Here is a 71,420-nt window from a genome sequence, read left to right on the forward strand (position 1 = left end):
CGAGCATGCAGATCAGCTCGTACCCCGTCGTTGAATCCACCATCTGATCTATCTTGGGCAACGGATAGAAGTCCTTTGGGCACGCCTTGTTCAAATCATGAAAGGCGATGTAGATCCACCATTTATTGCCCAGCTTGGAGACCAATACGACATTGGCTAGCCAGCTTGGGAATTGAACTTCTCTAATATGGTTGACCTCTAACAACTTTTCTATCTCTGCCCGGATGATCAGATTTTGTTCCACGCTGAAGTCCCTTTTTCTTTGCTTTATCAACCGAGCGTCCAGTCCGACATGAATCTCGTGATGAGCCACACTCGGGGAGATACCGAGAAACTCGTGTGTCGACCAGGCGAACATGTCATAATTTTGTTTGAGGCAGACAACCAACTCTGCCTTCTTCTCCACCTCCAGGTCGACGGTAATAAAGGTTGTTGCTTCTGCTTGGCTGGGGTGGATCTGAATCTCCTCCTTTTCCTCGTACACCAATGTGGGAGGCTTTTCAATGATTGCATTCACCTCCAAGCGAGGATTCTTTCGAGCGCTTCTCACCTCGGACTTGACCATCTCGACGTAGCATCGCCGAGCGGCCAGTTGATCGCCTTTGACCTCGCTCACCCAATCATCCATCGGGAATTTGATCTTCTGGCAGTAAGTAGATACTACCGCTCGGAACTCGTTGAGGGTCGGTCGGTCCAAGATAACGTTATAGGCCGATGGTGCGCCCACCATGATGAAGTTGGTGGTCTTGGTTCTCCTCAGTGCCTCTTCCTCGAGCGAGATGGCTAGTCGGGTCTATCTGAGCGATAGTACCTCGTTGCCCATAAAGCCATAGAGTGGGGTCGTCATGGGCAGTAACTCATTCCGATTAATTTGCAATTGATCAAACGTCTTCTTGAACTGATGTTCACCGAACTCCCTGTATCAACAAAAGTTTGGTGAATAGTATAATTAGTTATTACCGTCCGGATGATCAGCGTGTCGTCGTGAGGGATCTCCACTCCCTCCAAGTCGCTGGGCCCGAAGCTGATTTGGGGTCCTTCGACCTTCTCCTTGCTATCATCGCATGGATCTCCAGTTGTCGAGCGTACAGCTTCCTGGCTCTGTTGGAGTCGCTGTCGGTCGACCCATCGACGATCATGCCTATTTCACCTCGGGATGTGTTGCTTCTATTTTCTTTTTCCCGAGCAGAGGGTCTATTTCGCTTGGTTGGGACTCGGGAGGGATCAGTGTTATCCCTCTGTTGATGTTGATGGTGCCGCTCGGGCGCCCTTCTTTTATCCTCCCGCCACCCAGTAAATTGATGTTTTTGTCGCCGATCGGGAGGAGATCGGTGGAGGTATCCTCTTGGGGCCGGTCGACTGATGATTGGTGTCACATTGCGACAATCAAGTATGTTGTGGGTCGCTGATTGATAGAAAGAACAGAACATCGACGTTCATACCTTGCCTTTCGCCCCCTTCTACCGCCTCGGAAGCCATATGTTGCACGGTATGTGTCCTGGTCTCCTAGTGCGGCCGCGCTCCTTCGGCCCTTGGCCCCTTGGGCGGCTGATGGTTGTTTGATGGTCGGCGCTCGGTCGTCGTCGGGAGCTCGGTTGGCACCTCTTTTCTTCTGGCCGCTTGAGCATCTTACACATTTATGTACTCGTTGGCCTTCTTAAGAATGTGGTTAAAGTCCCTGGGCGGCTTCCTGATGAGCGATCGAAAGAAGTCTCCCTCGACGAGCCCCTGAGTGAAGGCGTTCATCATCGTCTTGGATGAGACCGGGGAGATGTCCATGGCTATTTGATTAAAACGTTGTATGTACGCTCGGAGCACTTCCTTGGGCCCTTGCTTTAGGGTAAAAAGGCTGACGCTCGTCTTCTGATAGCGTCGGCTGCTGGCAAAATGGTATTGAAACGTAGCTCGGAAGTCTTTGAAGCTTCATATCGAGCCGTCCGGCAGTCTTCGGAACCAGCGTTGCGCCGATCCAGAGAGGGTAGTGAGGAAGACTCGGCACTTCACTCCATCTGTATATTGGTGCAGCGTGGCTTCGTTATCAAACCTATCCAGATGACCATCTGTTAGAGTGTATACTGAAAGCCTAAGTTTTTGTAAACATTTATTTGGAATAAAGAATCACATTTGGTCAAATTATCTACATTTGTTTGTAGTTGTTTAATTAATTTATATTGTAGATAACATAGTATGTGGTGTCACATGCAGAAGATGATGTTATCAGTACCTTATAAATTATAAATAGTAGCTCACGACCAAAATGGAAAGGAACAAACCATTAGAAGGTCGTAGTGTAATTAGGTATTAGTTTATCTTAACTATATAATTACACTAGTACACTCAGAGTGTATTGAGTAGGACCATTTGAGGTCGTTTCTTTTATACTGACTTTATAAAGGAACAAAGACTTCGGTTATTATGGAAGTGTGTGCTCTTAATCCTAATATAATAACAAGCACATATATTTGATATTTATTTTTTTAATTTATCAATGGGTGAGATTTAGTTCGATGAATCAATAAACCCGATAAGTTGGGAAATGATATCACTTATAGTGTGTGTTGTTGATTATAGAAGGAAACTGTGTCCTAGAGATATTAAGTTGATAATGTCCCCAAGAGGAGCTCATAAGAATTGTCATGTTAAACCCTGCAGGTGGACTTAGTCCGACATGATGATAAGGTTGAGTGGTACTACTCTCGGACTAAGATATTAATTAAATGAGTTGTCAGTAACTCACTTAATTAGTGGACATTCGATATCTTAAACACAGGGAGACTAACACACTCATAATAAGAAGGAGCCCAAAAATGTAATTTGGGATTGGTGCGGTAGTTCAATAATAGTTCTCTAGTGGAATGAATTATTATTGATAAAATTAAGTTGTGTGTTCGGGGCGAACACGGGATGCTTAATTTTATCAGGAGACCAAAACCAATTCCTCCTCTCGGTCCCTATCGTAGACTCTTATTTATAGAGTACTATACCCACCTATACCCACCTTCTATACTCACCTAAAGGGGGCCGACCAAGCTAGCTTGGGAACCAAGCTAGGGCCAGCCTAAGCATGGGTTTAGGGTGGCCGGCCCTAGCTTGAACCCAAGCTAGAGGGGCCGGCCATAATTAAATTAAAAAAAAATTTAATTTTATTTTTTATTATGTGGAAGATATAATTTATTAAAGAGAATTAAAATTAAAATATCTCTCTTAAAAGGATCTACAAAAGATTAAAGAAAGAGATTAGATCTCTTTCCTTATTTGTAGATTGGAAAGATATTTTATTTTTTCTCTTTAAAAATTATTCACATGTTGAAAAATTAAATTATAGAAATTTCTTTTTATCAACCATGAAGGGATTATAAAGGGAAATTTTATTTTTTAAAATTTCCAAAGACAAATAAGGAAGTTTTAATTGTTGATTGAAACTCTCCTAATTTTTCTATTTGAGGTGGCCGGCCATGATTAGTTGATTAAGAAATTTTATTAAATTTTTCTTAATTAATTATTGTCAAAGAAAGTTAAGGAAATTTTATTATAAATAAATTTCCTTATTTGCCAAAGCCAAGGAATATAAAAGAAGGGGTAGGGGTGCCTTCATGGGTGACAACTTCTATTGTTCTCTCCCTCTTTTCCTTGGTGTTGTGGCCAGCCATTCTCTTTTTCTTTCTTCCTCTTTGTGGTGGCCGAATTCTTCATCTCCCTTGGAGCTCTTGTGGTGGCCGGATATTACTTGGAGAAGAAGAAGAAGAAGGAGAGAAAGCTTGCATCCCTTGGAGCTTGGTTGGTGATTTGTTCTTCATCCTTGGTAAAGCTTCCTTGTTGTGGCCGAACCTAGCTAGGAGGAGAAGAAGGTGGTTGGTGGTTTCTCATCTCGGAAGATCGTTGCCCACACAACGTCCGAGGTTAGAAGAGGAATACGGTAGAAGATCAAGAGGTCTTTCTAGAAGGTATAACTAGTAATTTTTCCTTTCCGCATCATACTAGTTATTTATGGAAATAATACCAAATAAATAGGCTTACGATTCTAGTATTTCGAATATGTTTTTAGATGTTGTGTTCTTTTGTTTTATTTTTCCTTGTGATTTGATTGTTCTTTTCGGTTAACCTAAAGTTATTTTAGGAAATTAAATATTAGCTTTCCATAAAAGGTTTTGTCTAGTCGGTGGTGGTTGCTCCCATATCCAAGAAGGCCGTGTGCCTCGCCACGTCAGTACTGGGAACCAATTATGGAAATTAATATTTAATGGAATTAATAACTTAAGGTGATTTGGGTCGAACGTGTTAAGTTCCGCAGGAGACCCAAGTCAAAACCTAAAAGAACGAATAGATTAAGTTTTGGATCAAACGTGTTAAGTTCCGCAGGTGATCCAAAATTTAATTTAAAAGAACACATGGTAACTAGTAAAAAGGTTCAGACCTTTGTACAAAATTTTTGTACAGTGGAACCTCTAGGTTTTCTGAGTAGCAACCAACAATTGGTATCAGAGCTAGGGTTTTGCTTCTGTGTATTTGGTATTAATTTAATTATGCACATGTCATACATAATTTAGGCAGGATAATAGTAGGATGTGCTAACTTTGTGGATGCAGGATCCAACTATTATGGCTTATAGTTTTATGTGTGTGATTGGACCCTTGGACATGTCAAGGGCATTTATATGTGTGTGCATGATTGTATTATAAAATACAGCAGGAGCTGTATTTAGTTTTATTAGGATTTTATTTTGATCTAGATACATGTACATTCCTTTTATGGAATATAGGATCAAAATTGTAAAATTCTATTTATGTCGCGGATCGAATCTTGCAAAGCGTGGAACCTTCTGAGGACCAGAGGCGCAGCGGAACAAGGAGCAAGATGGATGCGACAGCTAGACCCGGTGGCGGTGGCCAAATATGACAGCAGCTTGGGATGACAACACACGGAGGACAACTATAGATAAAAGTCATAATAGTTGAAAATTAGATTTTCTATTTATTGCTTTTATATTGTGCTGTGTGTGTATGTTAGTATACATGTTTAGTAGGCTAGCATAGTTAAAATTCCTCATTTATAAATAACTAAGTGGCAGAGGGATTTTTAAGTAAAACCCATGGTCTCCATTACTGATTTGTAAGTGATGCAAACAAGCTTGCGCGTTGGCTCTGAGTGCCTTCCTCCATATCGGATGAGCTTGTTTGTAGATCACTAGAACAGACTTCCATTTTGGATGACTATAGAAAGTTAATTAAGAGCGTGTGATCTTCCCCATCGGAAGGGGCATAATCTTATTAATGGACTTAGTGTCAAGTAATGGTATACACTTAGACACACCTAATAGTATCCTCCCCATCGGAGTCACTGCTATTATTTGTGTGACCAAAGGATACCAACTATTAATTTTATTTGTCAAAAAGTTAGGTTGACAAGATAATAAAATTAATGGGTTAAAACCCTTCTTTTACAAATGTTGAATTTGTATACGTCCACACTATCGTGGCATACAAAATTCACGGTGGTTTGAGGTGTTGGTTAATTTAAAATAGTATTGTTTGAGGAATCAATATTATTCTAAATTTAGAGTTCTGACCAAAAGTTATTTGTGATTCTTAGGATGACTTTCAACCCACTGTCCATCATACTTCAACAGAATAGACTTACTGGACCTAATTACATAGATTGGAAAAGGAACCTGGACATTGTCCTTCATCGAAAGCTATAAATTTGATCGATCGAGCCTTGTCCCAAGCACCCATCGTGAATCTACCCAAGAGGAAATTGAATATCATAGGAAATGGGTAAAAGCATATGAGATGGCGCGGTGTTACATTTTGGCTTCAATGTCAAATGTATTGCAACATCAGCATCAAGATTTACCAACAGCCTATGATATTATGAACAATCTCAAGGAACTCTTTGGTCATTAGGATAGGGCTTCTAGACAAGAAGTCATGAGAAAGATAATGACAGCCACCATGCAAGAGGGTACTCCTGTGAGGGATCATATCCTAAAGATGATGGCTTATCTGAACGAGATACAGATCCATGGAGGAGAAATTGATGGGGAAACCCAGATCAATATGATCCTCCAAACACTACCTAGAAGTTTTGAGCAATTCCGCCTGAATTACAATATGAACAAAAGGGTATATTCATTGGCGGAACTACTGACAGAACTTCAGGCAGCAGAAGGATTGTTTCGTCACAACTCTCATATTCACTATATTGAAAATGATTCTACTTCTAAGCCGAAAGGAAAGAAGAAGAAGAAACAAGTTGGTTCAGCAAAGAAAGTGAATAAATCTCAGAGTACAGGACCTAAAGCTGGAATGAAGAAGCCGAAGGGCAAGTGCTTCATCTGCAAGCAATCAGGGCATTGGAAGGCGGACTGTCCTCGTAGGAATCAGAACAACAAAGGGGTTCCAGGAAACCCGACGACTAACTGAAGGAGAGATTACCGTCTACATGGGCAATGCTACTAAGGTGGCGGCTGTTGCAGTGGGAGACGTCTACTTATCTTTTAGTAGAAATAAAAATTTGGTTTTAAGAAATTGTCTTTATGTACCCAGTTTTAGAAAGAATTTAATTTCAATTTCTAAACTGTTTTTAGATTGATATTCAGTTTCCTTTAGCAACGATGTAGTTATTAAGAGAAATAAAGTGATTATCTGTTCTGGTACATTAGTTGGCAATTTATATATTTTAAATCTAATTTCTCCCACAAAGCAAAACATGAAAATTTATAACTCATCTTCTAACTCAAATAAGAGAAAAGAACCTTCGGAAATGAACCAAGTATATCTTTGGCATCTAAGGCTTGGTCATATTAACTTAAGTAGGATTCAGAGGCTAATAGCCGATGGACTTTTGGGTTCATTAGAGTTGGAAAATTTTTCAACTTGTGAATCTTGCTTAGAAGGTAAAATGACCAAGAGGTCGTTCAAGGCCAAGGGGTATAGAGCCAAAGAAATGTTAGAATTGGTTCATTCTGATTTGTGTGGTCCTATGTCTGTCCAGGCAAGAGGTGGTTTTGAATATTTTGTCTCTTTTATAGATGATTATTCAAGATACGGATACATTTACCTAATGCGCCGCAAGTCCGAGTGCTTTGATAAGTTCAAAGAATACAAGGCTGATGTGGAGAAACGACTAGGTAAAAGTATCAAGACACTATGATCTGATCGTGGTGGCGAATACCTCTTAGGAGAGTTTAGGAATTACTTATCAGAGGCTAGGATTCAATCCCAATTGTCTGCACCTGGAACACCCCAACAAAATGGTGTAGCAGAATGAAGGAATAGGACTCTTATGGAGATGGTTAGATCGATGATGAGTTATTCAGAATTACCAAATTCGTTTTGGGGATATGCTCTAGAAACAGCAGTATACGTTTTGAACTTAGTACCTTCTAAATCAGTTTCTTCTACTCCCACAGAATTGTGGAATGGGCGAAAACCCAGTCTAAAACATATTCGGATTTGGGGTAGTCCAGTACATGTGCTGAAACCAGATGCTGATAAGTTAGAATCTCGTACAGAAGTTCGAGTGTTTGTAGGATATCCCAAAGGAACGAAAGAAGGTTTATTTTATAGTCCTAAAGACCAGAAGGTCATTGTTAGCACCAATGCCCAGTTTTTAGAAGAAGACTATATAATGGATCACAAACCCAGTAGTAAAGTTGTTTTAGAAGAACTAAGAGAGGACACGTCTACTTTAGTACCAACAGTACAAGATGAAGTACCACAAGAAACTGCAACACGTGTCACACATGATACACAACCACATACAGTGCCTCGTCGTAGTGGGAGGGTTGTAAGGCAGCCTGAGAGATTCATGTTTTTGGGAGAGTCTTCGGACTTGATCCCGGGTAAACATGAACCTGATCCCCGGACATATGACGAAGCACTCTAAGATATAGATGCAGCATCTTGGCAAAAGGCGATGAATTCTGAAATAGAGTCTATGTACTCTAATAAGGTCTGGGAGCTTGTAGAACCACCTGATGGTGTAAAAGCCGTTGGATGCAAGTGGATCTATAAAAGGAAAAGAGGGACAGACGGGAAGGTAGAAACCTTCAAAGCTAGGCTTGTTGCGAAAGGGTACACTCAGAAAGAGGGAATCGATTATGAGGAAACCTTTTCACCGGTAGCCATGCTTAAGTCTATCCGGATACTTTTATCCATTGCTGCTCATATGGATTATGAGATTTGACAAATGGATGTCAAGACAGCTTTCCTTAATGGAAGTCTTGAAGAGAACATCCATATGAAGCAACCAGAAGGGTTCATTGAAAAAGGCAAAGAGCATCTAGTGTGCAAGCTCAATCGGTCCATTTATGGACTGAAGCAAGCTTCAAGATCTTGGAACATCCGGTTTAATGAAGTAATCCAGTCATATGGATTTATTCAAAGTCCGGATGAGTCTTGTATATATAAGAAGTGTAACGGAAACGTGGTGGTATTTCTTGTACTATACGTAGATGATATTTTGTTAATTGGCAACAATGTCAAGGTATTATCAGACGTAAGGGTATGGTTGTCCAAACAATTTGATATGAAGGACTTAGGAGAGTGTGCACACATTCTTGGGATCAAAGTAATAAGGGATCGCAAGAAAAGAATGTTGTGTCTGTCCCAAGTTTCATATATAGATACAATCCTTGCTCGTTTTAGCATGCAGGATTCCAAGAAAGGTTTCTTACCTTTTAGGCATGGAATAGCTCTATCTAAAGAGATGTCTCCTAAGACATCAAAGGAGATAGAAAACATGAAAGCAGTTCCTTATGCCTCGGCTGTAGGAAGCCTTGTGTATGCAATGCTATGTACGAGACCTGATATTTGTTTTGCCGTGGGCATGGTCAGCAGATATCAGAGTAACCCTGGACAAGGACATTGGACTGCGATAAAACATATATTAAAGTACCTGAGAAGGACTAGAGATTATATGCTAGTTTACCAAGCAGACGATTTGCTCCCTGTGGGTTACACGGATTCAGATTTCCAATCAGATAGGGACAACAGTAAGTCTACATCAGGCTATGTGTTTACTTTAGGAGGTGGAGCCATTTCATGGAGGAGTGTTAAGCAGAAATGCGTTTCGGACTCAACCATGGAAGCTGAGTATGTAGCAGCCTCTGAGGCAGCTAAAGAAGCAGTATGGCTCAGGAACTTTCTAATAGACTTAGATGTGATTCCTTGTTTGCCCAAAATCATCACAATTTATTGTGATAATAGCGGTGCAGTTGCAAACTCGAAGGAACCACGAGCTCATAAGGCAAGTAAGCATATAGAGCGCAAATACCACTTGATACGAGATATCGTGAAGCGAGGAGAAGTTGTCATCGCCAAGATTGCATCAGCGGATAACCTGGCAGATCCTTTCACTAAGGCCCTTCCAGCAAAAGCTTTCGATCGACATGTGGAGGGAATGAGAATCAGATGTATGGTAGAAGATATGACAGCTTAGTCATTAGTATAAGTGGGAGATTGTTGGAGTGTATACTGAAAGTCTAAGTTTTTGTAAACATTTATTTGAAATAAAGAATCACATTTGGTCAAATTATCTACATTTGTTTGTAGTTGTTCAATTAATTTATATTGTAGATAACATAGTATGTGGTGTCACATGCAGAATATGATGTTATCAGTACCTTATAAATTATAAACAGTAGCTCACGACCAAAATGGAAAGGAACAAACCATTAGAAGGTCGTAGTGTAATTAGGTATTAGTTTATCTTGACTATATAATTACACTAGTACACTCAGAGTGTATTGAGTAAGACCATTTGAGGTCGTTTCTTTTATACTGACTTTATAAAGGAACAAAGACCTCGGTTATTATGGAAGTGTGTGCTCTTAATCCTAATATAATAACAAACACATATATTTGATATTTATTTCTTTAATTTATTAATGGGTGAGATTTAGTTCGATGAATCAATAAACCCGATAAGTTGGGAAATGGTATCACTTATAGTGTGTGTTGTTGATTATAGAAGGAAACTGTGTCCTAGAGATATTAAGTTGATAATGTCCCCAAGAGGAGCTCATAAGAATTGTCATGTTAAACCCTGCAGGTGGACTTAGTCCGACATGATGATAAGGTTGAGTGGTACTACTCTCGGACTAAGATATTAATTAAATGAGTTGTCAGTAACTCACTTAATTAGTGGACATTCGATATCTTAAACACAGGGAGACTAACACACTCATAATAAGAAGGAGCCCAAAAATATAATTTGGGATTGGTGCGGTAGTTCAATAATAGTTCTCTAGTGAAATGAATTATTATTGATAAAATTAAGTTGTGTGTTCGGGGCGAACACGGGATGCTTAATTTTATCGGGAGACCAAAACCAATTCCTCCTCTCGGTCCCTATCGTAGCCTCTTATTTATAGAGTACTATACCCACCTATACCCACCTTCTATACTCACCTAAAGGGGGTCGGCCAAACTAGCTTGGAATCAAGCTAGGGCCGGCCTAAGCATGGTTTAGGGTGGTCGGCCCTAGCTTGAACCCAAGCTAGAGGGGCCGGCCATAATTAAATTAAAAAGAATTTTAATTTTATTTTTTATTATGTGGAAGATATAATTTATTAAAGAGAATTAAAATTAAAATATCTCTCTAAAAGGATCTACAAAAGATTAAAGAAAGAGATTAGATCTCTTTCCTTATTTGTAGATTGGAAAGATATTTTATTTTTTCTCTTTAAAAATTATTCACATGTTGAAAAATTAAAATTATAGAAATTTCTTTTTATCAACCATGAAGGGATTATAAAGGGAAATTTTATTTTTTAAAATTTCCAAAGACAAATAAGGAAGTTTTAATTGTTGATTGAAACTCTCCTAATTTTTCTATTTGAGGTGGTCGGCCATGATTAGTTGATTAAGAAATTTTATTAAAATTTTCTTAATTAATTATTGTCAAAGAAAGTTAAGGAAATTTTATTATAAATAAATTTCCTTATTTGCCAAAGCCAAGGAATATAAAAGAAGGGGTAGAGGTGTCTTCATGGGTGACAACTTCTATTGTTCTCTCCCTCTTTTCCTTGGTGTTGTAGCCGGCCATTCTCTTTTTCTTTCTTCCTCTTTGTGGTGGCCGAATTCTTCATCTCCCTTGGAGCTCTTGTGGTGGCCGGATACTACTTGGAGAAGAAGAAGAAGGAGGAGAGAAAGCTTGCATCCCTTGGAGCTTGGTTGGTGATTTGTTCTTCATCCTTGGTAAAGCTTCCTTGTTGTGGCCGAACCTAGCTAGGAGGAGGAGAAGGTGGTTGGTGGTTTCTCATCTCGGAAGATCGTTGCCCACACTGTTGGAGTGTATATTGAAAGTCTAAGCTTTGTAAACATTCATTATGAATAAAGAATCACATTTGGTCAAATTGTCTACATTTAGTTGTAGTTGTTCAATTAATTTATACTGTAGATAACATAGTATGTGGTGTCACATGCAGAAGATGATGTTATCAGTACCTTATAAATTATAAACAGTAGCTCACGACCAAAATGGAAAGGAACAAACCATTAGAAGGTCGTAGTGTAATTAGGTATCAGTTTATCTTGACTGTATAATTACACTAGTACACTTAGAGTGTATTGAGTAGGACCATTTGAGGTCATTTCTTTTATACTGATTTTATAAAGAAATAAAGACCTCGGTTATTATGGAAGTGTGTGCTCTTAATCCTAATATAATAACAAGCACATATATTTGATATTTATTTCTTTAATTTATCAATGGGTGAGATTTAGTTCGATGAATCAATAAGCCCGATAAGTTGGGAAATGGTATCACTTATAGTGTGTGTTGTTGATTATAGAAGGAAACTGTGTCCTAAAGATACTAGGTTGATAATGTCCCCAAGAGGAGCTCATAAGGATTGTCATGTTAAACCCTGCAGGTGAACTTAGTCCGACATGACGATAAGGTTGAGTGGTACTACTCTTGGATTAAGATATTAATTAAATGAGTTGTCAGTAACTCACTTAATTAGTGGACATTCGATATCTTAAACATAGGGAGACTAACACACTCATAATAAGAAGGAGCCCAAAAATGTAATTTGGGATTGGTGCGATAGTTCAATAATAGTTCTCTAGTGGAATGAATTATTATTGATAAAATTAAGTTGTGTGTTCGGGGCGAACATAGGATGCTTAATTTTATCGGGAGACCAAAACCAATTCCTCCTCTCGGTCTCTATCGTAGCCTCTTATTTATAGAGTACTATACCCACCTATACCCACCCAAAGGGGGTCGGCCAAGCTAGCTTGGGAACCAAGCTAGGGCCGGCCTAGGTATAAATTGGGGTGGCCGGCCCTAGCTTGAACCCAAGCTAGTGTAATAAAAAAATAATTTTAATTTTTATTATGTGGGAGATATAATTTATTAAAGAGAATTAAAATTAAAATATCTCTCTTGTAAAAGATCTACAAAAGATTAAGGAAAGAGATTAGATCTCTTTCCTTATTTGTAGATTGGTGAGATATTTTATTTTCTCTTTAAAAATTATTCACATGTTGTAAAATTAAAATTATAGAAATTTCCTTTTATCAACCATGAAGAGATTTTTAAAGAGAAATTTTAATTTTAAAAATTTCCGGAAACAAATTAGGAAGTTTTAATTGTTGATTAAAACTTGTCTAATTTATCTCTTTTAGTGTGGCCGACCATTAGAGATTAAATTGGAAAATTTTATTTTATTTTTCTCAATTAAATCATGTCAAGGAAATTAAGGAAATTTTATTGTAATTAAATTTCCTAATTTGCCTAGGCCAAGGAATATAAAAGAAGGGGTGAGGGTGCCTTCACAAGACACAACCTCTATTATTTTCTCTCCTTCTTTTATTTCTTGGAGTGGCCGGCCATCCTCTTCCTCTCTCCCTCTTTGTGGTGGCCGAAACTCTCAAAGGCTTGGAGCTCTTGTCGCGGCCGGATACTACTTGGAGAAGAAGAAGAAGAAGAAGAAGAAGAGAAAGCTAGCATCTCTTGGAGCTTGGTTGGTGTTTTGTTCTTCATCCTTGGTAAAGCTTTTTGTGGCCGAACCTAGCTAGGAGGAGAAGAAGGTGGTAGGTGGTTTCTCATCTCGGAAGATCGTTGCCCACACAACGTCCGAGGTTAGAAGAGGAATACGGTAGAAGATCAAGAGGTCTTTCTAAAAGGTATAACTAGTAGTTTTTCCTTTTCCGCATCGTATTAGTTATTTATGAAAATAATACCAAATACAAGAGGCTTACGTTCTAGTTTTTCGAATATATTTTTTTTCGATGTTGTGTTCTTTTGTTTTATTTTTCCTTGTGATTTGATTGTTCTTTTCGGTTAACCTAAAGTTATTTTAGGAAATTAAATATTAGCTTTCTATAAAAGGTTTTGTCTAGTCGGTGGTGGTTGCTCCCATATCCAAGAAGGCCATGTGCCTCACCACGTCAGTACTGGGAACCAATTATGGAAATTAATATTTAATGGAATTAATAACTTAAGGTGATTTGGGTCGAACGTGTTAAGTTCCGCAGGAGACCCAAGTCAAAACCTAAAAGAACGAATAGATTAAGTTTTGGATCAAACGTGTTAAGTTCCGCAGGCGATCCAAAATTTAATTTAAAAGAACACATGGTAGCTAGGAAAAGGTTCAGACCTTTGTACAAAATTTTTGTACAGTGGAACCTCTAGGTTTTCCGAGTAGCAACCAACACACACAACGTTCGAGGTTAGAAGAGGAATACGGTAGAAGATCAAGAGGTTTTTCTAGAAGGTATAACTAGTAATTTTTCCTTTCCGCATCATACTAGTTATTTATGGAAATAATACAAAATACAAGAGGCTTACGATTCTAGTATTTCGAATATGTTTTTAGATGTTGTATTCTTTTGTTTTATTTTTCCTTGTGATTTGATTGTTCTTTTCGGTTAACCTAAAGTTATTTTAGGAAATTAAATATTAGCTTTCCATAAAAGGTTTTATCTAGTCGGTGGCGGTTGCTCCCATATCCAAGAAGGTCGTGTGCCTCGCCACGTCAGTACTGGGAACCAATTATGGAAATTAATGTTTAATGGAATTAATAACTTAAGGTGATTTGGGTCGAACATGTTAAGTTCCGCAGAAGACCCAAGTCAAAACCTAAAAGAACGAATAGATTAAGTTTTGGATCAAACGTGTTAAGTTTCGCAGGCGATCCAAAATTTAATTTAAAAGAACACATGGTAGCTAGGAAAAGGTTCAGACCTTTGTACAAAATTTTTGTACAGTGGAACCTCTAGGTTTTTCGAGTAGCAACCAACACCATCTTGATCGATCGATCCGTTGTATGTCCCAATCACCAGAGGGGTATAGTGTCTGGGCAGAGGATCTTGTAAGATCCCTTCTGAGAACTGTCGGTTGAACTGTTCGGGCGACGCGACACTTCGGGGCACCTTGCCCTTTCGTGCGTTCAGAACAAGAGCATCATTCGAAGATGATTCCCGTTCTTGATTCGCCTGGGCTATTTCTAAGGGGGTTTGGAACAAAGCGCGATAGAAGGTGATCGGCGCGGGTGACGCTTCCCCCTGCGTACCGGTCGACCTTCTATTCTACCCCCATACTGAGATTTGCTCCGCTCGTCTACCGGCCGCCGATGTTGCAGGATGCGGCGCTAGCCGATCGGCTAATGCCTATTGTTGCTGCTGCTCAATCATCTTTGTCGCTCAGGCTTGCACGAGCATGTCGAGCTCTTCCTAGGTGAGTGTCACTGTGGTGAGTCGTCCACCGTCCTCAATCTTCTCGGTTTGGATGTAGGCTATGTTCCCACAGACGGCGCTAAATATGATCATGTCCGAAAGTCGAAGAGATGGAAAACCGGGGATGTAGCGCTCCTGCTGACCGCCTGTAGACTCCGCTCGGACCTGCAACACAAACTACGTCAGTGCCGAGTCAGGAAAGGGGTCCTTGGTGGTGGCCCTCCGACGCTCAAGTTAGTCACCGGTGATGAAGTATATGACGGAGCAACAAGAAGACTGTAACACAAACAGTGAATATCGCATACCTCCGCCGATACTTGGACCCCCCTTTATATAGAGCTTCAGTAGCGTGGGTGCATGCTTCCCAAGGATTCCCAAGGAGAGCACGCTTCTCAAAGTTTTCACTGAAAATACTTGTCAGTAAAGTGTCTCTGACACAGTACATTAACAGGTCGAGCATATCTTTGAAGTGACAGTGGAAATTTCCGCCGTACAATCTTCTAGCTGTCCATGTCCAGTGTCGGCGGCACCAACTCCCAAAAGGATATTGCTAGATATCAAAGGGAGTGTCCTGCTAGGCCGAGTAGGTTGGTCGCTTGGTCGGAATTTAGCCGCTCTGGTGGGTTGTCTAGTAGACCAGAATCTCGCTATTCCTTGCTCGTATGTCCGCTCGACCGAAGGTCCACTTTGCCACTGTCGAGACCCGTTGTCAGATCGAGTAGGGTAGCCGCTCGATCGAAGTTGAACTCTACCCGTATGAAGCTCTGCTATCTGGCCGAGCGGGGTAGCCGGTCGGCTCGGCTTCTGCACACCGTCTCCCTTGAGCGTCGGTCGTCTGCTTCTCTTCTTAGCGAAGATGATAGTGGGTCGGAGCCTTCTCCCCGGTCGGGGCATGCTTCATCCGACCGACCGATGCCATCTGCGCGTTGACCGGCTTGACTCTGACCTACATTGACCTCTACCGTGGCAGCGGGGTGAGACTCGTCATTATCATCGCATCAACCGTAAGTATTAAATTATGTTATTATTAAAATCTCTGAATTTAAAATTGAACTATAGATTATATTTTATTCTCGTAATCTTAAAATATTATATGATTACATGATAATAATATTATAAAGTTATATATATGATAAATTAAATTAAATACGGTGTTCATATTTTTCAAGTTGAATTTAAAGAATTTAAATTAATTATTTAGATTTTTTTTTTATAATTTACATTTTTTATATTCTACTAAATATAATCAATAAAAACTCATAAATATTTATCTAGTTTAAAAGAGAAAAAAAGGGAAGATTAATATTGTTTGAGGAGACCTATTTTTTCAAATTTACTTTGGGATGCAAAGTCTATAAAACTAACATTGCAATGTTTTCTTTATTTTTTATTATATCTTGATTGTTTTAAAATTGGACGGCAATATGGTCGTCAGACTATTTTTTTTTCCTAATTCATTAGGAAAAACAAATTTTAAAATTATATATATATATATATATATATAGAAAGAGAAATTCTAAGATTTTTTTTAGATTTTTAAATTTAGTTTAGTAATTCAACTCGACCCTAAGCCATGCTTCCAACACATATGATGCGACATTAACACTCAATTTAACTTGTCTAGATTAGACTTGGCACAACATAATTAAACAATATATAATATTCATTCTTTATTTTATTTATGTCATGTTACATTCTTATATTTGTTTTATCGAAATAAGTATTACATTCACCTGGTTGGTTTTTTTAAATGATTACTTGGCTAAATTTTGTGAAAGAAAATTTTCCCTTGAATGAATAAAAAAATTGAGTAAAATTTTCTTTATCAACAAATTTTTATTATTTTAAAACACTCTAAAATTATTTTAACTATATTTTTATTGTGTTTCCAAAATATCTCCAATATAATATTATCATTTTACATCCCATAATTTATATTTGTAAGTATTCTAAGGGTTATATCACTAAAAAATAATCATGCTTTTACGAAGAAATTTACAATGAAATTTTCTTTAGCAACTAAGTTGTCACAAAATTTTATGAAATTTTTTTTTAAATTGATCATAAATCAACGATAAAAATATTTATCATCATAAATCAACGATGAAATTAGTGACCAAATAATTTCGTCATAAATTAGCAACAGTATTTTCATCGATAATTTATAACGGAAATTATTTTCATGGCTACTTGTATTAATTAAAAAAATAAATTAGAAATATTTTCTTTTAACCTGTCTAATTATTTTTATCCTTCATCCACCTGGAGAGTGACCGATTTAACTTCATAAATATTTTTCATCTGCTATTTGATAAAATCGAGAAGTATATATGGACGACGAGGATGACCTAACAGTAATTTGATGGACAAAGACATTTACTTGCATTGTGTGGAAATTGAACCATTCGTTATTAAAAAAATTCATCCGTCTATTTATCTGGGGCTAAATTAGAGATAGTTTACATATATATGGAAGTATCCATAAGTATTTTGGATAAAATAAATACGAAACTATATTTAATTTCGGCAAACACAAAGTACGAAATGAGAATATATGAAAGTAATTTGGATAAAAGGTAAAAAACATGACGTTTAATTCATTAGTGATTAAAAAGACATTTATTTAATAGAAAATGATATAAACTATACAAAATAATTAGAAATATATATTTACAAAGAGTCCCCACATACGAACAGATGCTGTGGTGTAGTGGTTATCACGTTAGTCTTACACACTAAAGGTCCCCAGTTCGATCCTGGGCAGCATCAATCCATTCTCTGTTTTCATTTTTAATAAAGAAAAAAGTTGTGCCGGTTAAAAGTGAGGAAGTCAACTATGCACGAATTCCACTCTTTTCCATCGTTTTTCTTTTTCCTTTTTTTTTTAAAAAAAAAAAGAAGAAGAGAAGTTGAAGGCAACTATGCACGAATTCGTTGTTGGCACGATCATGCTCTTCTGTCTTCCAATTTGAAGTCTTCTCCAACCCTTCCACCTTTTGCCAACGTTCTTCAATTATTCTTAGTTCTTCAGCCCTTCTTGGCAGGCAGCTGTTCGCGAGGTTCATCTTTCTTTACTTCTAACTAAATTTGGCTTGTGGCAATTTTAATTTTGTTACAGCTAAATCAAAGTCTTAAGTTATCAATCTGCCACGCATCTAGCTACTAGCTCCTTGAATCTGTTGTTTAATTTCCCTAAAATTGCACTTTAACCAAGCATTGCTCAGATGGGCGTGTGCCTGAGCAAAGGCAAACGGCCGGCGGCGGGAACAGAAGCCACTGATAAGTTAAGTTCTTCGGCCCTTCTTGGCGGTGCCGTCCTCGGCAAGCCATTTGAGGACGTGAGGTCCGTTTACGCCCTCGGCAAGGAGCTCGGCCGTGGCCAGTTCGGCGTGACCTATCTCTGCACCGACAAGGTGACCGGCGCGAAGTACGCATGCAAGTCCATCTCCAAAAGGAAGTTGGCCAACGAAAGCGAGCGGGAGGACGTCCGGAGGGAGATCCAAATCATGCAGCACCTCACCGGTCAGGCCAACGTAGTCGAGTTCAAGGGGGCTTACGAGGACAAGAGCTCGGTGAACTTGATCATGGAGCTGTGCGCCGGAGGAGAGCTGTTCGACCGGATCATCGCCAAGGGGCACTACTCGGAGCGGGCGGCGGCGGCCATGTGCAGGGCGATAGTGAACGTGGTGAACATCTGCCATTTCATGGGGGTGATGCATCGCGATCTTAAGCCCGAAAACTTCCTGCTCGCTTCCATGGACGAGGGAGCCATGCTCAAGGCCACTGATTTCGGACTCTCTGTTTTCATCGAGGAAGGTAATTAAGCCAATTTCAAACTGTCACAATTGGTAGCTAGAGGTTGACTTTTTCACTGTCAAAGATTACAGAATCTATTGATCACTTCAGGCAAAGTGTATAGAGATATAGTTGGAAGTGCCTACTACATTGCTCCTGAAGTCTTACGGCAACGTTACGGGAAGGAGATAGATATTTGGAGTGCAGGCGTTATTTTGTATATTCTTCTCTGTGGCGTACCTCCTTTTTGGGCTGGTAATTCATTAAGCTTGCATCTATTTGTTTCATGCATCTCTTTAATTAATTTCTCCATAGATACTGAAAGAGGAATCTTTGATGCTATCATCGAGGGAGAGATCGATTTCGAGAGTCCACCGTGGCCATCTATATCGAACAGTGCCAAAGACTTAATCAAGAAGATGCTGACGCAGGATCCAAAGAAAAGAATCACTTCTGCTCAAGTTCTCCGTATGAACCTTGTTATGTAACTTAAATTATATATATGATCTCTTGTTTGGGAATCATGCATGGAGCTGCGGCATGTCTTTTCAGAGCACCCGTGGCTCAAGGAAGGCGGAGAGGCATCAGACAAACCCATAGACAGCGCAGTGCTGTCAAGGATGAAGCAGTTCCGTGCCATGAACAGGCTTAAGAAGATGGCTCTGAAGGTTATAGCTGAGAGCCTTTCAGAAGAAGAAATCAAAGGGCTGAAGCAGATGTTCGCCAACATGGACACAGACAACAGTGGGACGATCACGTACGAGGAACTGAAGACGGGATTGGCTCGCCTCGGGTCGAAGCTCTCAGAGACTGAAATCAAGCAACTGATGGATGCAGTAACAAAAATCTGAATTATTCCTGAGTTGCATTATTTTTAAGTACGATCAGACTATACTGATCGATGACAAAATTAATGAATAATTGTCTCTTTAATTTTTCAGGCTGATGTGGATGGAAATGGGACGATCGACTATATCGAGTTCATAACGGCCACAATGCATCGGCATAGACTAGAAAGGGAGGAGCACTTGTATAAAGCTTTTCGATATTTCGATAAGGACGACAGTGGGTGAGATTGTGTGTGTGGAACTCTACTGATAATTGGCATTTTAATTTCTTTTCTACTGATCCCCTCGTCGATCGACAGGTTTATTACGAGAGATGAACTTGAGACAGCCATGATAGAGCATGGAATGGGCGACTTGGAGACTATCAAAGAGACCATATCGGAAGTCGATAAAGATAATGTAAAGTGCACAACACAGTTGATGATCAGTTGTTTTGTTCATCATAGACGCGCACGTAATATTGATCTGTCTCTCTCTGTCTGGCCACAGGATGGGAGGATCAACTACGAGGAATTTTGTTCAATGATGCGAAGTGGTGCGCAGCAGCCATTGAAGCTGGTGTAGTTTGCTAATTGGTTCATCTTGCTAGCCATTTGGGTTAGTCCTACCTTCTGAAGAAGGCAAACTTTATCGTCGTGTGGTCTCACAGGCATAAGTTCGAGTCGCGGAAACGAAGCTGCTCTCGGCTGCTTGTTTTCTTAAAATTTATTTTTGAGTTGAAATGTTTGAAAGGATTGTCAAATTACTTTTTTTTTCCAGGAATAAATAAATAAATATTTCATTTATTATTATATTTTTAATTATTAATATTGTGAAGTGAAGGCCTTGGTATTTTTAGAAAACAGTGAGCCTCACGCGAAGTTCTACTGCGTCTCTCTTAAACCCTCGCTCTTACCTTCGCCGTTCCTCTTCCTCGCCACCGTCCGCTTCCGCAGCAGCCGCCGCCGATTTGGCGGTCCTCCCAACTCTTCCCATGCGCGCTTCTGCGCATCGACTCCTTCGAAAAATGACGCCTTTATTCATCCAGATAAGAGATTTCGGCCGCTCGGTCCCTATTCGCTGCTCCACTGCGTTGCCGCCGCCTCCGCGCCACGATTCGCAAGCCGTATTGCAATCGATATTCCTCAATTTGAGGCACCGCAAGTGGAATTTCCTGCAACAGTTCTCTTCCTGCCTCGCCGACCCGCTGTTAGTTCGTCAGGTGCTCTTTCGCTGCCGGTCTTCGCCTCGACTCGCTCTGGAGTTCTTCGATTGGCTGTCGTCGGAGCAGAAGAAGAGTAAGGACGTCACTCCTCCCGATTTGGACACCCTGTCCTTCCTGATTCATGTTCTGGTGTCGGCAAAGATGTTCGACGAAGCTTTGTGCATCATGAGGCAATTGATGCAAGAAAGGGGCATCCCTGTCTTAGAGCTCCTCGATGCTCTTGCTCGAAGCCGGAAGAGATACGGCGGCAGTCGTGATGCTTATGATGCCATCGTTAGGTGTTGTACTCAGATTGGCGCAGGCAAAGATGCTTACTTGGTGATCCGGACTCTTCGAGCTAGAGGCGTTTGGGTGTCTATTCACGCTTGCAATAACTTGCTGAACCATCTTATTTCGAACCGAGATGCCGGTGTTACATTCTGGAAGATGTACAAGGAGATGATCGCTTTGGGATATGTTGAAAATGTAAACACATTCAATTTGCTCATCTATGCATTATGTAGAGAATGCAAGATCAGCGAAGCTTTTGGAGTTCTATGTCGGATGATCAATGGAGGGATTTCTCTGAATGTCGTCACCTTCAACATGCTCATTGACGGGTGCTGCAGAAATGGCGAGTTTGATCTTGCTTACAACCTTTTCAAGAAGATGAAGTTTGTGTCTAAGAATGCCGTTGAGCCAAACATTGTGACTTTCAATTGCCTCATCAACGCGTTATGTAAGGCTGGAAAGTCAGAGCTTGGTGAACACTTGGTGAAGAGAGACATAGCGAAGAAAGGCTTACTTTCGAACATGCGAACATATGCTACTCTGATCGATGGATATGCTAGGGAAGGGAAGCTGGAAGAGGCTTTAAGGTTATTCATCGAGATGGTGGATGACGACATAGTGCCCAACACTGTTTTATATAACTCCCTCCTGAATTGGCTATTCAAGCAAGGTCATATCGAGGAGGCTGGTTTCTTGCTGTCAGATATGCGAAAGGCGCATGCTTCTCCTGATTGTTTCACATGTGCAATTGCTGTTGATGGTTATTTCAGGAATGGACTTGCACATGAAGCTTTAGGATACTACAAGCAGATCAGAGAAGAGAAATCAGTTAACGATGTGATTCCATACAATAGCCTCGTTAAGCATCTCCATGAGCAAGGGAGGATCTATGAAGTGAAACAGCTACTAGGAACAATGTTTTCTAGTGGCTTGGCTCCTGATGTGGTTACTTATAGCACTTTAATCGATCGATTCTTCAAGGACAGAAACATTGATGATGCTCTTGAGGTGTATGATCAAATGTTGAAGGATGGGCAAATGCCTAACCTTATCACTTACAATTCAATCATCTACGGCTTCTGTCAAGTGGAGCATGTGGATCTAGCTTTGTTAGCCGTCGAGGAACTAAAGGGAGCCGGCGTGCTTCTTGACGTATTCACATACAACACCATGATCCATGGATATCTCAGCCTTCAGAGGGTTGAAGAAGCTTGTGATTTATGCCACTCCATGCAGAGACTAGGCATAGCAGTTAATGTTGTCACTTGCAATATATTTATGAACTTCTTATGCAAATCAGGATGCTTTGATCTCGCAGAGGAGCTATTGAGGATTATGCTCGATCGATTTATTATTCCAGATTCGATAACCTATACCATTCTAGTTACTTCATTCCATAAAAGTTACAGTGCAAGTAAAGTGATCGAACTGCATGATTATATGGTTATCAGAGGAGTCTCTCCTGATAAATTTACATACAAATCAATTGTCAGTTCACTTATTCAAAGAGAAGCTCATACTGATGCCTTTGTATGATAGATTCTTGAACATTTACTTGATTTATGAACAGTGAATGTATTGGTGTATCCTTTGAGCAAGAACACTCGAGGGTTTTATCTTATTTTTGGTAAATCCAATGAAAGTGTTCAGAAAATCAGTATGATCGAGTTGATAAGAAAGTAATTGCAGCAAAAATAAAAGTCAGAGGAATTTTTGTATTGCAATCAACATAGTCACTTTCGTTGATAAAAGTTAGCTTCATCAATAATTCACATAAAATTCAAAAGTGAAAGCACCATCTTATTGATTCAAAAGCCCTCTTATTTTTTATTCTTTTATTTTTTTTTAAAGAACTTTTGTTTTTCACTATTCAATTACATTATTTCATTACATCTCAACCATTCAGTTGTGCACTTATGCTATTATTTATCCATTTGGCTTACATAATTTGTAGAGAATAATACATTTATTGGTTTGATTTTTTAGATAATTTTTTACAATAGAAATATTTTAATACAAAATTTTAAAAGTATTTACACAATTTACTTCAATTAAATTAAATAATCTATCCAATATAATCAAACCAATTGCACTCATGAATTTGACCGACTTAGTTCATTTAATTGAAGCAAATGAAAGTATTATATTATAAGAATCATAAAATAAATAAAGAAGAATTATCTAGACTAACTATTCTATAAAAATAAATATTTCATAAAAATTGTGCAATTTTATAAAAAAATAAAAAAGAAATTATTACTATCAAAGAAACGCACTATGACTAGCTAAATTTTGTTGTCATTTATTGAAAATTTATTTTTAAAATTAAGTGCTTTGTAATTCAAAAGGAAATATTAGATGATATTGTGTTCTCATTGATTGATTTATAAATATTATTAATGATATATGATCCGGTGGTAAGGACGGGGGACCCTCGTTGGCGGAAGGTCAACGACATGTGGAGGTCAAAGGTCAAGAGATTCAACCCTGAGACCCGACCGACCGGACGAAGCAGGCCAACCGGTCGTGAATCCCCCGAGCCGAATGAAAGGCAACCTGACTAGGGGTCGGGTTTCCGATGCTCAAGGTAAAAAGGTTTCAGGGCCGAGCGGGGATATCCGTTTGGCCGGGGCACAAGGCAACAAAGACAGGCAGGAGCAATCTCATCCGAACATACGATCGGGAGTCCTCCCGGTCGGACCGATACCTACAACCGGCGGCAAAAGTGATATGCCTATCGAGCGGCCGAACCACTCGGCTCTGGAACAGACAGGGAACACAAGAGGACAAAGGAGACAGGGGATAACATCATCCTCGAGACATCTGCCACCGGCAAGGAGCAGGGTTGGCGGTCGAGCCGTACGCAGGATCGTACGGTGAAAGCTTCCACCGTCACATCCGGAATATGCTCGGACGATTGCGGAATGGCGTCAGAGGTGCTTTTCTGACATGGGCTCGTTAAGGTATGTTTGGGGAAGCGTGCACGCATCAAGAAGCGTGCCTATATAAGGGCCCCCAGACGTCGACGAAGGTATACGCAATCCTCCCTGTAGCCACAGTTACGCTGCCTCTCTCATTTCTCGTTGCCTGACTTGAGCGTCGGAGGGTCGTCGCCGGGAAACCCCTCCCGGCTCGACTTCTTTGCAGGTTCGCCGGAGATCTACACCACCAGTAGGAGACAGCGGAGCGTGCCACGTCCCCAGCGTTCGTCGACTCAGCGCTCCGACAGGATCAAATTGGTGTTGTCTGTGGGAACGCACCTGAATCCGAGCCTAGAAGATGGAAGAAGCTGGACGTCAACTCCTGGTAACGCTCTCTCCTGAGGAGCTCGAAGCACTCATCCAAGCGCGAGCAGCAAAAATCGTGGAGCAGCAGCAGAAAGCTCAGGCTGAGCGGGCAGCTCAACAGGCGACATCAGCATCGGGGGGCCGAGCGGCACCCGAAGAGCGGCCGGAGCAACTCTCAATCTGGGGGCAAAATAAGGGACCGACCGACACCCAGATGGGGGCGCCGCCCGCCCCGATACCTTTTCATCGGGCTCTGTTCCAGATGCCCTCGGAGGTCGCGCAAGCTAATCAGGATAAAGGATCTTCATCAGACAAAGCACCCGTCCGGGATGTCAGAAAAGGAAAAGCGCCCCGAACGGACGCGTCACCCGAGCGGATCAACCGACAGTTCTCAGATGCCATCCTGCGTGATCCACTGCCGAGGCATTATGTGCCCCCTGCGATTGGGGAGTACAACGGGACAACCGACCCAGATGACCGTTTGGGTAAGTTCGACAGCATTGCCACTCTGCATCAATACACAGATAGTGTGAAATGCCGAGTGTTCCTCACCACCCTTTCGGGATCGGCGCATCGATGGTTCTAGAGGCTGCCGGACGGATATATCACGAGTTTCAAAGAATTTCGAACGGCGTTCCTCCATCATTTTGCGAGCAGCAGGCGCCACCAGAAGACCAGCGTCAATCTATTCGCCATCAAGCAAGGCTCGAGGGAGTCGCTTCGAGCTTACATCCAATGCTTCAACCAGGTGGCCATGGACATTCCAACGGTCACCTCGGAAACAATGATGAACACGTTCACGCAAGGGCTTGTGGACGGTGATTTCTTCCGCTCGTTCATCCGGAAGTCACCCCGGGACTACGACCATATGTTGCATAAGGCCAACGAGTACATCAATGTGGAGGAAGCCCAGGCGGCAAGAAGAAAATAAGCCCTGAATGACCAACCAGCTTCCGCCGAGCGGAAGCAGCCTTTCAGTCACCAGCCCCCCAGAGGACCGAGAGCCGAAGCCGCCCATCCTCATCAGCACACTCGGTTGCACGCCGTCCAGCAAGTCACGGCTGATCGGCCCAAGCCCAGGGGGAAGGTATGAACCCCGATGTTTTGTTCACTCCATCAGTCGGCTACTCACAACACCCGCGACTGTCGGAGCCTCCCTCCCATCACTCATCCTGCGCCAAAGAGCTACCGTCGCCGATCACCTTCACCAGACCGGCGACATCGACAACGGAGCCCCATTCAAAGAATAGAAAGGAGATCCCTCGAGCGGCAGCATCGTCAGTAGCCCGGAGGCCACCATCGGGCGTCGCATGAACGACCTCAACCATCCGCTCTGTTGGTTGCTACTCGGAAAACCTAGAGGTTCCACTGTACAAAAATTTTGTACAAAGGTCTGAACCTTTTCCTAGCTACCATGTGTTCTTTTAAATTAAATTTTGGATCGCCTGCGGAACTTAACACGTTTGATCCAAAACTTAATCTATTTGTTCTTTAAGGTTTAGACTTGGATCTCCTGCGGAACTTAACACGTTTGATCCAAATCACCTAAGTTATTAATTCCATTAAATATTAATTTTCATAATTGGTTCCCAGTACTGACGTGGCGAGGCACATGGCCTTCTTGGATATGGGAACAACCACCACCGACTAGACAAAACCTTTTATGGAAAGCTAATATTTAATTTCCTAAAATAACTTTAGGTCAACCAAAAAGAACAATCAAATCACAAGGAAAAGAAAAATAAAAGAACACAACTTCGAAAAACATATTCGAAATACTAGAATCGTAAGCCTCTTGTATTTGGTATTATTTCCATAAATAACTAGCATGATGTGGAAAGGAAAAATTACTAGTTATACCTTCTAAAAAGACCTCTTGATCTTCTACCGTATTCCTCTTCTAACCTCGGACGTTGTGTGGGCAACGATCTTCCGAGATGAGAACCACCAAGCACCTTCTTCTTCCTTGTAAGTTTCGGCCACCACAATTCTCCAAGAGAAGTAGAGGTCCGGCCACCACCACCAAGCTCCAAGGGATGCAAGAAACAAAACCACCTTTCTCTCCTTCTCCTAGCTAGAACCGGCCACCATCAAGAGCTCCAAGAGAGGTTGCCGCCGGCCATAAGAAGAAGAGAAGAGGAAGAAGTTAGGGTCGGCCACCAAGGAGGAAAAGAGAGGAGAAGAATAATAGAGTTGATTACACGTGAAGACACCTCTACCCCCTCTTTTATAATCCTTGGTCTTGACAAATAAGGAAATTTTAATAAAAAATTCCTTAATTCTTTTGTCATAAAAAAGAAAAATTATTTTAATTAAAAAACAATTTTCTTCTTTTAATAATAATGGCCGGCCACTTCTAATTCCCCAAAACAAGGAAAATTTAATTCACACAAGAATTAAAACTTCCTAATTTGTTTCTAGAAATTTATAAAAATTTCTCCAATAATTTTTATCCCTTCATGATTGGTTAATAAAAAGAAATTTTATAAATTAAAATCTTTCTTTTAAACATGTGGATAATTTCCAAAAAGGAAAGTTATCTCTAAAAATTAAAATCTCTTTTCAATCTACAAATAAGGAAAGATATCAAATCTTTTCTTAATCTTTTGTAGAAACTAATAAAAGAGAATATTTAATTTTTAAACTTCTCTTTTAAATTATTATCATGGTTAAAAAGGAAAGTTTTTCTTAAAAATAAAATCTCCTTTCAATCTACAAATAAGGAAAGATTTTAAATCTTTTCTTAATCTTTTGTAGAAAGCTATAAAAGGAAAGATTTAAATTTCAAACTCTCTTTTAAAACCTTGATATCCACATAATAAATAATTTTAATAAAAATTCATTTTTAATATGATGTGGCGGCCACACCAAGCTTGGCTCCAAGCTATGGCCGGCCATGCCAACTCAACTCATCCTATTTAGCTTGGCCGGCCCCTATTGGTTGGGTAAGAAGGTGGGTATATGGTGGGTATAAATCTCTATATACAAGAGGCTACGATAGGGACCGAGAGGAGGAATTAGTTTTGGTCTCCCGATGAAATTAAGCTTCCCGTGTTCGCCCCGAACACACAACTTAATTTCATCAATAATAATTCATTCCACTAAAGAACTATTATTGAACTATCGCACCAATCCCAAATTACATTTTGGGCTCCTTCTTATTATGAGTGTGTTAGTCTCCTATAAGATGTCAAATGTCCCTTATTTCAAGAGTTATCGACAACTCATTTAATTAATATCTTAGTCCAAGAGTAGTACCACTCAACCTTATTATCATGTCGGACTAAGTCCACCTGCAGGGTTTAACATGACAATCCTTATGAGCTCCTCTTGAGGACATTCTCAACCTAGATCACTAGGACACAGTTTCCTTCTATAATCAACAATACACACTATAAGTGATATCATTTCCCAACTTATCGGGCTTATTGATTCATCGAACTAAATCTCACCCATTGATAAATTAAAGAAATAAATATCAAATATATGTGCTTGTTATTATATTAGGATTAAGAGCACACACTTCCATAATAACTGAGGTCTTTGTTTCTTTATAAAGTCAGTATAAAAGAAACGACCTCTAATGGTCCTACTCAATACATTCTAAGTGTACTAGTGTAATTATATAGTTAAGATAAACTAATACCTAATTACACTACGACCTTCCAATGGTTTGTTCATTTCCATTATGGTCGTGAGTTACTATTTATAATTTATAAGGTACTGGTAACATGATCCTCTGTGTGTGACACCACACACCATGTTATCTACAATATAAATTAATTGAACAACTACATTTATCATAAATGTAGACATTTGACCAATGTGATTCTTATTTCTAGATAAATGTTTATACCAAAAGCTAGGCTTTTAGTATACACTCTAACACGCTCAGGAGGAGGAGAATAGAAGCAATGCATCTCGAGGCGAGATCAACATCATTGCCGGAGGCCCGACCGGATGAGACTCCAACAGAGCCAGAAAGGCACACGCAAGGCAGCTGAGGATACATGCGGTCGGCTGCAGCCAATAAAGGGCGAGCGGATCCGAGATCAGCTTCGGGCCTAGGGACCTCGAGGGGGTCGAAGTCCCATACGATGACGCCCTGATCATTCGAGCGGTAATAGCTAACTATACTATTCACCGTATTTTCATTGACACAGGCAGCTCGGTCAACATAATATTTAAGAAGTCCTTCGACCAACTACAAATCGACCGAGCTGAACTACTGCCAATGACAACCCCCCTCTACGGGTTCACTGGGAACGAAGTGTTGTCGGTCGGCCAGGTCAGGCTGGCTATCTCATTGGGAGAGGAGCCACTCAGAAGGACAAGGACCACTAGCTTCATCGTGGTTGATGCTCCTTCTGCGTACAACGTTATCTTGGGGCAACCGACTCTCAACGAGTTCCGGGCGGTCGTCTCTATCTTCTGCCAGAAGATCAAGTTCCCGGTGGAAGATTAAGTAGGGGAGGTGCGGGGAGACCAACTGGCAGCTCGAAGATGCTATGTGGAGATGGTCCAAGCCGAAGTCAAGTCCGCTCGGAAAGTGTCGCGAGTCGAGGTAAATACTATAACCGAAAAACCACCTTCTTTGGTTTATGAAGAAAATGAGGAGGTGCAGATTTAGTCTTCCCGACCGGAGGCCGCCACCTTCATAGCATCCGACCTGGAGGAGAACCAGAAGGAAAAGCTGATCAAATGCCTCCAGCGAAACCGCGACGTCTTCGCTTGGTCGGCCCATGAGCTGCCAGGGGTCTCGCCAAGCGTAGCGCAGCACGAGCTTCATGTCCGGCTAGACGCTCGGCCGGTGAAGCAAAGGAAGAGGGACTTTAGTGCTGAGCAGAATGTAATTATCCGAGCGGAGGTAGAGAAGCTTCTGGAGGCTGGCCACATACGGGAAGTGCAATTCCCGAGTTGGCTCGCAAATGTGGTACTGGTCTACAAGCCGGGCAACAAGTAGAGAGTCTGCATCGATTTCCGGGACCTGAACAAGGCATGCCCGAAGGACTTCTACCCCCTGTCCCGGATCGATCAACTGGTAGACTCCACGGCGGGGTGCGAGCTGATATGCATGCTGGATGCATACCAAGGCTACCATCAAGTGTCGCTCGCCCGAGAAGACCAGGAGAAGGTCAGCTTCATCACGACGGACGACACCTACTGCTACAACGTAATGTCGTTCGGGCTGAAGAATGCAGGAGCTACCTACCAGCGTCTGATGAACAAGGTATTCAGGGAGCAGATCGGACGCAACTTGGAAGTGTACGTGGATGACATACTTATCAAGTCATTCCGGGCGGCAGATCTCTTTGCGGATATGGAGGAGACTTTCCAAACATTAAGAAGATACAGAGTCAAGCTTAACCCTCAGAAGTGCATGTTCGGAGCAAAAGGCGGACGCTTCCTGGGCTACATCATGACCGAGCGGGGCATAGAGGCGAACCCCAGCAAGATAAAGGCATTGCAAGACATGCCGCCTCCCAGAAATTTTCGAGAGGTACAGCGTCTCACCGGTCGAATAATGGCGCTGTCAAGGTTTATCTCTAAGACCGTCAACCGGAGCCTGTCGTTCTTTAAGATTCTACGTAAAGCTACCAAGTTTCAATGGGATGAGGAGTGTGATCGGGCATTCGAGGAATTGAAGACTTACCTGAATTCCTTACCCGTGTTGGCAAAACCAGCTGTAGGCGAGCCACTCCGCATTTATTTATCTTCAACCGAGTATACTGTGGGCTCGGCATTAGTAAGGCCGAACGGCGAAGAACAGCCGGTGTACTTCTTAAGCCATATCTTAAAGGATGCTGAGTCTCGCTACACCGGTCGAGAGAAGTTGGCCTTCGCCTTGGTCCTTGCCGCTCGGAGGTTGCGCCCTTACTTTTTGGCGCACACCATTATTGTGATGACTAACAACCCGTTGGGAAGGGTACTCCTAAACCCTGAAGCATCCGGATGGCTCATCAAGTGGACGACGGAGCTAAGCAAATTCGACATCCAATACCAACCCCGCCCGGCGATCAAGGCACAGTCCTTGACAGATTTCGTGACGGAGGTACAAAAGCCCGAGCCCGAGGCTACATGGAAAGTATATGTGGACGGATCGTCCACCCGGCTCGGAAGCGGAATTGAGATCCTGATACTTTCGCCTCAGGGAGAGCAGATGTATTTGTCCGTCCGGCTGGACTATCGGGCAACAAATAATGAGGCAGAGTACGAAGCCCTCATAGCCGGACTGCAGGCCACACGGCATGTTGGAGCCAGCCGGGTGGTGATCCACTCGGATTCCCAGCTAGCCGCTCAACAACTCATGGGCGCCTTTAAGATAAACAATGCAAGACTCAGATTATACGCGGAGGCTTTTGAAAAACGCAAGACCAGCTTTACCGAGGTGGTGGTCCAGAAGATACCCCGAACGGAGAACCAGGCGGCAAACGAATTAGCCAAGCTCGCAAGCTCGATATCGCCGGTCGTCATCCAGCAACCAATCGAGCAAGTATCCTTGGTAGCACACGTGGACCGGATGGAAGGCCTCACATTCCCGAGCGATTGGAGAACAACCATCATAGAGTTTCTGCGCTCAGGAGCCATGCTGTCAGATCGGGAGGAAGCCCAGCTACTGAGGAGGAGAGCCGGCCGGTTCATGCTCATCGGAGATCAGCTTTACAAAAGGGCGTTCTCTTGACCTCTGCTGAAGTGTGTCAATTCGGAAGACGCCGAGTACATTCTCCAGGAGGTACACCAAGGATCTTGCGAAAGTCATCCGGGCGGCCGGTCTTTAGCTAGGAAGATCCTGCTGGCCGGATACTTCTGGCCAACTCTACACGAGGACGCCGCTCGGACCGTCGTAACATGTCTTTCTTATCAGAAGTATCACAGTTTCTCTCATAAGCCGACGGAGGAAATGAAAGCGTCCACAGTGTCCTGCCCGTTCGACCAATGGGGCATGGACATCGTAGGACCTTTCCCTATGGCGACCGGACAACGGAGGTTCCTATTGGTGGCAGTCGATTACTTCTTCAAGTGAGTGGAGGCTGAGCCATTGGCCAAGATAACCGAGCAGATGGTCAAGAAATTCATCTGGCAACACATCATCTGTCGGTTCAGCATTCCGCGTCGGCTCGTGTCGGACAACGGGCGACAGTTCGTCGGAAAGTAGCTCGAGAAATGGTGCAAGGGATATGACATTGAACAACACTTCACATCTGTGGCATATCCCCAAAGTAACGGTTAAGCCGAAGTAGCCAACCGGGAGATCCTCCGAATTCTTCTGGCTCGACTCGACCACATGGGAGGAAGCTGGGTGGACGAGCTACCGGGAGTCTTATGGGCCATCCGCACGACCCCTAAGGAGGGAACAGGAGTAACACTGTTCCACCTGGTGTATGGAGGCGAGGCAGTCGTCCCAGTCGAAGTCGGTGTAGAGTCCGTCCGGATCCAGAACTACGACGTGGAGAATTCCGAGCGAAGGCCGCTAGAATTGGACTTGATCGACGAGGAGCGAGCCAAAGCGTCCGTCCGGCTGATGGCCTACAGGCAGAGAATCAAGCAGAACTACAATCGCCGCGTGATTCCCCGAGCATTCCAGGTGGGTGACTTGGTCTGGAAGAAAATGAAGCCGATCGGCTACATAAGCAAGCTGGAGGCTCCCTGGGCAGGACCCTTCAAAGTCGTCGAGAAGCTCCGATCGGGAGCCTACTACTTGGAGGATGAGGATGGACGGCGGCTAGAGAGACCATGGAGCGCAAACCACCTCCAGCCCTATCGGGCCGGATGAAAGGTGCGCCGATGTAATATATTTCATGAATATTCCGTTCGGATGTATCCTTTGGCTGCAGGAATGAAAGTTATAAGAACACAGCAAAGGCATGAGCATTGTGTGCCAAGCGGGTAGCTGCATGAAGGCGTGGCGAAGACCCCGTGCCGTTCGGCCAGGCGTATATTATCCAAGCCACAGGCTCGAGGGCGAAGATCCCGTGCTGTTCGGCCGGTGTATATTATCCGAGCCACAGGCTCGAGGGCAAAGACCCCGTGCCGTTCGGTCGGGCGTATATTATCCGAGCCACAGGCTCTAGGGCGAAGACCCCGTACCGTTCGACCGGGCGTATATTATCCGAGCCACAGGCTCGAGGGCGAAGACCCCGTGCCATTCGGCCGGGCGTATATTATTCGAGCCACAGGCTCGAGGGCGAAGACCCCGTGCCGTTCGGCCGGGCGTATATTATCCGAGCCACAGGCTCGAGGGCGAAGACCCTGTGCCGTTCGGCCAGGCGTATATTATCCGAGCCACAGGCTCGAAGGCGAACACCCCGTTCCGTTCGGCCGGGCTTATATTATCCGAGGCACATGCTCGATGTCGAAGACCCCGGGTCGATTGGCCGGGCGTACATTATCCAAGTTAAAAGCTCATTGTTGAAGGCCGTCGAGCAGCGACGTTAAATCTTAGAGTCGAACCGGCGACTATAAACCCGGGGGGTGAAGACCGTCGAGCTGCAACGTTAAATCTTAGAGTCGAATCAACGACTATAAACCCTCCGGCCAGAAGACCGTCGAGCAGCGACGTTAAATCTTAGAGTCGAACCGGCGACTATAAACCCTCCGATCTGAAGACCGTTGAGTAGCGACATTAAATCTTAGAGTCGAACCGGCGACTATAAACCCTCCGGCCGGAAGACGTTGAGTAGCGACGTTAAATCTTAGAGTCGAGCCGGCGACTATAAACCCTCCGGCCGGAAGACCGTCGAGCAGCGACGTTAAATCTTAGAGTCGAACCGGCGACTATAAACCCTCCGGCCGGAAGACCGTCGAGCGGCGACGTTAAACTCTAGAGTCGGATTGACGACTATAAACCCCCCAGATGAGGCAGCGCCTTGTTGAAGCACTTCAGCGAGACGCTAGCAAAAAGTCCATGGAAAATGGAAAGTCGTTTGACCGATCGACGCAGTAAAGAAAAACACAACGAAAAGCTCATAGAAGTCCCAGACAGAGTGGGGGGTCGTTTGACCGATTAGCGAAGTTAAAAAATTCCCTGCGGGAAAAAGGTCGAGCGACCGGTTGGCACAGTTAAAAGGAACACTCGAAATGAAAAGTTGACGCAGCAAGAGTGGGCATTTATTTAAAAATAGCATTTAAAAATCCGCCGATCGGAGATAAAGTTATAGATGCCACATTAAAATGGAAGTCTAGCTGATCGGTAGAATTACAGAAGATAATTCATTCAAGGTAGTTGAAAATATGTTTCGGGATGGTAGTGAGAAGCGATGCATGCTCTGTAGCGGGGATGACCACGGAGTCGGGGGAGCTGACCCTTGGACTTCAAATAATCCGCCGTGGCGGTGATGGCCAACTCGAAGGCAATCACCAGCAGGTCGCACACCTTCTCCACAAATTCCGCCGAGCGGATGTAGGTTTGCCTCAAGGCGGCAACGCGGCCCGGCTCCGCCTCTTGGTACTCCTTGAAGGTAGCACAGGAAGCATCAAGAGCCCCCTGCAGGTCCTTCAAATCGTCCTTAAGCTTGGTCACGTCTTCCGAGCAGTCTTTCTGCTCGCCTTCCAGCAGCTCGGCTAGCTCGTTCACACGCTGCTCCAGAGCTCGGGCTTCCACATTCTTTTTTTCCAGATCAGCGATGGCGGTGTTCTTCCGAGTGGTGGCGAGCTCAATTTTGTGGTCATCACTTTAACCTGCTTCTTAAGCTGCTCCAACGTGTACGCTTGGTCGACCGTCTTCTTTCTCTCGGCCTCTAACAGATCTTTGGTTTTGGCGAGCTCCTTCTGCAGCTCGTCATAAGAAGGGCCTCGAGAAGATGAAGGGTCGCCCTGACTTTTCATCCTCTTCAGCTCCTCCTCCACCATTGTCAAGCGGTTGGAGACAGCAATCTCTTCCACCCATCGCTGATGTACACAAAAGGGTTAAAAGGCCGATCGGGAAGGCTATACAAAGAAATAAAGCTTACCCCTGTGGCCTGTTGCATGTGGCTGTCAGCCAGCTTGTCGAGCGGTATCATGGCCATACGAGCCCGAGCGTCCGCCCACATCTCAGCGAGGGGCCCCTTCATAGTGATCATATGCTCGGGGGCCGTCGGCTGATCGGACTTGGCCATGAAAGCTTCAGTAGGGAGATGCAGAGTAGCCCTAATAGTACGGTGCCCGCCCGGAGTCGTCTGAGCGGACATCAAAGGATCGGAGGCCGGGTTGGACATGGTGGATAGAATTCCCGAGTGGAGGACTCGGCGGGGTATCGGAGGAAGGGAGCTGACCGGAACCGCTTCGATGGGGGCCGCAGGCGCCTCCAGTTGAGAGGGAGTCCGGTCGGAGGAGAGAGCCTCAACCGATGGTTCTTTGTCGCGTTGAGAGGCGGTGCCCGTCCACTCGGACGCTTACACTGCGGAGGTTGCCGAACAGGAGGGGCTTCTCAACTCGTCGTCTTTTCCTGTCGAGCGGGAGTTCATCCTCCGGATAAGAGTTTTCCTCCCGAACGACCGATTCCTTGCTAGAAGTTGCACCGGCAGCGGCATCCATAGGCGAAGCCTGAGCGACTGACTCGCCTGCCTGTGCTTCACTCTCATCACTACAAGAAAACAGGGCTTCAGAAACAGATTTTTAAAACAAAAATAAAATCTGTTTCAGATTTATATAAATCAGAGACAGATTTAATACGGAATTATTAATCTATTTCATTTTAGTAAATTATATATTTTTTTAAAAAAATTAAGACAGAATTTAAAACAAATTTGAAACGAAATTACATATAATTTTTTATAAACAAAAATAAATATAAATTATAAACAGAATTTGAGACTGTATAATTTCTGTTACAAATTTCGTTTATAAATTAATTAAAAATTAAAACGAAAATAAAATCCGTTTTAGGTTTATATAAATCAGAGACAGATTTAATACGGAATTATTAATCCATTTTATTTTAATAAATTATATATTTTTTTAAAAAAATTAGATAAAATTTAAAATAAATTTGAAACTAAATTACATATAAATTTTTATAAATAAAAATAAATATGGATTATAAATAAAATTTAAGACTGTATAATTTCTGTGATAAATTTCATTTATAAATTAATTAAAAGTTAAAACAAAAATGCAATTGTCGAAAATAAATGAGTTCCGACTTCGGAGTGGTCGTGGCGGGTTAAGACATGCGGAATCTGCCGTTTGTTTGGGTGCGTTACTGAACCTTAACCCTAGGTTTGCTGCCTCGCCTCCGTCCCTTCTCCACCAATGCGCCCAACGGCGGCAGCGTGGCCGCGAAGCATGTGACGAGGTCCAATTTCAATGTGGCGCTGGAGGGCCTTAGGGTCTGCGTGGAGGAGTCGGACTTGGTGGTCATTGATCTTGAGATGACCGGCGTGATGAGTGCCCCATGGAGGGACTCGTTCGAGTTCGACCGATCTGATGTTCATTACCTTAAGCTGAAGGACTCTTCTGAGAAGTTCGCTGTCGTGCAGTTCGATGTCTGCCCCTTCCGCTAGGATTCATCCAAGGGCTCCTTCTTCGCCCATCCATTAGTATTCTTCATCATTTGGTTTTCATTTTGTTATGATAGGGTTTAACGTGGTTTTAGAGAAAATGGAAGTGATGAATTGACTTCTCTATCGGTTTTTATTTTTGTGGGGGAAAAAATGATCTTTACCTCATTCTCCTATTCAAATCGAATGCCTTGTTTAGGATATTCTTTCACGTTTTCTCCCTCTGGAAGCTAGGCTTGCTTACAATAACGGTTACAAACTGTTCATATGTCAAGCAGATGAGATTCATGACTGAGTTTTGCGTGGTTTTACCTTATCACTTCTTTTGACGAATATCCAATTTATGTTTTGATGAGATGGTGGTAGTTTACCGATTCAGGACTATTCATTTGATATTTTTGGTATAATTTATCAGTCATACTTGCTTGTTTTGTGGGACAAGTCTCGACAGACATTGGTAGGTAATTGTAGACGAAATTTGTGTTAGATCACCTAGTTATTAATATAAGATTCTGTATGATTTCATGTTTGTAGAAATTTATTGGATTTCGTGTGGCATCTGCAGCTCTTTACATTGCAAGCATAACTTCTATATCTTTCCATGGAACGAGTTGCCACTTCATGGGCCACCTAATGATTTCCTATGGCAAGCAACATCCATCGACTTCCTTGCTAAATACCAATTTGACTTCAATGCATGCATATATGAAGGTGCTTTTCTCAATCAAGTTCTTCACATCCAACTATACATACAGTGTTGCCTTTCCATCATACCACTAAAAGATAAGTCTCAATCAGTCGTTCTATCTACTTAGTCATTTATTAAATCTGGAGAGGCAAGGGGACTCCTTCCATGGCTTGTTGGGTGACTGTGGGTTCACATGCCTTTTTTATCTGTTAGCAGTTTCCTGTGTTGTGTCATAGAACTCATCAGTTGTAGTTACCAGTGTATATTTGATGTTTGACTTGTTTAAATCTTAAGCATTTGTTAATCCCAAGAATATCTTATTTATCCAGAGAACAAGAAGAAGAAGCCCTCAAAGGTTTATCTTCAGAGTACCTTGAGAGATTAGCTAAGTCCTTTTGTAATTTTGAGGAGCCTGTGGATATACCAATTGCGAGAACATCTGACATTCTTTTTTCGAAGAGGATGAAGAACAAGCTTCATAAATGGCATGATTCTATACTTAGAAGTCCTGACAAAGCTTACATTGACAAAGAAGATGTTGTATCAACAACGCACAATTTCAAACAATTTTCTTTAAGATGCGTCCTGCTATCATGCTAAATGGGTTTACCTCCCACCAACTAAAGTTGATTCAACTGGTAATGTAATATTTAATGTAGTGCTACTATCATTATATCGACGTAGAGAAATGGATGGACTCATTAGATAGGATTATTCTATTAAGATTAGTGAGAGAAGACATAGAAGAGGATTTTTGATAACTTTAGTTTAAATAGCAAAAGTTAAACTAGAGGTTATTTGACTAGTGATATTGTTGTTTGAACTGTTAAAATGATTCTCTCCGAACCTTATAGATGGGACCTGACTGCTTGTTGTAGATATTTTTGCTTCAATAAGCTATAGTATGAATTTTATTTTCTTTGCTACAAGGTTGTTTGACTAGCGATGTTGCCTGTTGCCGATAGGTCGCGTGCATCTTGTGGTCATGCAATGTTGCTAGTTGCCAATAAGTCATGCGGGGATGATACTTAGGGCATTTTCCTTTTTGCTTTGATCCCTTTTCTTTTATTTTTTATTCACAAGAATTTCTTTTGTCATTTTCCTTTTTTTTCATAACATTTGTACTCTTTGCATTCTCATTTCTATGTTTAGTGTTTATTGTATTTTAGGTTGTTACATATTATTTTCTTATAGCCACAATGTTCTAACTAATTTGTAGATGAGAATGAGGTTATCTAGAGGTAATCAGGTTATCCAAGAATGATCCGTAATTATTTAATTAGGTAATTCTACTTTTCCATATTCTATTGTGACTTATGTTTCACTCGTTAGTATCATGTAGGATACTGATAACCATGATTTTACTGCATTATTTTGATTCATTTATGCATGGTTTTGATGTTGGTTTCATAGTTTAAATCATGGTTACATTACATTTTTGTGCATTGCATAGATTTTGGACTTAATTGCAAATTATATTATTTTTGGTGTTATTTGATGCTAATATTTGATTCTTATTTTGTAGGCATCAAAAGATCTTAGATTTGGATCTATTTGGACCGGAATTGGGCTCAAATCGGAGTTCAAAAGACAAGATCAAGCTTTGGGTCGATTTGGACCATTTATCAAGAATAGGACAGATCTGGACCATCCGTTGAAGATCTAGCCGATCCAACTTAATGGGGAGGAGATCTAAGCCATTGATGAAGATCCAAAAGTTTTGATCCAGATCTGAGTTCATCTATCCATTGATCAATCCGAATTAATCTGGGCCGTTCATTGAAGACTAGGCGGATCTGGGCTATCCAGTGATGATATGATCGATCCGACCTACGGGAGGGTAGATCCAGACCCTAGATCAACATCAGTACCTTCGGATCGGATTTTGGGCAAGCTTTCACCGTTGATTTAGCTCCAAATCAATCTCAGCCGTCGGTTCAAATCTGAGATCTGTTTAAATGAGAAGCTACAGTGCTTCGTGTTCTTCGTCGATCTCCACCGCTCAGCTTCGTCCCGTGGCGCGACATCTTTCGGATTTCGGCCCCGATTCCTTCTCCGATCATCCTCCTGAGCTTCAACCTCGGTGGAAGGCTTCTTAGCAGCGTCATCCCGATCATTTGGAGTCATCGGAGGGTGTTCTCTCCGGTGGAATTTGGCTCGCGGCAGCTCCCTTTTCCAGCTCGATTTGGAGGTGGTCTTCCAATCGACGACTCCGATTTCCATCAGCAACATTCGGAGGTGGTCTTCCGGTGTTCCTGAGCTTCACTCGACGTTCATCCGCGTTCCACAGCCTTCCATCAGATCCAGAGACCATATTCCAGATTTTCGGCATTTTCTTGGGTTTTGGCTTGTTCTAGCTCGTCGGGGGTGGTCCGTCGGCGTTCTTGAGCAATCCTGGAACTGATATGCTGTAGAGAGTCTCCACTGAGGTCCAAAGTTGGGTGGTCTCGACTTTGGCATTCTTGTGTGACGGCTTGAGTGTGAAGTTTGGTGAGATTGGTTGTGAGTTGGATTGGTTAGGGTTTATTTCGTTTTGTTATTGTTTTTACAGCTTAGAACAGATTCCTTTTATGTTTGTTAAATTCTTATCATTGCAATTTAGCATTTCTTTGTTTTGTTGAAGTTTAATTCATGTTTGGTAGTTGTAATTTCATTGATACAATTTAGTTTAATTCTTGTTTGATGCTTAGTTAATTGTTTAGTGTTTAAGTTCTAAGTTAGGGTCTAAATTCTGCTTAGATTAGATTTTATTTCTGTCTTGTTATTTCATACTTAGTTTAAGTATGTGTTAATAATTTAATCACAACGTAGAGTGACAATGCGTTAAGGTTTGATTGTTGGCACATAGGTAGGTTTTAGTTATACTTTAGATTAATTTCTTTACTGCTGTGTTTTCTTTTGTAGATTTATATTCAAAGCTTTACAACCCCCAACTCCATTTTTATATCGAAAACCCCAAAAATAGGAATAAAATTACGATCCTAAAATTACATTCTACTGTTGATTCCTCGAGAGCGATCCTGGGCTCGTTACTACAACATTATTGTGAAATTAAGGGGTTCAGTGAAATATTAAATTGTTAATTTGATAAGCCTATTTGTGACATTTAATATAGATTTTAGGCATTATCAAAAGAGGATACCAAGAGCAAACGTTGCATTAGCCACAACAACAAAGAACAAATGTTGGATTCAAAATCATCTTTTAATTTTTTGCTTGGTACTATTTGCTTACTATCTTCTATAATTTTGTTTATTAATATTATAGAATTATTTTTTAGCAATATTTATAGTTGGCGTGGTATTGCGTTTATAGATATTAAGATTTTTTAGTTTGTGATTTAAATTAATCAATGTATAGTAAGAAGACCAATAAGTCTTTTCTATTATCTTATATTTGATTTTGTCATATGTACTTAGAGATTCTAAGTTTAAGATTCAAATTTGAAGAAAATCCTACTTAAGTATTTGTTCACACTGACATATTTTTTATGGTTTTGTTATGCCTATTGTTTCAGAGCCAAAAGAGTCTTCATGACTTGTTAATTCTTTAGCAATGACAACTATGGACTAATTAGTGAGTGATCATTGATATTGATTATGACTTTTGTACAATTTTAATTTATTTGCATTAAAAATTCTGATATTGAAAAACTTACTCGTTTCATGTTTTGATTTGTTAGATTTTCTCAACAAAATTGGTTGGTTCATTAATATGTACAAGAGAAGCAATTTATTTCATGAAATTCGAAGACAAGGGAGGGCAAAAAAAAAGAAATTGAAGGCATGCATGCTATTAGCTCGAGGATGGAGGAACAAATTATTGAAAGGAAAAAAAAACTTGTTATTACAGAAAGTAGGCAGAGGGAAGAAAATCGTATTGAGAAAGGTAGGCAAAGAGAAGAAAATCTCAAGGAGATGATTCGGAAATGATTCAAGAAATGGAATATATAAATCATTTATATCTTGGAGAATTTGGTCTTTATAGTTTGATTATTGGTCAAATTTGTTTGGATAATGTAAATGTTTATTTATTTTAATGTTAATTGTATAATACATTTGGAATTAGAAGTTATTTCTTTTTAATAATTTTAATTTATTTGAAATGAAGAATTATTTAAATATATTGATGAGAAATATAAAAATATAAAATAATAATATTTAGTGATAAATTTAAAAATAAAATTATATACGGATTTATAAATAGAATTGTAAACAGATTTATAAACAAGATTAATAACAGATTTAAAACAAAATTAAAGACAGAATTTACATTTGAAATTAATTTTATTTTTATAACTTAAAAACAGATTTATAAACAATTTTTTCATCCGTTTCTAAAATTAGAGACGGAATATTTCTCGTTGACGAAGGTATGCGCAATCCTCCCTATAGTCACAATTACGCTGTCTCTCTCATTTCTCTCGTTGCTTGACTTGAGCGTCGGAGGGAAACCTCTCCCGGCTCAGCTTCTTTGTAGGTTCGCTGGAGATCTACACCACCAGTAGGAGACAGCGGAGCGTGCCACGTCCCCAGCTTCCGTCGACTCAGCGGTCGGACAGGATCAATATAATTTTTTAACAACTTTAATATAAAGATTAAATTTATCTCTTTTTTATAATTTAGGTGTTTGATTTTCGTCCCATTAATTTTAAACATGGATTAAAAAAAACCAATTTGCTTACCGAATAAATCCAAAATATAATACTCTTTAATAATAAAGAGTAGCGTCAAATCATGATGCCGATCCCACTACTTTTCATCCATCAACATTTGGCCCTTTATAATTATGGAGAAAATAAAAAATAAAAAAATAAAAAAATAAAAAAAAAGGGAGATAGGTTGATGGATTTAGAAATGAGTCAATGGAATTATAGTAAAAAATATTATTTGGATGATATAGTTAAGAATGATAATTTAACAGTAATTTTTAAATTTATGATAATTAATTAAATTCATATAATTATATATTATATATGTTTAATTTTTATTTCTATTCTCATTCTATCTTACTATAAAATTCATATCTATAATTATTTCTCTCATTTAATCAAACATCACCTAAAAATCTATAATCATTTCTGTCATTTAATCAAACATCACCTGAGAATCTTTTTAATCTTTGGAATTGAGGAATGTTTTTCCCTTTTTGGTGGGCACACATCTTGGAATGGTTTTAATTAAAACATATTATTTCCCAAAATGCCCGACCCCTAACCCTTTTCATTAGATCTATTGTCACTCAAACTATTAGTTTGTTATGTGAAAATTAATTTCAATTAACCAGTAGCTATTAAACATGTTTTATAAAAATATTTGATATAATGGTTTATCTTAAATTGATATTGTTGCACTCATAAAGTTATCTATTCATATTATTTAAAGATTTTGAACCGTGAAACACTTTTATTTAAAATATTTAACGATCCTAAATATTTTAGATTCATATAGCAACTTTCCATAAACCGATTAAAATCAACTTTTAGTCCATTAAAATCACTTCAAATTGGTTGGTCAGTAGATTGGGCAATTCGACGTTTTGATTATAATGAATTTGATGAAATGATTAGAGAAAGGATATTTTGGCAAGTTCATTATGTAGGTGCTCCATTGTAACGGAGTTGATCTTGTTCATGCCCCGTGTGCATGGTGTACATTGAGAGAGGAGTTCGGATCCTCTGTCCCAACAATCCCGTGCCCTTGTGTCTCCTTGCCAAACAAATGGATTAGATCATATCTCAAGGATGAATACATATCACGAGGATATTACATACATCTCGAGGATGTTATGATCATCCGATCAATAAAAAGACACTGATATGAAATTATTAGGACTAACAATATGAACTAGGGAGGGGGTGTTGATGCGGTATAGTCAACACTCTATTGCCACATCAGCGCCCTCTCAGTCGCGCAGCGGATCAAATTCACTGTTGGTAAATACTTTGACAATGAGCAAAATAGGACGTGTCTTTTTGTAATTTATGAAATGAGTAGGGCTGTAAACAAGTCGAGTCAAGCTTTGAGGTGTTCAAGCTTGTTTAATAAGGTAATCAAGCCGAGCCTAGTCGAGCTTAAAATGAACTAAGCTTTTGAAATGAATGTTCAAGTTTGACTTGGTTTATTTTTTATGAGCTTGAACTTGTTTGAAGTTTGACTTGAGCTTGGTTCGTTTAGATGTTTTCAAGCTCTCAATTCAAGCTTGTCTTAAGCTTGATTCGAGCTTGGCTTGAGCTTTGTTTGTTTAGATGTTATCAAGCTCTCAATTCAAGCTTGTTTGATTGTTTGAAATTTTTAGTTGTTTGATTGGTTATTGAGCTTGATAATTTAAATTTATTTTATTTTATTATTTATTTAGCATATTACAAAGAGTTTTATTAATGAATATGGTTCATGAACATGGTTCACGAACGTTAACTAACTGAACACATATGTGTTCAAGCTTATTTATTTAGCTTAACGAGTTATTCAAACTTGTCTATTTAATTAATTTTATGTATATTGAATAAATATAAATAAATTTTATCAAGTCAAATATTAAATTTATTTATGACCGTTTGATTTATTTATTATCCTAAAAATGAGATATGAGATGGACCTTTTAGATATATTTTAATTTTAATGTAATAAACACCGAATTATCTTTCTAAAAATGATCCACTGACCATTGTATCTGTCGTGACGCCCCACTTCTACGGCCAACGAATGATTAACCCTCAGCGGGTCCCACCTCCCACCACCGTCACGGCGGCGGAGGTGCGTGCCTCCCCCGAGACACCAAACAGCACGCCCTCCACTCGCATCGGTCATTTCTCCGGAACGGCACCTGAGGAATCGATGTCAGCAAGTGAACCCTGTCCGTTCGTCCCCGCGATACTTTCCGACGCGCATTTTTTTCCACGTTCCCCGTCGGAAAGCCGGGGCCCACCTCACCCAGCCGACAGCCATCGCGATCTCTCTCGGTCGAATTTACAGCGTCTCCGCGTCAACGGGAGCAAGTCTCGTGGGCCTCGATCAGCTCCTCTCTCCTTTTTCATCCTTTTGAGCACCAGCTGGGGATCGTTGAGTCGGTTGATTTCGATCGAACTTAGAGAATGGCAGGGAAGGAGATCTTGCAGAAGATCAAAGTAAGTTAACTTCCATAAAAGCGACAAAAAAAAAGTTCATTTGGTATCCCTAATTTTCCAAATGTGCTTGGGCAGATTAGTTTGGATCTCGAATGGCTTTTTCAGTCAATCGGTTTTGTTTCCCCTTCTTTCTATTTGTGTATCTTGAGTGGGATTCGTGTCCCCTTCTTTCAATGTTGTTTCAGAGTGAGTTATTGATCAAATAAACATGCTGCTGCTTTTTAGTTGCTTGTGATAATTCCCATTTGAGCTACGATGCATGATGAAAGGGATCCACTCTCACCTGTTCAGCACTATAAGTTTTCTTGTTTGGAAATTTAGTGGACTATGTATTAGTGCCAATTCAGCGAATAGCTAAAAGGTCAAATTTTGTAATTCTTGAGCATAAATGTTTATGATGGTTATCATAATTGATGTTTAGTATATTTCTTCTGAGGGGAAAAAAATGTTTTGCTTATTGTACTGTGTTAGTCAAGCAGGCTAAAGCAGGGTTTGGTTCTTCATCAGAGACTGGGAGAGGGAAAGCCAAAATCTGTGGGAAGAGCATCCGACATGGCTACCACATGGTGAAGGGGAAATCAAACCATCCAATGGAAGACTATTTGGTGGCTGAATTCAAAAAAGTTGGTGAATATGAACTAGGTTTATTTGCAATTTTCGATGGCCACTTGGGTCAAAATGTTGCAGATTATCTCCGAGCTAATCTTTTCGAAAACATATTGAATGAGGTAAGCGAATTGTGTCATATGAATCTCTTCTCTTTTTTACACCCCATTTTGTTGCAAGGAAATCCAATCATGTCCATTTGCTTGCAGCCGGATTTTTGGACTGATATAGAAAGTGCAATCAAGAAAGCATATGAGAGAACAGACACGAAAATACTGGAAAAACAAGCTGAATTGGGTAGAGGCGGTTCTACAGCAGTTACGGCTATACTAATTGATGGTGTGAGCCTTGTGGTAGCCAATATTGGAGACTCACGAGCAGTTATTTCCAAGAACGGTGTTGCTATCCAACTTTCCATTGATCATGAACCAAGCAGGGAGCGACATTTGATCGAGGAAAAGGGTGGTTTTGTGACAAGTTTTCCAGGTAATCTATTAGATTTGGTTTTGTTAGCTTAAGTTTCTGAATTTGCAATTCTCATGAACTCTGAAGAACACAAAGACTAGTTATACGAAAATTTATGTTCATCTTTGGAAAGAGAAACATGTATTTGATATAACGAGATAGAAAATACTGAATTTTCGGTAGACATTTGATGTCAGAAGACAGAAATATCTAAGCAAGGGAATTGGTTGTCAAAACTTGAGTTTGTATAAGAGGGATAGGGTACCATGAAGCTTTATACTGGGCTTTGGATAGACTGCCACTTTTTTTGTTGCTTGTTTGCATGGTTTAAGCTCTTAAACTGTACAAATAGACAAGGAAACATGAATTTACTCTCTCCTCTCTCTCTCTCTCTTTTTGCATGGCGTAATTTTGATTAATGCAAAATTTTATGGAACCAAATACACTTCTTGTTGCAAGACCCCAAATTAACTTGTTACTATATAACACATTGCCTGTTAACCATATAGAGTAGAGCTGGCAACCCAGAATTCAATTAACAGAGATAGAATTCAAAAAATGACACGACATAACCTAAATATATAGATTGATGGCACCAATTGCCTTATTTACAATCATTAACTTTAAAGATCTTTGATAACTTTTATGTCTTAACTTTATACTTTAGAGAATTTAATTAATTAATCTTCAACTCTATAAAATCATTTTTAAAAGGCATATAATTAATTATAGTTGTTTTATTTTTTATATTAACATGAACGAGAGAACTCATTTATGACCTGATTAATATGATACAACGCAAATTATCATACCTAATATTGAAAGCTTGCTAATAGAGTTGGTCTCCAGAAAAAAATTTCATCCTGTATTGAAAACATGCTAAAATTAATGAATTTATTGGAGCAAAGATATTTAATGAATTTATGATTCTACATGAAAGAGATAATACATTTTATTTTCAATGTCTTCTGTGAGGCCATCCTTTTAGCATTTGTAAATTTAAATGGAAATTATTATTGATCATTGAAAATTTGAAATGAATGAATGACATGCACATAATTTGCACAGTTTGTTAATTTTGAAATTAGGGTTGCCAACAAGATTTCAGCATTTAGATTGAAACATCAATTTTTGTTTTTATCAGGAGATGTACCACGGGTGGATGGACGGCTGGCTGTAGCACGGGCATTTGGAGATAGGAGCTTGAAGGCACATCTCACTTCGGAGCCTGACGTGGCTGATGAAATCATCGACGAAGATGCAGAGTTTCTAATCCTTGCAAGTGATGGACTATGGAAGGTAAAGTCATGTAACTAGGCAAGAAACAATATATACAATGATTTCACCCCCAATTGAAAATTCTGAAACTAGTCACAAACAAATCTACTTTTCAGATCGTTTGCTGATACACTCGATCGTAATATGCACTATTCTTTTGTTATCTTTTGAGGACACACAAGGCCTAAATAGCCTGCTAGAAAATCATGAAAAAAAAATCTGTTTTTGTGCATCTGATCAGGTGATGTCCAACCAAGAAGCAGTTGATTTCATGAAAGACATAAAGGATCCTCAAACAGCTGCTAGAAGTCTGACTGAGGAGGCCGTTGCAAGGAAGAGCAGAGATGATATTTCTTGCATCGTAGTGAAATTTAACTAGCTAAGATCCTCCCGAAATCGGTATAGCAGAACTCCTGTAACATTATTAATCTTTGACGGAATGCAGTTTGCTTGTTTTGTGAAACTCCATCGGACTTGCAGGTTGTTGAATTTCTTCTCTCTCTCTCTCTCTTTTTCACTGCATTTGTTATTGTTGGAAAAGAGAGATGAACCTGGAATTCTCATGCCCTGCACCTTCTCATTCTGCATGATATAGGAAACAAATAAGAGGCTCTAATGAGTGTATTCTGTGAGAGCATTCTAAAAGACTTTCTAGATGAAAGAGTAATTAGAACTACATTGATTGGCTATCGAATTAAGTCAGTCATCTCTGTTACACTCCTTAGTTTACACCATCTAAGATAGAAACTACCATGATCAAGACATGTTGCTCTTTTGTGGAAGGCTTCAACCAGTCCACTACCTTAATTGTTTGGTCTGGTCTTACAAATGATAAATTGACTGATACACCCTCTCAACTAAATGTAGGATCTCAAATCTCTAATCTCACTTTATATATAGATATATTCCATGCAATATCAATGGTTAATTTTTTTTAACCCATGTTATCATTTGTTATGTTTGCTTTACACCAATCATGAGACTTTTCTATTAGGAAGACTGTAAAGCTAGTCAAAAGATTTTAATGATATGCCTATGCTAGATGCCATGACACAACTATAGGTTATTTTATCTTTTTGAGAGATTCTCTCTTAAAATCTTCAACAAAAGTTAGATGTGATGTTATATCGTTATATCGTCCACATACGATGGAAGTGTCGTGTTACTGTTAGATGATAAATCATCAACAACTAAACTTAGCACACCTACTTCTTATGAGAGTCAAAGTCTATTTACCTACTGAATGACAACTTAAGAGAGTGGAACCATATTAATTCCAGTTTTTAAATTCAAATACTATGAATATATCATCAAAGCAAGAACAAACTGATTTTTAACCATCTAATTAAATGGTGAACAGGGTCAACAAACCAATTTTTTATTACCTATTTAATGGTGAACAAGTTAGTTAAACTCTATAAAGTGAACCAATTGACAAACATAAACGCACTAACAAAAGAATAATCACTACGGTAAAACAATGTAAAGAAGCTCATGGCCAATCCAGATGGAGACTCTAGCTAGGAAGCTTTGCTCACACCAGTTTTGCTACGATGGCTTGCAACAGACCCCCCGAATCAGCACAGAGCGGAAGGTGAACTGAACTGGTTTAAATGCATTCAAGGAATGAAGCGTGCGCACTAAAGTCAGCAGACGAAATGTTAATGCACAACAGCACAAGAAGCTCATGACCAGAAGATGCCATGCAGCAGTGCAAACGGATATGGAGCTGCCGGACTTAGACCTGCCCCGGACCGGATCTGAATCAGACTTGGCTCTGATCCGTAACTGAATTATCGAATAGACTATCCATTGATCTGATTGCCCGGACCTGAATCGTAACCAGTCCGACCCCAGCCAATTACCGTTCAATGCTTCAATTAACCATGTTCAACTGTTTTTTTAAAAATTTATTTATAGATAAATATTTTTAATAAATTAAAAAGAATTATAGTGGTGGGGGATTAAACCCCAGCCTTCTTTAAGAAGGTGAAGTATCTATTCAATTAGACTAAATCAAAATAATATTTTATATGTATTAGTTAATTATTTAATAATTAATTATAATTTTTGAGTAAGTAAATAATTTTTTTTACTAGAGTAATAATTAACTATAATTAAGGGGTGTTTGGTTGAATGATATAGGAGTGTAGAACGAGATAGGAATGAAAAATTGATGCTTAATTTGGGGAATTGGTGATAGATCTCATAGATTCAATCCCCCAAACATGAGAATGAATCATTACTTAGCAAAATAAGAGGAATGTAATTTTTTTTTAACTGTTAAAAATATTTGACATCTATTTATCTATAGTTTAGTATCCATTATTTTTTAAAATTTATTAATAATTTTATCAATAAGGAGTTCATTTCATTATTTTCATTAACAATAAAAAAAAAATCTAGCTAATCACTCATTAATAAAGCCATCTTATAAAGTAAAGGTTAAAAAAATATGAGAATTATGTCAGTTTTGATTTTTCTATACCTTAAAGGTATGGTAGACAACTTATTTGTGTAATTTTTTTTTTTATGAACTTACAATTTTAATTTTTTTAATATAATAATGCAAGAATCATGAACTGATAATTTCGAATCATAACGATGTTAGATAGTTAAGATTAAAAATCAATCCTTAAAAACTGTTAAATCGTTGATTCTATACCATCATATCGTTGTATCTAAACCGAGGTCTAATCCACACCGGAAGCCATCAATGAAATAGACTTCTAAAAAATAAAATGATACTTTCAATGCAAAGCGTAGACAAATTAAGATTAACTGTATTTAAATTATTAATTTTTTATGTATTGTATTACAATTGAATGAGCATAAAGGATCTTTATTCAATCAAAGATCAAATTCATTTACGAGTTCCCAAGTGTCGTTGCAAGAGGCCGTCCCCGTTCATGTGGTTTGGTCGCCTTTCTTCGTTTTATCTTCCGAACGCCCATACATAGAAGCGACAAATCACTGCTCTTCAATTATGTACGTGGGTAAAGAGACATACGGAGATCCAGTACTGCAATCTCCCAATTGTAAAATCCGTGAAGAAATTGGATGGACAATCATTTAGCATTCTAATCGATGGAGAGAAAAAAAATCACTTTTTTTTTTGTTTTTTTTGGAAAGTTCATGCTGTCTTTTGCTGCAGAAATCTGCCGAGATCCTGGTCCGATGGCCTGCGCTGGAAGAAGTTTGTGTGTGGCGGTGAGGAAAGAATCAGGCAATGGTGGAACGGGGAAGGTCACTGCCTCGTGCGGGACAGCCTGGGCCCGATCGTCTTCTGCTCGAACCTCTTCACGGCGCCTGCGACGCGTCGGAGGGTGTCGTCGAGCACGTACTGCGTGCCGTCGTGGGTGGTGACGGCGGTGGCGTTGACGAACTCCCGGCAGGGCTCCCGGCGGTCGGCGATGGTGCCGTGGTAGTGGAAGTACCTGATCCGCGCTTCCGTTTGGTGCGTGCTCCTCCCGGCGACGTTCTGCGACATGTGCACCCCCGTGGCGTACGCGCTCCGCGGCTGGATCGCGTACTTCCGATCTCGCCTCACGCCCCTCTTCGCGTTCCTGTACACCAACTTCTCCATCCCCCACATCCTGCGCCTCACCGCCGAGAACTGGAATCGGTGGAAGATTTCGCAAACGATTACGACGACCAATCGAAGTAGAAAAAAATGGTACCTTGGAGTTTTGCCGTAGTCGCTGGATTGGCAGAGCTTGCTGGACATGGGCATCTGCTCTATGGTGAACTGGGAGTAGCCGGCGAGGGATGCGAGCACCGAGTCGATACTCGTTTTGGGAGGAAGATAGAGGAACTCGTCGATGTCGAAGAAGAAGATCCACTTGGCCATGAACTTGTACCTGTGAAGGCAATCGTTCACCACCAGGAATTGGTTGTGGTAGTAGCCGTCGAACCTTTCCTGTTCCCTGATGTCCTGCAGCGTCACCATCCCCTTCTCCATCCATGGCCGCAGCACCGCTATCACCTCCGGGTGGACGCCGCCGGCGTCGTGGATGACGAAGTGAGACTTGCCCACGCCGAAGAACCGCGCGTGGTAGGCCAGCCATTCCCTGACGCGCTGCGGGCTGAGGTTGCCGTAGAGGGAAGAGCCGCAGTAGAGATACTGGTACTTGGGCGGCGCCGAGAAGGAGGACGCGTCGACGCTCCCCGGCGCCTCTTCCACTGCCACGAACCGCTCGGCGGTGGTGACCTCGCGGTCCCCGCCGCCGCCCGTGGTCGCGTGGATGACGAGGCGGCCGCCGGAGCCGTCGAGGCCGACGGCGGTCGGGAAGGTGCAGTTGACGACGACGACGGTGTAGACCCGGCCGTAGCCCCAGTCGGGGAGGATCTTGTAACCGGAAGCGAAGATGGAGGCTGATTCGCCTCCGCCGCCGCCGTGAGCGATCCACTCGCACTCGAATTGTGGCTTGGCGAAGACGTGGAGCGGCTTGGAGGCGAGCCCGATGACGACGAAGTTGTTGGCGCCGCCTCGGTAGGCTCCCATCTGGATGAAGAGGTACGCTGCGGAGCCGACGGGGTTGAAAGATCTCTTCACAACGGAGTCATTCGTGAGCTGCTCTGCTTTCAGAGGATGAACACTTCGAGGAGGAGGAGGAGGAGGCGGAGGAGGGGAGAGAGCAGCAAACTGCAGTGGACGTGAATCGACCGTAGAAAAACACGAGAGAAAGCTAGAAGTCGAAGGGAAGAGCTGAAACAAGGTGATGAGGGAGCAAAGGGAGAAGAGGGAGACGAGGAGGAGCTTCACATCAGCACATTTCCAAGTAACAGCAACCGAAAAATCTTTCTCATCCTTGTGCATCTCCTTGGCCATTATCGCCCCAATGAACAAGAGAAGAAGAAAAAGAAAGGGAAGAAGAAGAAGCAGAAGAATCCGACAGTGCGGCAGAAGATGATGCTTTGCTTTTGAAAGCAACAATGGCAAAAGCCACTTTTGTTCTTCTTAATATTTTTGTTGGGACTTTTGATACTCTGGAATTTGTGTTTTAAGACATCGATTTAACTAATTGAGAAGATAAAAGAAAGGGAAGAGAACTGAACCCCACCATGTGAGGAAAAGTGACCGTAGATTGCAGTCCAAGGAAGCGTAGAATTGATTCTCCTTTTAGCTTTGTTTGTATTCGTCTGCTAGCTAAGTTGGCTTGGGAGGTGGGCATCAGGCCTGGGATGGCAGCGATGGAGCTGGATAACAGCTGCAAACGGCTTTGGTTAAGCGTGTATTTATATGAAAGCAGCCTCTTAGGGAAGACAATTTATTTATCACAGAAGATTAACGCACTGTTGTTATTTATGTTAATACAGAAAAGAAAGGATTTTATACGGAAAAAAAAATCGAAGGAAGAGAGAAAAGGACGAGGGAAAATGGAAAGAAAGAGAGAAACTCACGCCGCTGGCCTTCGCTGCCTCTCTGCCCGTGCCGCCACTACCCACACAGCTTCCGCCACAACCAACAATGTCTTCTCGCTCCATCCCCTTGCCGAGAACGTCCTCTCCCACCTTCTCGTTGCATTCGTCCCACTCCGCCCGGGACTCTCCGAGCCGGAGCTTGCCCACCTCGAGGCTGACCTGGCCTTCTGTCCACGCTCCCCTCGGGCTCGCGCTCCCCTCTGGCCCCGGATTTCCGAACTGGCATACCCCTGGTTCTGGTCTCCTGCTCCGCATCCCTCGTGCTGTAGCCACTCTCTAGGTCGCCTCGAAGCCGCTCGACGAGACTCAAACCACGTGACGCGAGAGGGAAAATAGTAAGGAGACGATGGAGACAAGGAAGAGGAGTAAAATGGAGACGGTGGCACACTGGCGGGAGAGAACAGCCGGTGGCTCGTGATTCATAGATTTCATTTTAGCTAGGTTTGGAGGGATAATTATCAACGATTTTAAAGTTATTCATCTATTATTATTATTTTATATGAGCTTCGTTTCCTTATATATTAATCACTATTCTAAAAATTTATAATAGTTTATGATTTATCTTTTTCGTATTAATTCTGAGACGAATTGACGGAACGCTAAGGATGAACATATTCACTTTTTTACCACAATATGAGCATTGTAGCAGTTAGGAGTATTTCTTTCAAATATTTAAAGTATTCATTTTTACATTACTTTTCAAATATTTTACTATTTAAATATTTATAGATCTCATCTATCAAACATTAATTAAATATTTATAGGTCTCATTTATCAAATATCTCACCAATCAAATATTTATAGGTCTCATCCATCAAATATCTCATCAATCAAATATTAATATGTCACATCCATCAAATATCCATTCTCAAATATCCCTAATTCTTGGGACCGATTTTAGGAGGGCATTGATGTGGCGGTTCCATATTTTTCAAATATCCCTAATTCTTTATTAACTTATATTTAATTTTAAGAAAAAAATTAAATTTAAGAAAAATACTACTTCATATTAATACAAATATTTTATAAATTTGAAATTGAAATACAAGGTACAAACCATATTAAATTAATAAAACACATAATAATAAATCATAGAAATTATAAACTACAATTAATAAAATAAACAAGGAATGGATAAAATAAACTATAAAAATTAACTACATGTTCAATTTTTTTTTCCAGCTGCTCACATATCGCTAGATGATTTTGAAGTTTTTCATCTATCATGCCTCGTATATTCATTACGAGGAGTTGATGTGCTTGGATGAGTTGATCCACTTTCTTATTGTTATTATACTTTTCCAAATGTGTCATTGACAATTGCACCCTCTAATTCAATTCATCAATTAGGCCTACTCTTTCTTTACCCTTTCCTCTTTGCTGCCTTCTGTTCCATTGGACGAGATTGTACTTCTCTATCATCTAGATCAATAGTTGTGTTAGGAATAGAAGAGTCAGTATGTGCACCTGATGATTATTATGTTCTTACTTTCTTTGTAGTTTGTTGCTCTGAGCATTAAAGAGTATACATCTGACTATCTTTCATGATCCTCCACACATGTTCATATTGGAAAGTAGTTTTAAAAGTACTCTTGTATTCTTCATGAGCTCGCACCATCAAATCCTCGTCACTCTATCTGCTTGGTTGATCATTATACCATTTATTTTAGATTCTGTTATCTCTATTCATGATCTTTTTCAACGAAGCCCAATATGATTTTGTTTTCTTCGTAGTTCTCATTTTAACCTCCTTATCTCGATTGGTATTGTAGTTTGTCACCACTCGTTTCCAAAAAGACTCATTCTCCTAGGCATTACCAACTACTGAATCTTCACTCATAATTATGTATGCCGCTGCAAGGAGCTTATCATCTGCTACGGTCCATACTGTTTGCTAGCTAAGATCTTCATTCGATTTGTTGTCCATCTCTGGTGCTTGATTAAGAATAATATCGTCGGATCATATTTCAAATGAGAATGGAGGAAATTGTGAATTAGGGATTGCATAAGGTATTTCTATACCTTTATTATTGTCAATTGCATCAACACTAATTCTTCTCGATTTATTTAATTGAATCTCCAGTGATTGAAGCGGATTAATTCCATGAGATGAGCCTTGCATGAAATATTGACTACTCTGCCAATATTCTAGAAGATAGGTATAAAACGGAACTCGAGAGTCGTCACTCAAAGAATTTGGATAACTTCAAAAATTATGGTAATATGGTGGTGGGTATGGAAAAAGTTGGAAATTTGGTGGATGTTAAATGGGAAATGGAAATTGAGGATTGAGGAAATTAGGACGAACTCGAGAACTTTTTTCAATAGAATTTTAATCGATATTTAGAGAGTTGAACAAATTCCTAAAATAATGATCAGAATTTATATATATATATATATATATATATATATATATATATATATATATATATATATATATATATATAAAATTATAATTGATCCTGTCCGAGCGCTGAGTCGACGGACGCTGGGGACGTGGCACGCTCCGCTGTCTCCGACTGGTGGTGTAAATCTCTGGCGAACCTTCGTCGACGTCGGGGGGGGGGGGGGGCCTTATATAGGACCTCGGGGAGGCGCATGCACGCTTCTCGATGCGTGCATGCTTCCCCAAACATACCTTAACGAGCCCATGTCAGAAAAGCACCTCTGACATCATTCCGCAATCGTCCGAGCATATCCCGGATGTGACGGTGGACGCTTCCGCCGTACGATCTTGTGTACGGCTCGGCCGCCAACTCTGCTGCTTGTCGGCGGCAGACATCTCGAGGATGATGTTATCCCCTGTCTCCTTTGTCCTCTTGCGCCTCCTGTCTGTTCCAGGGCCAAGCGGTTCGGCCGCTCGACAGGCATATCCCTTATGTCCCGGTTGTAAGTATCGGGCCGACCGGGAGGACTCCCGGTCGTATGTGATTGCTTCTGCCTTTGTTGCCTTGTGCTCGGCCAAACTGATAGCCCGCTCGGCCATGAAACCTTTTTACCTTGAACATCAGAAACCCGACCCCTAGTCGGGTTGTCTTTCATTCGGCTCGGGGGATTCATGGCCGGTCAGCCTGCTTCGTCCGGTCGGTCGGCCTATTTCGTCCGGTTGGTCGGGTCTCAGGGTTGAATCTCTTGACCTTTGACCCCCACGTGCTGTTGACCTTCCGCCAACGAGGATCCCCCGTCCTTATCACCGGATCAATAATGTTACTCAATGTTAAAAAAAACGAATGTTGATTAACTTTCAATTTTAGTTTTTTTTTTATTTTTTTTCTAAAACGTCCAAAAATATTATTAAATTTTTTAAAAAATAAATAAAATAAAAAATATGGTAGATCACCTTTTGGTGAGTCCCACAAAAGAGAAATCACCGGGTACAAACTTATGTCCAGTGATTTCTAATCACTTAACAGATATCCCCTCCAATGGGAGATATTTGAGAGGGGGATATTTGGAGAAATATCCCCTCCAAATATCCCCATTGGAGATGCTATAATAAACAAACGAAGGATAAATATTCCATCCTTTCATACCAAATAAATATTTGAAATTTTTTCTTAATTGCTTTTTTTTAATCTATTCTCCCATGTAAATAGAGTAATTTTGTCCGAAATCAGAGGAGGCGGCTAGTTGGGTACGTGGCTCTGTGGTTGACTAGAGGAAGACTCCGCGCGGTCTTACGAAAACCAAGAGCGTTAGTGCCCGGCCAAGGAAGGGGTTTTCGGTGTTATCCCTCCGATGTTCAAGTCAGTTCTCGATTTAATGGAGAAGACATAGTACCTAGAGCGAGCAGATTAGTGAAATATCGTATACCTTCGTCTATGGATGGACACCTCTTTTTATAATGTCACTGTAGTGTATGTGCATGCATCACACAGCATATGCACATTTTTCAAAGCATCCTAGGAAAAGACTGTTGGATCAGAAAGACGCTAGAGGGGGGAGTGAATAACGTTCTTCAAAATTGTGACTAAAAACATGTACGCGGCGGAAGAATAAAGGAGGAAAAGAAACAGAGAAACCAAGCACTAACACAAATAGTTTTATTTGGTTTGGAGCCTTCGACGACTTCTACTCCAAGGCCCGCACTCGTCTAGTACTTTCGTTGGGCAATCCATAAATAGTTTGAATGATTACATAAATATAAGAACTAAAAGCAATGTTACCGACAATAAAGAAAATAAGAAAGCCTTGATCGTCGGTTGTCGGAAGAGCTTCACAGCGTCGTAGGAGCTTTTTCAGAGCATTGCGCAAGAATGAAAGTCGTAACAATTGATGTTTTTTAAGCTCCTGATCGAAGGCCCTTACATAGGGTCATTTCGGGCGCTTGGAACCCCTCTGGGCCCCTGGGCCACGTGGTTCGGCCAGTCAACGTGCTCCACCTCAGCTTCTAGATGAGTCTTTCAGTCCGAGCACTTGGACTAACTCCGGGCGCTCGGACTGCCCGGGTGCCAGCGGCACCAGCCCAAGCAAGCTGGTCCAAGCGCCCGGATCCCTTCTAGGCGCCCGGACTCCCCTTTTCTTTTGTAGTTTCTTCTCTGCAAAAAGGGTTAGTCTAGGCAATATAAAATATATTTACCCTGCAAAGCAGAATTATCATAACACAATAAAATAAGAGTAGTAAGTCTTCTCGAGACCAAAATCTAGTTAAGGTTTCATCTTATATTTCCCAAATGAACATAAGCTAGACTAACGCCTACAGTTCTCTCAATGGGGAACGCGCCCTCACTGATCTCTCCTCCAGTTACTTACCTTCACTTATTACTTGCAGTCGCTTGACTTGCCTTTGATCCACTAGTCTTCCTACCAATTGCTAGGTCCGCAGACCTAATTAGATTTCGACCGGTTGTCAAACCCCGTGGACCCAACCAGACTTCCCGCTAGATATCAGTCCCCGCAAACCTATCTGGACTTCCCACCAACTATCAGGTCCTGCAGACCTAGCTGGATTTCAGCCTGGTGTCAAGTCTTTCAGACCATTCAACTCCTGCACACTTAGTAAAGCAATTAAATTAAAAACACTCTAACTTTAAACCCTCTGTCATTCATCAAAACCTGAGTTAGATTATTAGTGCAAATTGTACTAACAATCTCTTCCTTTTTGATACAATGACAACCTGGGTTAAAGTTAGAAAAAAAATAATATTGAGACAATATGTAAAAAAGCAAACAAATGATCTTAGTTTGTTTTGTATTTATTTTATGTGATCAAATTTATTTGTTATTTTTCTACATTAAACCTTACCCTCTCCTTTTGACATTTATAAACCAAAAACTAGGGTAAAGGAAGTACAAGCATACAAATAATGTCAGACAGTAATGTAGAAAATAACTGAAAGTAAATGCTTTGTATATCTCAGACTTAGGGAGAGGTTTGAACAAAAAGTTCCAAGTCAAATTCTAGGGGAAATTGAAAACATTTGAATTGACTTTTTCAAAAAATTTGTAAGTAAAGTATGAGAAAACTTTTGTCAAAGATTTCTAAGTAACAAGGCTGTTAACTTGCTAAACTGTTGACTTAGCAGACTGGTCTAGGCGCTCGGACCCCCCCGGGGTGTTGGAGTGTATACTGAAAGCCTAAGCTTTGTAAACATTTATTATGAATAAAGAATCACATTTGGTCTAATTGTCTACATTTGTTTGTAGTTGTTCATTTAATTTATATTGTAGATAACATAGTATGTGGTGTCACATACAGAAGATGATGTTATCAGTACCTTATAAATTATAAACAGTAGCTCACGACCAAAATGGAAAAGGAACAAACCATTAGAAGGTCGTAGTGTAATTAGGTATTAGTTTATCTTGACTATATAATTACACTAGTACACTCAGAGTGTATTGAGTAGGACCATTTGAGGTCGTTTCTTTTATACTGACTTTATAAAGGAACAAAGACCTCAGTTATTATGGAAGTGTGTGCTCTTAATCCTAATATAATAACAATCACATATATTTGATATTTATTTCTTTAATTTATCAATGGGTGAGATTTAGTTCGTTGAATCAATAAACCCGATAAGTTGGGAAATGGTATCACTTATAGTGTGTGTTGTTGATTATAGAAGGAAACTGTGTCCTAGAGATACTAGGTTGATAATGTCCTCAAGAGGAGCTCATAAAGATTGTCATGTTAAACCCTCAGCAAGTGGACTTAGTCCGACATGACAATAAGGTTGAGTGGTACTACTCTTGGACTTAGATATTAATTAAATGAGTTGTCAGTAACTCACTTAATTAGTGGACATTCGATATCTTAAACACAGGGAGACTAACACACTCATAATAAGAAGGAGCCCAAAAATGTAATTTGGGATTGGTGCGGTAGTTCAATGATAGTTCTCTAGTGGAATGAATTATCATTGATAAAATTAAGTTGTGTGTTCGGGGCGAACACGGGATGCTTAATTTTATCGGGAGACCAAAACCAATTCCTCCTCTCGGTCCCTATCGTAGCCTCTTATTTGTAGAGTTATATACCCACCTATACCCACCTTCTATACCCACCAATAAGGGGTCGGCCAAGCTAGCTTGGGGCCGGCTTAGGTATAATATTTGGTGGCCGGCCCTAGCTTGAACCCAAGCTAGTGGGGGCCGGCCAAATTAGATTTAAAAGGGATTTTAATTTTAATTTTTATTATGTGGAAGAAATAATTTATTAAAGAGAATTAAAATTAAAATATCTCTCTTGTAAAAGATCTACAAAAGATTAAAGAAAGAGATTAGATCTCTTTCCTTATTTGTAGATTGGAGAGATGTTTTATTTTCTCTTTAAAAATTATTCACATGTTGATAAAATTAAAATTATAGAAATTTCCTTTTATTAACCATGAAGAGATTTTAAAGAGAAATTTTATTTTTTAAAATTTCCGGAAACAAATTAGGAAGTTTTAATTATTGATTAAAACTTGTCCAATTTGTTCTCCAATGATGTGGCCGGCCATTGAAGATTGATTTGGAAAATTTATTTTATTTTTATAAATTAAATCATGTCAAGGAAATTGAGGAAATTTTATTGTAATTAAATTTCCTAATTTGCCTAGGCCAAGGAATATAAAAGAAGGGGTGAGGGTGCCTTCATGAGATACAACCTCTATTATTTTCTCTCCCTCTTTTGTTCCTAGGTGTGGCCGGCCATCCTCTCCTTCTCTTCCTCTTGTGGTGGCCGAACCTCTCTCCCTTCCTTGGAGCTCTTGTGGTGGCTGGATACTACTTGGAGAAGAAGAAGAAGAAGGAGAGAAAGCTAGCATCTCTTGGAGCTTGGTTAGTATTTTGGTTTTCTTCTTTGGTGAAGTTCTTCCTTTGTGGCCGAACCTTGCTTGGAGGAGAAGAAGGTGGTTGGTGGTTTCTCATCTCGGTAGATCGTTGCCCACACAACGTCCGAGGTTAGAAGAGGAATACGGTAGAAGATCAAGAGGTTTTTCTACAAGGTATATCTAGTAATTTTTCTTTCCGCATCATACTAGTTATTTATGGAAATAATACCAAATACAAGAGGCTTACGTTCTAGTATTTCGAATATATTTTTCGATGTTGTGTTCTTTTGTTTTCTTTCTTTTCCTTGTGATTTGATTGTTCTCTTTGGTTAACCTAAAGTTATTTTAGGAAATTAAATATTAGCTTTCTATTAAAGGTTTTGTCTAGTCGGTGGTGGTTGCTCCCATATCCAAGAAGGTCATGTGCCTCGCCACGTCAGTACTGGGAACCAATTATGGAAATTAATATTTAATGGAATTAATAACTTAAGGAGACTTGGGTCGAACGTGTTAAGTTCCGCAGGAGATCCAAGTCAAAACCTAAAAGAACAAATAGATTAAGTTTTGGATCAAACGTGTTAAGTTCCGCAGGCGATCCAAAATTTAATTTAAAAGAACACATGGTAGCTAGGAAAAGGTTCAGACCTTTGTACAAAATTTTTGTACAGTGGAACCTCTAGGTTTTCCGAGTAGCAACCAACAATTGGTATCAGAGCTAGGGTTTTGCCTTTTGGTATTTGGTATTAGTTTAATTATGCACATGTCATACATAATTTAGGCAGGTTAATAGTAGGATGTGCTAACTCTATGGACGCAGGATCCAACTATTATGGCTTTTAGTTAATTATGTGTGTGATTGGACCCTTGGACATGTCAAGGGCAATTTATATGTGTGTGCATGATTGTATTAAAATACAGCAGAAGCTGTATTTAGTTTTATTAGGATTTTATTTTTGATCTAGATACATGTACATTCCTTTTATGGAATATAGGATCAAAATGTAAAATTCTATTTATGTCACGGATCGAATCTTGCAAAGCGTGGAACCTTCTAAGGACCAGAGGCGCAGCGGAACTAGGAGCAAGATGGATGCGACAGCTAGACCCGGAGGCGGTGGCCAAATATGGCAGCAGCTTGGGATGACAACACACGGAGGACAATTAAGAGATAAAAGCCATAATAGTTGAAAATTAAAATTTCTATTTATTGCTTTTATATTGTGCTGTGTGTGCATGTTAGTTTACAAGTTTAGTAGGCTAGCATAGTTAAAATTCCTCATTTATAAATAACTAAGTGGGAGAGGGATTTTTAAATAAATCCCATGGTCTCCATTACTGGTTTGTAAGTGATGCAAACAAGCTTGCGCGTTGGCTCTGAGTGCCTTCCTCCATAACGGATGAGCTTGTTTGTGGATCACTAGAACATACTTCCATTTTTGGATGACTATAGAAAATTAATTAAGAGCGTGTGATCTTCCCCAACGGAAGGGGCATAATCTTATTAATGGACTTAGTGTCAAGTAATGGTATACACTTAGACACATCTAATAGTATCCTCCCCAACGGAGTCACTATTATTATTTGTGTGACCAAATAATACCAACTATTAATTTTATTTGTCAAAAAGTTAGGTTGACAAGATAATAAAATTAATGGGTTAAAACCCTCCTTTTACAAATGTTGAATTTGTATACGTCCACACTAACGTGGCATACAAAATTCACGGTGTGATGAGGTGTTTGTTAATTTAAAATAGTATTGTTTGAGGAATCAATATTATTCTAAATTTAGAGTTCTGACCAAAAGTTATTTGTGATTCTTAGGATGACTTTCAACCCATCGTCCATCATACTTCAACAAAATAGACTTCGGACCTAATTACATAGATTGGAAAAGGAACCGACATTGTTCTTACAAGCTATAAATTTGTCTGATTGAACCTTGTCCCGATGCACCCATCGTGAATCTACCCAAGAGGAGATTGAATATCATAAGAGATGGGTAAAGGCGGATGAGATGGCGCGGTGTTACATTTGGCTTCAATGTCAAATGTATTGCAACATCAAGATTTAACCATGTCTTATGATATTATGAACAATCTCAAGGAGCTCTTTGGTCATCGTGATAGGGCTTCTAGACAAGAAGCTATGAGAAAGATAATGACACCACCATGCAAGAGGGTACTCTGTAAGGGATCATATCCTAAAGATGATGGCTTATCCGAACGAGATACAGATCTTTGGAGGAGAAATTGATGGGAAACCCAGATCGATATGATCCTCCAAACGCTACCTAGAAGTTTTGAGCAGTTCACCGAACTATAATATGAATAAAAGGATTTATTCATTAGGGAAACTACTGATGCAGCTGAAGGATTATTTCGTCACAATTCTCAAATTCACTTTTTGAAAATGGTTCTACTTCTAAACCGAAGGAAAGAAGAAGAAGAAACAAGTGGCTCAAGAAAGAAAGTGAATAAATCTCAGAGTACGGATTTAAAGCTAGAGTGAAGAAGCCAAGGGCAAGTGCTTCATCCGCAAGCAGGCAGGAAGGCGGACTGTTCTCGTAGGAACCAAAACAAAGGTATATCTCATGCTCGTTGTTGAAACATGTTTAGCGGTGTTATCTACCAAAACCTGGTGTGTAGATACGGAGCCATTGATCATGTCTGCAATTCCTTGCAGGGGTTCCAGAAAACCCGACGACTATCTGAAGGGGAGATTACCGTCGACATGGGCAATGCTAGTAAGGTGGCAGCTGTGGCAGTGGTAGACGTCTACTTGTCTTTTAGTAGAAATAGAAATTTGGTTTTAAGAAATTGTCTTTATGTACCCAGTTTTAGAAAGAATTTAATTTCAGTTTCTAAACTGTTTATAGATGGATATTCAATTTCTTTCAGTAACGATGTAGTTATTAAAAGAAATAAAGTGATTATCTGTTCTGGTGCATTAGTTGGCAATTTGTACATTTTAAATCCAATTTCTTCCACAAAGCAAAACATGGAAATTTATAACTCATCTTCTAATTCTAATAAGAGAAAAGAACCTTCAGAAATAAACCAAGCATATCTTTGGCATCTAAGACTTGGTCATATTAATTTAAGTAGGATTCAGAGGCTTATAGCCGATGGACTTTTGAGTTCATTAGAGTTGGAAAATTTTCCAACTTGTGAATCTTGCTTAGAAGGTAAAATGACCAAGAGGCCGTTCAAGGCCAAGGGGTATAGAGCCAAAGAAGTGTTAGAGTTGGTTCACTCTGATTTGTGTGGTCCTATGTCTGTCCAGGCAAGAGGAGGTTTTGAATATTTTGTCTCTTTCATAGACGATTATTCAAGATATGGATACATTTACCTAATGCGCCGTAAGTCCGAGTGCTTTGACAAGTTCAAAGAATACAAGGCTGATGTGGAGAAACGATTAGGTAAAAGTATCAAGACACTACGATCTGATCGTGGTGGCGAATACCTCTTAGGAGAGTTTAGGAATTACTTATCGAGGTCGGATTCAATCCCAATTGTCTGCACCTGGAACACCCCAACAGAATGGTGTAGCAGAACGAAGGAATAGGACTCTTATGGAGATGGTTAGATCGATGATGAGTTATTCATAATTACCAAATTCGTTTTGGGGATATGCTCTGGAAACAGCAGTATACGTTCTGAACTTAGTACCTTCTAAATCAGTTTCTTCTACTCCCATAGAATTGTGGAATGGGCGAAAACCCAGTCTAAGACATATTCGGATTTGGGGTAGTCCAGCACATGTGCTGAAACCAGATGCTAATAAATTAGAATCTCGTACAGAAGTTCGCGTGTTTGTAGGATATCCCAAAGGAACGAAAGGTGATTTATTTTATAGTCCTAAAGACCAGAAGGTCATTGTTAGCACCAATGCCCAGTTTTTAGAAGAAGACTATATAATGGATCACAAGCCCAGTAGTAAAGTTATTTTAGAAGAACTTAGAGAGGACATGTCTACTTCAGTACCAACAGTACAAGATGAAGTACCACAAGAGACTGCAACACGTGTCACACATGATACACAACCACAGACAGTGCCTCGTCGTAGTGGGAGGGTTGTGAGGCAGCCTGAAAGATTCATGTTTTTGGGAGAGTCTTCGGACTTGATCCCGGGTAAACATGAACCTGATCCCAGGTCATATGACGAAGCACTCCAAGATACAGATGCAGCATCTTGGCAAAAGGCGATGAATTCTGAAATAGAGTCAATGTACTCTAATAAAGTCTGGGAGCTTGTAGAACCACCTGATGGTGTAAAAGCCATTGGATGTAAGTGGATCTACAAAAGGAAAAGAGGGACAGACGGGAAGGTAGAAACCTTCAAAGTTAGGCTTGTTGCAAAAGGGTACACTCAAAAAGAGGGAATCGATTATGAGGAGACCTTTTCACCGGTAGCCATGCTTAAGTCTATCCGGATACTCTTATCCATTGCTGCTCATATGGATTATGAGATTTGGCAAATGCTTAAAACATTTGAATAGACTTTTTCAAAAAATTTGTAAGTAAAGTATGAGAAAACTTTTGTCAAAGATTTCTAAGTAACAAGGCTGTTAACTTGCTAAACTGTTGACTTAGCAGACTGGTCTAGGTGCCCGGGCCCCCCCCCCCCCCCCCCCGGGGGTCTCCAGGGTGCCCCGGGCTCACGCCCTGTCGGATGGCTGATTTAGCCCGGTCCGAGCGCCTGGACCTGGTCTAGGCGCTTGGACCAGAAACCTTATCGCTTTGCCAACTATCGCGATTTGTTGCCACATGGATAAAATTTTATCCATGCCAGGCTCCCGGAACCCTTCCAGGCGCTTGATCAAGGTTATAAATACAACCCCGATTCCAATAGCTAAACAGAACACATGTAAACGATTCTTTTTCTCTTTAGTTTTGTAATTGAGTGCTTTAACTGCTATAAGAAACTTATCCGCCTGAAAGAGATTTATAGTTAGTTTTCAACGTCTTGGATTAGCAATCCCCTAATTGCAAATCAAGTAAACCTCTGTGCCTCTTTTTTTTTTTATTAAATTGGCTTGAAAAGTCGAGAAAGGTGTTTGTTTTTTATTGTGTAGGGCAATTCAACCCCTTTTACTGGCCGCAAGGGATCATCAAGTGGTATCAGAGCCCAACTGCTTCAGAAGGACTAACCGTCAATCGAAGCATAGAAGATGATGGTCGGACTAAGCATCAACCCATCAAAGTTCGAGGGAGAGTTTGCGAACTGGGAAAAGAATATGGAAGTATTTTTAAAATTGCTTTCAAATTATTAATTATAATAAAGTATGGTTTTATAGCACCAAAGGACAAAGAAAAACATCATTGGACAAAAAAGGAGCAAACTGACTTCGTGGCAAATGACAAGACAGAATTCTATCTGCTGAGTGTGTTACCACCACAAGAGGTCAACTAGATCAGAGCCTACGAGTTAGCCAAAGATCTCTGGAATAAATTCCTGGAACTACATGAAGGGACCTTGAAGGCAAAACTCGTAAGACGAGACCTGCTCCGGAACTTGATCAGCAACCTCCGATTAGAAGAAGGCGAAACTGTCGCACACCTCGACTTAAGAATCAAAGAACTCATCACTGATCTCACGAATCTTGGAGAAAAGGTAACCAACCGAGATTCACTAAGGTATGCACTTAACACTTTTCCTAAGACTCATGAATGGTCAACCTTAGTAGATGCATATTACATCTCTAAGGATCTAGAAGTAAGCACATTGAAAGAATTATTTTCTACACTTGAAGTGTATGAAACTAGATGTGTAGATCTGAAGAAGGAGTCCAAGCACAACATTACCTTAATGGCAAAAATGGACGAATCTAAATCCGAAATGTCCATCGATGATGATGAAACAACTTTTATGGTAAGAAAGTTCAAAAAGTTTATTAAAACTAATAAGTTTAATCAAATGCAGGGTAAAAAAAAGGAAAAGAAAGGTAAGATGCTACCACTGCAATGAAGAAGGCCACGTCAAAGATAACTGCCCAAAACTGAAGAACAAGGACAAGGACAAAGAAAAAGACAAAAGGGTGACCCAGAAGAAGCACAAGAATTTAATAGTAACATGAGACGAAACATTGTCATCAGATTTGGACGTCGTTGCCTATGCCAGACTTGCATTGATGGCAAGCCACCAAGAAGATGACGGAGCAAGTTCATCGAAGATGAGCATTGATGAAGAGGTAGCAACGTCAAAAAAAAGTAGCTCTACAGGGGGAGCATCAGAAATCGACAAGGTATAAGTCAAGTACGGTCTCTACCTCCTTACCAGTTATTTAAATTTATTAAAATTTTATCAAAAAATTCCTATAAATTAGAAATAGATAACAAAAATTTATTAAAAGAAAATAACGAGTTAAAGGTGTTAGGACCGTTGGCCGGCTAAAAGAGGGTTGAATAGCCCTGCACAAAAAACAAATGAACCCTTCTCGGACTTAAAAGAACACTTGCATAAAACAATTAAATAAACTGAAAAAGCAAAGGCTCAGAGGATTTACTTGGTTACAATTGGGGAGGTTGTTAATCCAAAAATAGAGTAGCACTAAATTCTCCTTCAGGCGGAGAAGCCTCTTTACAGCAGTGTAAGCACAGAAAATGAGAAGCTAAACTAGAAAGGAAAGCGCACAAGTGTTGTTTCAACAATTGCTTGTTATTTTCTAGGTTTTGGACCAAGGCTATATTTATAGCCTTGGTCGGGGCGACTAGAAGCGTTACAGGCGCCTGGAGTGGGATAGAATTCTATCCCTGACGCAATGGTTAACATCCACGTCGAAATGAATAAAAATGGGTTCTGGGTGCCCGAACCCTAAAAGTCAATAGTGTTGACTTTTTTCGGTCTGAACCCTTTGCTCCAGTGCTGCTTGTCTCAGTCCGGGTCTTCCGCTCCGGCTTCTCATCCCTCGTAAATGTCGCGCGCTTCCTTCTCGTCCGCCCGCTTACTCTTCCGCAGCACCTCATCCCTCAAACGCACCGAGCTCGTTGGCTCTCTTTCATGTCATCTTTCTCGCTAGCTGCATCTTTTGCTCGACTTCCTGTGCTCCTAAGCTCCTGCACACTTAGACACAAGGTTAAACACAACAGAGCCTAACTTAACTTGTTTGATCACATCAAAATTATCTTGGATACCAATAAAAGGGACCTTAGCAACATCTTTTCGGTTAGAGGATTTTGACAAACTAAAAATTGAAAATGAAAAATTAAAAGCATAAATAGACAAATTGAAAAATAACTATTCATGTTCGAATATTCCTTGAAATTCAAAATTTAGAGGACTAAATTAGTACTTACGATATCATCAAAACTAAATCAAAAATTATTACCAAAATATATTCTAAAAAAATTTCTAATTAATTCAGTAGATAGGAACCTATATTGAATTTCAAAATCATGCTTAAATTGAAAAATCACCATCCATGCTTTAATTTTAATTTGATTTCATTTTTTTAGCCTAGAATTGTCTAACAATTTTTAGTTTAATTTTTGTTCGAAATTAAGTAGATACTAATTTTTCTAAGCAAAATGAAATCATTTTCTAACTATAGAAAAATTTTCATAATTTTCTGTGCACTATCTTAATTTTTTTTAACAAAAATAATACTTTTTAAATTAAAATGATTTTGTAGGGTTATCTTTATGAATTTTTTTTTGAAACCTTAACATTTTCTTTATTTAAGAAAACTTTTATGAAATTTTTTGACTGCTGATGAATTTTTGATAATTTTTTAACAAAAATTATTTTTTTTATTTAAAAATAATTGTCAAAGTAATTTTTGTAAACTTGATTTTTTTTATGAACTCTTATTATGTTATCGATCAAATAAAAATTTTTAACAAAATTTTTAAATTTGTTAACCATTGTATTACTTTTCTATAAGTTTTTCAATAAAAGTCCTATTTTAAATATTAAAAATTCAAGTTTTCCTTTAATTTTCGAAAAATGTTTTTTTTATAAAAATACCTGCTTTATTACATTTTTTGAAAATTTTTCACAATTCTTTGAGCTTGGAAACTATTTTTAAACTTTCAAAAAATTAACTTTTTAAGAAGATAAATTATTATTGCTTAAATCATATCCATAATTTAATGAAATTTTTGTTCACAACTTTGATTATGTCGTTTTACCACTATAAAAATTTTCAGAATTTTTTCATAATTAAAAATATTTTTCAAATTATTTTTCCCAAATTAGTTTATAAATTATAAAAATTCAGATTTTTTGAAATTTAAACTTCATGATTTTCTGAATAATAGTTATTATACTTTTATCCTTTAAACTTTATTTTAAATTTATTTCAAGTTATTCTCATTTGTATACCCCTATTTTTAATGTGATCAAAGGGGGAGAGTTAAAGGTTAAGTCTAAGAGGAGAGTGCATTTTTTATTTTTGCATATTTTTTAAATACAAAATATATACTTGCCATTTTTACTTTTATTAATTTTTATTTTACCCTAACTTAACTTGGGTTGCTTTCATAAAAAAGGAGGAAATTATAAGTACCCCGTGGTAGTTTTGATGTGATCAAACAAGTCAAGTTAGATCTTGTTGTGATTTGATGCCCTGTATCTGAATGTGTAGGAAGTTAGGAGCACAAAAAGTTGAACAAAAGAGATAGCTACCGAGAAGGACGATATGGGAGAAAGTCGACGGGCTCGGTACGTTCTGTTGGGACCTTGACGTCCGCTAGAGGGGGGGTGAATAGCGTCTCACCCAAATCGGTCGCTTCCTATAATGTCAGTGCACAGCGGAAATACAAAAACAAATACTAACAAGAGAAAGCAAACCTAACACGTTGATTTAACATAGTTCGAAGATAAAGTTCCTACTCCATGGCTGTCCGTAAGGTGGACGATCCCGATCCATCGGTGGATGACTCCTCGGAAAACCTTCGGCTAGCTCAAGCTCCTTGTCGGTGGAGAAACCTCGCCACAAACACTTGAATACAAGCACACCGATCACACGAAGACTTGGGAGACTCTAATAGGCTTTAACCAAGTCTATTTCGTCAACAATGCCCAAGCACCCTGAGCTCCATTAAATAGAGCTCGAGAGGAAAATAGTAAGTTGTTTTCCCGCTACCAGTCGACTGGTGTATGCACTAGTCGACTGGTCCTTGAAGCCGACCGTTACCCAACGTTCGACTATCAGTCGACTGCTACAATGTACCAGTCGACTGCTACAGTGTCACAACAGTGTTGCTGCAGTGTCACTACAGTATTGCTACAGTAAATCCTAAAACACATAGAATTTTGCCCTGAGTACAATCACTCAGCACTCGTCCTTGCCTGACCAACCTAGACCTAACCTTCTAGCCTCCTTCATCAGCCTCGCGTCCCTCGGATGTCTCCCCATCCTTCACGTCTTGCCTGCATATCAAATACAACAATAAACCTAACTTAAACCTTTGCCCAAACATCAAAACCTAGGGCACCAAGATTGCTTCAACAATCTCCCCCTTTTTGATGTTTGGCAACCTGTTTAAGTTAGAGAAACATAAATGCAATACATATGCAAATAAATATGCAAATCAACTCATGCATAAATAATGAAACCTAAATCCCTAGGCTCCCCCTTCACCTAAACTCTCCTTCGAGCTAGGATTTCCCGTAAAGGTAAACTTCTCCCCCTTTGCCTAAACAATCACTCCCCCTTCACCTAAGCTCCCCCTCGAGCTAGGATTTCTTGCAAAGGTGTATAGGTTTCTCACTTAAACCTAAACTTCTCCCCCTTTGCCATACATCAAAAAGAGCTCCAACAATATCCCAATTGTTGAAAACATGTCATCCAAATTGACCCTAAACTCATGTATTTATCCCTCATGGATCTCATACATTTAAACGAGTTGACACGGTCAAGAACAACATTGAAAAACACTTTTAGGTTGGTATTAGTCAACTGACCTAGGTACCAGTCGACTGCCCCCTTCGATTTCCATTCACAGAACCTTCTGTATTCGAAATACACTGTTACCAGTCGACTGGTATCGGAAATAGTCGACTGCCCTCATTAAAATGAGCTTACAGAGACATTCTGTGCTCAAAAACATTGTCACCAGTCGACTGGTATCTGTACCAGTCGACTGGTACCCTATTTCTGCAAAAATCAATCTTTCTGACCCACTTTCAGAAATGCGTCAAAAATTCCACAAACCTCCAAAAATTCTCAAATTTTATGGAGAGGTCTATTTTAACCTTGTCTACTTGGGAAAAATATATATATAAATATATTTATCACAGATCCCAAGATTGACACAAAATTCAAAACTAGCTAAATGGTTCAATTGAACCTTGACATAAAGTCCTAGTTTTGGCTTCCTCTTGATGTATCTGCCCATACTAAATCATAATACATCCCTAACATTAGTTTATATGGCATATATACATCAAAAACTAATTTCATGTAATATAACCCCAATGTCATATTTTCATGCATGAAACTCAACCCAATTGTGCCAACCAAGTATAATAGAGACTCAAATCCATCTCTAATCCCTTTGGCACATCTTGGTTCACTTAAGATCATTTACCATATGTCCCAAAGACTCTTTGAGCTCCCCCTTGAGCTCTTAATCTCAGTCACCTCCCTAGGTGACTCATTTACTATGACTAGGCCACTTCGGTGCACCTCAGGTGACACTTGGCCTACAAAACTCTCCTTCTTAACCTTAGACACCTTGTCATTGGTTAATTTCTTCTTGTCTTTAATCTTGGACACCTTATCCTTGCTATAATTATATGCTACCCTAGCATATTCCTTCTTATTGGCCTTGGATGACTCTCCCTTGTTCTTGGTAACACCTCTCATACCTATATCATGTGTTATCTTAACACTTGACCTCCTTTTGGTCTTTGAAAAGATTTTTATGTTTTCAAAGAGTAACTCCCCCTAAAAATATGGTCAAACTTCTATCATTGCACCAACAATGACTTGGGATTTCTAAATAATTAGGAAAACCAAAACTCGAAGTTTTGATGTTCAAAATTCAATAATGAAACTAAACTTCAACCGAAACTTCACTTTGGTTTTTCTTAACCAATCCATACTTGTTTTCATCATGAAAACTCATGTAGACATTATTTAGGGTACTTTATCAGGGAAAAATAGTTTTCTATGAAAATACTTCCTATTTTCAAAGATTGACACAAATTTGAAAACTCTTGAAAACTTCAATGTTTTCTCCTAGTTTGTGTCTAACTTTCCAATGATGATTACTATCAAAAGATAGTCTTCACCAAGGTTTTTCAAAAGTATTTTGAAATCTTTTTCAAACCAATATCCAACCACGTTCTTTGGGCACAATGCATATGACTTGTACATTAGCTTTCCCAATGATTGCAAGACATATAACTATGTGTTTTGATGAACCTAAAACTCAACAAGATGCACTAGATCAACATCTTGAGTTTAGTTCACCATCTTAATATCTCACTTGTATCTAACGTGTATTAAAACACACACAAGTTACCTTATAGTTCTTTGTGAGATGTATATTTGGTCTTGCCCTAAACTAAGGGATCATGCATCTCTATCTAGGCATTGTAAAAATCATGATCATCCATCTAGGATGTCACTTGATATGATCCCTCTTGTTGGGACACTTCCATACATAATAAATGTCTTTTGTCCTTAATTACAAGGAGATTGACATACTGCATGATGATTAATGGCATACATCAAAATAAGCAATTTTCAAAAGCAAAGTATGCTATAGCTACATGATGTATGTATGACATGACATGATATTTTTGTATAGTTCATAATAAAATGTGAATGCTAAATATGATGTCATGGCATATGATGGGCAAACAATCATGGCAAGTTAGCATAAATAAAATTTACCTAGATTACCTATCTAAGTATTCTTAAACCTAGCTAACTAAAAATTTAACCCTAGATTGCCCAATTTCATCAAGAAAATGTCAACCCCCAACTTGACATTTCTTTAATTTCTTTCTAAATTTGTGCCATTTTAAATTAAACAAATTCCTCAAAGTATGACACATTTTATTCTTTCAAAGAGTAAATAAAATCAAATTAAGGCTTAGATTCGCCTTTAACCTTCTAAGAAAATGCCAAAACCCCCAACTTGACATTTCTTATCCTTTTCCAAATGTGTCAATTTAAATTAAGTTCAAAACCTCAAAGTTTGACATATTTTACTCTTCTAAAGAATAAACGTCTTACATTAGGACCTAGATTTTCCTTTAATTACCCTAAGAAAATACTAAACCCCCAATTTGGTATTTCTTATGTTTTTCCACATTGTGCCAATTTAATTCAATCATAATTCCTTAAGATTTGGCACATGTTACTCTTTCCAAGAATGACAATTTGGATTAAGATTTACATTTCCCTTAATTCCATAAGAAAATGCCGAATTCCAAATTTGGCATTACTTTTGCTTCTCTCTAGTGTGTCAATTTAAATTAGATTTAACTCCTCAAATTTTGACACATTTTTGCTCTTCAAGGCTTTAAGCACATTTGATTAAAGCATGGGTTTTCTCTTAATTCCTTAAGAAGGTATCAAAATTCTAACTTGATTTTTCTTATACTTTTCTTAAGTGTGCCAAGTTAGATTAAGTTCAACTCTTCAAATTTTGGCACATATATTACTCTCTCAAAGAGTAACCCAATAACCTTTTTCATTTTCAAAGGTTAACAATAATCTTGAAAATGCTCTCAAGTGTCAACTTTACAAAGGTTGGGTTAACTACCTTTCCAATTGGAGTTGACACTCTCTAAACCTATCTAGGGTGTAGAGAATATGCTCCTAGGAACTCAAAACCTATTGGTGCTTCTTGGATGCCCTAGGTACTCACTAGGGATAACTTCCATAGATACCTTCCTAAGGACCTTTCTAGGCTTCTTAGAAGCCTTGGTCACTTCTACTAGGTCACTTCTAGGAATAACTTCCCTTGTAACATTCTTTATGACTTTGTTAGACTTCTTAGAAGTCTTAGTCACATTGGTCTTGCCAAAAGTACTTTTAGGGA

At 39.9% G+C, this 71,420-nt stretch overlaps 4 protein-coding genes, 1 long non-coding RNA gene and 1 other non-coding gene across 9 annotated transcripts; 5 read left to right on the forward strand and 1 right to left on the reverse strand.

Moving 5' to 3' along the window:
* The first annotated feature begins 17,386 nt into the window (after positions 1-17,386).
* Positions 17,387-17,459, forward strand: TRNAV-UAC. Its single transcript has one exon. It is a non-coding gene; the product is annotated as a tRNA-Val (tRNA).
* Positions 17,460-17,727: 268 nt separating this feature from the next.
* LOC122009005 (calcium-dependent protein kinase 2-like) lies at positions 17,728-19,987 on the forward strand. Of its 2 annotated transcripts, XM_042564964.1 has the most exons (7): positions 17,728-18,506; positions 18,597-18,740; positions 18,801-18,953; positions 19,038-19,321; positions 19,427-19,554; positions 19,633-19,732; positions 19,823-19,987. In XM_042564964.1, exons 1-7 carry the CDS (start codon positions 17,915-17,917, stop codon positions 19,895-19,897), a joined length of 1,476 nt encoding a protein of 491 aa, XP_042420898.1. In that variant the 5' UTR covers positions 17,728-17,914; the 3' UTR covers positions 19,898-19,987. The 2 variants fall into 2 exon arrangements, with proteins under 2 accessions (XP_042420898.1, XP_042420897.1); XM_042564963.1 differs by having other exon boundaries at positions 18,597-18,953.
* A 201-nt stretch (positions 19,988-20,188) lies between these two features.
* On the forward strand, positions 20,189-22,410 carry LOC122009004 (pentatricopeptide repeat-containing protein At1g11710, mitochondrial-like). The gene has a single exon (XM_042564962.1). The coding sequence runs from the start codon at positions 20,307-20,309 to the stop codon at positions 22,341-22,343; it is 2,037 nt and encodes a 678-aa protein (XP_042420896.1). The 5' UTR covers positions 20,189-20,306; the 3' UTR covers positions 22,344-22,410.
* Positions 22,411-35,236: 12,826 nt separating this feature from the next.
* On the forward strand, positions 35,237-37,844 carry LOC122009007. Its single transcript, XR_006119444.1, has 4 exons — positions 35,237-35,613; positions 36,140-36,285; positions 36,592-36,900; positions 37,788-37,844. It is a non-coding gene; the product is annotated as an uncharacterized LOC122009007 (long non-coding RNA).
* Positions 37,845-43,215: 5,371 nt separating this feature from the next.
* LOC122009008 (probable protein phosphatase 2C 62) lies at positions 43,216-46,226 on the forward strand. 3 transcript variants are annotated; one of them, XM_042564965.1, is made up of 5 exons: positions 43,216-43,388; positions 43,868-44,116; positions 44,204-44,480; positions 45,604-45,758; positions 45,979-46,226. In XM_042564965.1, exons 1-5 carry the CDS (start codon positions 43,356-43,358, stop codon positions 46,114-46,116), a joined length of 852 nt encoding a protein of 283 aa, XP_042420899.1. In that variant the 5' UTR covers positions 43,216-43,355; the 3' UTR covers positions 46,117-46,226. The 3 variants fall into 3 exon arrangements, with proteins under 3 accessions (XP_042420899.1, XP_042420900.1, XP_042420901.1); XM_042564966.1 differs by having other exon boundaries at positions 43,232-43,388; positions 43,860-44,116; XM_042564967.1 differs by having other exon boundaries at positions 43,235-43,388; positions 43,896-44,116.
* Positions 46,227-48,721: 2,495 nt separating this feature from the next.
* LOC122009009 (galactan beta-1,4-galactosyltransferase GALS2-like) lies at positions 48,722-50,801 on the reverse strand. The gene is made up of 2 exons (XM_042564968.1): positions 49,418-50,801; positions 48,722-49,333 (listed from the first exon to the last, which is right to left on the reverse strand). The coding sequence occupies exons 1-2, from the start codon at positions 50,566-50,568 to the stop codon at positions 48,985-48,987; spliced, it is 1,500 nt and encodes a 499-aa protein (XP_042420902.1). The 5' UTR covers positions 50,569-50,801; the 3' UTR covers positions 48,722-48,984.
* Between the last annotated feature and the right edge of the window lie 20,619 nt (positions 50,802-71,420).

The sequence above is a fragment of the Zingiber officinale genome, chromosome 8A, assembly GCF_018446385.1.
Source record: "Zingiber officinale cultivar Zhangliang chromosome 8A, Zo_v1.1, whole genome shotgun sequence".
Taxonomy (NCBI): Eukaryota; Viridiplantae; Streptophyta; class Magnoliopsida; order Zingiberales; family Zingiberaceae; genus Zingiber; species Zingiber officinale.

Excerpts from the sequence above, each read along its gene's own strand:
- LOC122009005 (XM_042564963.1), top strand. The coding sequence starts at position 17,915 with ATGGGCGTGTGCCTGAGCAAAGGCAAACGGCCGGCGGCGGGAACAGAA. Across the intron at positions 19,322-19,426 it reads TCAAGCAACTGATGGATGCA|GCTGATGTGGATGGAAATGG; the intron begins GTAACAAAAATC and ends TTAATTTTTCAG. Across the intron at positions 19,555-19,632 it reads TTCGATAAGGACGACAGTGG|GTTTATTACGAGAGATGAAC; the intron begins GTGAGATTGTGT and ends GTCGATCGACAG.
- LOC122009004 (XM_042564962.1), top strand. The coding sequence starts at position 20,307 with ATGCGCGCTTCTGCGCATCGACTCCTTCGAAAAATGACGCCTTTATTC.
- LOC122009008 (XM_042564965.1), top strand. The coding sequence starts at position 43,356 with ATGGCAGGGAAGGAGATCTTGCAGAAGATCAAA. Across the intron at positions 44,117-44,203 it reads TCGAAAACATATTGAATGAG|CCGGATTTTTGGACTGATAT; the intron begins GTAAGCGAATTG and ends ATTTGCTTGCAG. Across the intron at positions 45,759-45,978 it reads CAAGTGATGGACTATGGAAG|GTGATGTCCAACCAAGAAGC; the intron begins GTAAAGTCATGT and ends GCATCTGATCAG.
- LOC122009009 (XM_042564968.1), bottom strand. The coding sequence starts at position 50,568 with ATGGCCAAGGAGATGCACAAGGATGAGAAAGATTTTTCGGTTGCTGTT. Across the intron at positions 49,334-49,417 it reads GACTACGGCAAAACTCCAAG|GATGTGGGGGATGGAGAAGT; the intron begins GTACCATTTTTT and ends GGTGAGGCGCAG.